This window comes from Pseudochaenichthys georgianus, chromosome 4 (genome assembly GCF_902827115.2).
Source record: "Pseudochaenichthys georgianus chromosome 4, fPseGeo1.2, whole genome shotgun sequence".
NCBI classification, from domain to species: Eukaryota; Metazoa; Chordata; class Actinopteri; order Perciformes; family Channichthyidae; genus Pseudochaenichthys; species Pseudochaenichthys georgianus.
In genome coordinates, this window is record NC_047506.1 from 21,191,478 (window position 1) to 21,263,566 (window position 72,089).

Consider the following 72,089-nt stretch of genomic DNA (forward strand, 5'->3'; position numbering starts at 1 on the left):
CGTAGAAACCAAAGGTATACACATCTGCCAACTAGCACCCGTAAAGCTCAATAATTAAAAATATAAATGCCATTTGTAAAAAAAAAAAAAGTGTACAAATGTAAATGTGTGGTTTTATGGGGGTTATGCCTCTTCTTGGCCAGGAGCATTGAGCTCGTGGAGCCTGCACTGGTTTCCTGGCAACCTCAAGGTGAAAATGAAGATGCAGGCCAAGAAAAGAGATCTTCTCATCTTATTGTTGGCAAGAAAGCGATTAAGCTAGTAAAATGAAGCATAATGTTGAAGAATTGGATTAACCCTATAACCAAGTTTTAACCTTAAACAGCCATTTAATGTGAGTACCGACAAAATGTCTCCACGTTAGTCTGAGCGTTTACATAGCTCTGAACAAAATTGAATTAAAATGGCACACATTACATACACAAATCTATAGCTGCACCTGATGGATTTTACTGGGTCTGTAAACACACACACGCACGCACGCACGCACGCACGCACGCACGCACGCACGCACGCACGCACGCACGCACGCACGCACGCACGCACGCACGCACGCACGCACGCACACACACACACACACACACACACACACACACACACACACACACACACACACACACACACACACACACACACACACACACATTCTTTATTGTCCTCTGGTTGTGATTACCACTTCGATTTGTACTCTGCTTCTTACAGTGCTCAAACAGAACAAGTTCTGTAAACAGCTTCTGTATGCAACTGGTGCATGTACAGTAAGATTCACTCACATTAACACTCATTTGGATTTATTCCGAATGAATGACATTAAAATATAGACATATATCAAACAGTTATATCATTAAAGCATGTGGATTTAACAATGATCAACTATTAGGAGATGGAAAAAAGCTTTTTTACATACAGCATGTCAATCTGGAAACTTTTACATGAAGCTTAGATGCCACTAAAGTTGATTTAACTTTTAAAGATAAGTACTGTTCTCTCGATTTGGTTTTATGTCACATGCTGATATATTTACCGAAATCATTTTTACATGTGCTCCTCTTCAGATCTGGTTTTACGTATTCCCCGTGAAATCACTGTTAGGCACGCGTTCCCTTTACTTTTGCAGTTTCAGCACATATTCCTTGTGGATCTGAAAATGCAATATTGCCCTCAAACAGACATTACCTTATCTTCTTCAGGACTTAACTTTGTTAGAGTGCTTTGGAAACATGCAGGTCTGGCTTCACAGCGGTAAATAACACGACGTCGTAGATTGACAACAGAGAGAAGTGGCTTTTCTGCGTTTGGATAACATGTTTAACTCAAGTCAAAGCATCTGAGATTGTACAACAACATGCCTTTAGTGAGTTAGGGTCCAGTTATCATAGAAGATCTGTTCAAAGGTAGAGTTATATGACTGATGTTTAGATCATTATTCATTCCTGTAGTTGCAGACTGTTGATTAAGATGTGAACTTATTTTACAGTGAATATACAGTGAATCATTGCTGTCTCCTTGCTGCTCAAATCAAAGATGAACTTCTTAAAAATGCAAAAGGTTTCTTGCTGTACTTTTGAAAATGACATTTAATGCAGCAATAACAGTCAGGAGGGTGGGTATAACTATATGATTATAGGCGTGATGGTGATGTAATATGTTCACGTTGCAACTAAGTCCAGTCAGCAGCGCCAAGATACCTATAATCACAGTAAACAACAAAGATATTACAGCTTTGACGCAACACTTATGATTGCATGTGAAGTGAACATTTATTCTTCAAACTGGTGAACAGTACTCTTTGCAAAGGATCTTTCAGCTTTAGACTTAAATGTTGTAATGTGAGCGTCCACTTCAAGAGAAGAGACAAAAGAATTGCAAACATCAAAGTTTGGAGGTTTTAACGGACCTAACTATCCTAAGTGGTGATGGCGATCCCAGACTGAGCCCGGTGGAGCCATTTATCTCTAGTCTGGTCCTCTGTTCTGCTTGGCTGAGACGCCTGGAATTTAAATGAGGCCCCCTAACTAGTGTTTCCTACTTGCAGCTGCATCTAGACACACACACACAGAGACAGCAGCATCACACAGGTAGGTAGGAACCAGAATACCAGCTCTACGCTGCGTAAAATAGTTCTCATAACCCAGAGAGCATTTTTATTTGTACTATCCATTAGCCCATGACAATAAACCTCAGCTGAATCAGTGCTTTTAAATATACATCAGCCTCTTACATATAATGTTCACTGACATTAAGCACCAGAATACAATTCCAGGCTTCTCTCTGTTTCACACACACACACACACACACACACACACACACACACACACACACACACACACACACACACACACACACACACACACACACACACACACACACACACACACACACACACACACACACACACACACACACACACACACACACACACACACACACACACACACACACACACACACACACACACACACACACACACACACACACACACACACACACACACACAGCCAGCTGTAAAGGCCATATGTTTTGTCTATCTTGAGCGTAATGGAAATACTTCAACCCCAGTTTGTCTGCAGGTCACCAAGAAATTGCTTTTAACTTACTTTTGTCTCATTCTTTCTTAAGTGTGCGCACATACAAAACCACACACACGCACGTTTGTTATCACCCAAGCATCTCTTTGTTGTGACTAGCTCAAATCCACGCAGGCAGACATCCCTGATTGACTAAGAGCCTGTTAATTAGCTGTCAGTCAAACAGCAGACTAATGCAGAACAGGTCTGGACCGTCAGTCACAAAGCAGGGCACAACACTCCTGATGACAGTAGGGATGATGAAGATAATAACTGTGATGGCTATAGTGGTGATCCTGAGTTAGCTTTTGTATGTATTTTTGTACCATTTCTATCACACCAAGGTTAAATTCTAGCAAATGTAAATGTCAGACTAAGAAGTAGCCAAGTATCACCAATCGCAAAGAAAAATAAACCATACATTTGATGTGTTATAGGCGCAGTGTGAGATGTGGCTGCAGGGTCTGTTGCCAGCTACTTCCTACTTCTTGTCCGTCCAGACGGTGGCCTACTGGGGTCAGAAGAGGCTGAAAAGTCCCAGAGCCCAAATTGTTGTCAACACAAGAAGTCATACAGGTAAGTAAACAAACAATTGTCCTCATCATGGTATACTTTTCATATTTCACATATAACTATATCCAATTTTTTGGACTGCGATTGAAATGCATTTAAGGATTTGGAGTACGTTTTTTTGTCTATCTTTTTAATGTCTATCAATATGAAGATGTTATACAGAAATGAATATTGTCTGAGTTGAATAAGTTGAATTAAGCACTTTTCATAGCTACAAGCAATCCCAAAGTGTTTAAATAGGTGCAGTTCATGATGCAGGGTCTCATATTGTAATAAAGAATATGCAGCTTCATACTGTATTTATTCAAAAATGTGATATATAGATCCCGAAGTCGCTTAACTGGTTAAGAAGATACTGTATGTTTTATATTTAATTAGGAACCAAATATCCAGAAGGTTTTGTACAGTTGTTTGAGAGTGAATACACTTTTAGTGGCTATAAATAAACGAAGTGTTGCTTATTTGACCAAGTTTTTGCCGGAGTAGTGTAAAACTGTAGCTGTACTGTTTTTGTTTCTGTGTTGCAACAATACAGCCACCTAAGGACTCCACGAGCAACTCCAGCTTTAAATATAGACTCACTCATTTGTAAAACTTACCTGCCATGCATTTAGTTAATACTGTACACTCCATCGCGCCCATTTGGTAACGGACCCATACATTATTGAGTTAATGTTTTCAGTACGTATAAAGTAGCTGAATTTACTGTCTGTCAGCATATTTTGTCTGCCTGCAGCTGCACACTTTAAACACAAACATACAATGGAAAGTGATGATGTAAATGGTCGTCCAGGCAACAGAGGTATTTATAGGTGACCTGTGGGTCAGCCCAGCAGAGGATTATAGCCAGCTGCGGCTCAATTATCAAACCACATATCAACAATTTAATATGGAAATTATTTATAATGTTCCAGTATTAATATTTGACACAGTCCACGTTTTAGCCTGGTTTCACTCAATGCTAATGAGGGTCAGGTAGGCCAGATAAAGCCATTTAATGCTTCTGAGTGAAGGAATTAACGGGAAAGCTAGCTACCAGCTGCACTCTCTGCACCAGTTTATGGTATTCCTGGCACAATATAATACATTTATAGATAGCACGTGTTATATAACAGGTTTCAAACATTCAGTCATTCAAATGTGTTTGCGAAGTTGCCAGTTAGGTACTCAAAAAGAGCTACTGAAGAATGGAGTACAACATATATCTTTTTTAATACTGCTTTGAGACTCAAAGCTTAGGTTTAAGTTTTTTGGAGGTCTTTACATTTAAAGTTATCTGACAACATAACATATTTTCTAAGTTGCAAGGCTATTCTTGTATTAGCTATATGTTTTTATATTTTCTAACTTTTATTGCGCTTTTTTTATTGCTAACAAATACCTTAAAATCAGCTGAAGTTGAAAGTTGTGACATTTTTCATTTTTCTCAACTGTCTCTTCTCCTCTCCTCTCATCCTCCACTAAAGGTGAAGAATTCTCCAATGAGCTCCCATCTTCATCATCCTCATCATCTCTTCCCTCTTCACCTTCCCTCTCATCCTCCTCTCCTTCCTCCCCTGACATCTCCCTCTCCCCCTCTCTGCCTCACCCTGAATCCTCCCTTAACCCTGGTAACCTGCGCCTGGAGGTCGCCGCCCCTCATTACCATGACGACCAGCTGCAGGTGAAGGTCTACTGGAAGTGGCCTCACCACGGTGAGTTGATTTTGGCGGGAAGTTCATAAATGTGCATCATGAAATTGTTGTTTTTTTGGTTTCAAACTGTGAAATTCATAATAATTAACACAATAAAAACATTCCACTTATGCTGTATCCGCCTGTCTTTTGCTTTACAGGCAAGCAGAAACATCGGGGTCCATACATTTTGCGATGGCGTCCACATACCTGCAGTACAAATATTACAAGCACAGACAGAACCACAACTGTTCAGGTATTTCTGTCCTGGACCAGTCATTTTTTCCAGTCAGTTTTATTTGTCTCTGTGTGCGTGAAATCTGTAGCTGTTTTGTTGATGTGAGCATTGTTATTGTGTCTTTTTGTGTGCATGACTGTATTAGAGATCAGATTTGATCAGCTTAACTAAGATCTCTCTTTGTGTAACCTTTTCTCTCCACTATCATCTTGCTCTTTCTTAAACTCACATATCTTTTATCATCACAATGTTGAATCCAAGGCTAAAATATCCTAACAATACACATATATACAATTGAAAATAAAGAAAGGGCTTTGACTGAGAAGGAGTTATGGGACAGTGATTTGCAGAATTATCTTAGTTATAACTATTAAATATGTTAAACAAAATCTACTTTAGATTTTCATTTATGGCCCCCAAATCTTAAAAATGCCACAATTGTAGTCCCAAATCATGAAGTAGCTGCAATAAAGAGGAGTCTTTTAAAAGACAAACTGTTATTAAGTGTATACAGTGCACTAGGTATCACCGTGCACTAGGTATCTCCGTGCACTAGGTATCTCAGTGCACTAGGTATCTTCTCACAGCATTTCATCAAGAGAAAACTACTCACCAACATTACATTTTACCCGGTGTTGACTTCTCGTCTAAAATGGCTTGATAAATATCAAAGTGCTGGTTGCAATTTGCTGGCGTCACAGAGCATGATTGTCTATTTATTGAAGCTCAACGTTTCTTTAACAGTTAAACAATTTCTCGCCATTTGAAGCTGCCAACCTGCAAAGTTGCCAAGTGCTGTTTCAAACGGAGATGTTTATTTGAACATGGAGCTAACAAGCTGCTTATGTGAGACAGGTTTCCAAACAAAAATAGAGGTCATATGTGTATTTTAGGAAACCTTGTAATATGTTTGTTTTAACAAGCAGCTGTGTACAGTTTAAACAATCTGTTTATCCTTAAATTGGCTTGATTTTCTTTCTCCAGGGCACCCATCACACCATCACAGGCCTGCAGTTTGCCTGTAAGTACAGGGTGGCCGTATCAACGAAGGCTGACCCGGGGACAGAGGCCCTCGCCTGGGTTACAACCCCGACCTGCTCCTCCATCAAGGTTAGAGGAGGTAAAGCGTTGCCCTGCAACAATGAAGGTGAGACTATACATCATCACAGAATTATTTTTCACTTTCTATGAGGGACATGTCTATAGAGCATTATACACTGCTTAAAGAAATACTAACTCAAAATGACTAATAATCCTTTAAAACTAAGTCATAACAACTAAGGTCAAGCCAAGGTCCTATGGCTTCATGATTGCTAGTGTCAAAAAAGTGTAATTATGTTTCTATTGTATTCTAAATAAATGCAAAAAGAACAATTAAGATGATGTAACATACATTTTTGACACTACAATGATCACAAGAGGTGCTGCATTAAGAATATGAACATGCACCGTATCTACCTACTTTGGACTTGCACTTGCACACAGACATTTATACATATTGATATTCAAATCACCCGTATTTGTATATATGTAAACAGCATCACCCAATTCTTTATAAATCCTTGTGTGAACTCTTACCTGTACTATCCTGTGTATCAATCTTATTTATGTGTCTGCTAAAACACCTGAGTTTCCCTACGGGGATGAATAGAACTTTATCTTATCTCATCGTATCTTTTGTTTGAAGGATTCTAACTTTATTTATACGAAGCTACAAGCAAAGTATGGCTTTTTTTACATACATTTGTGGCAAGTTATAGACATTTTCTTCATAAAAGGTTAAACCTAAAATTCCAGAAGTTCCGCTATACATTTTTTTTTGTTGCACAACGGTTTTTTATGCACACTGACAAATGTCCTCTGTTGTTGACAGAGCGCCTCCTGGCAGGCAGAAAGGTGGTACTGCGTCCAGAAAGACTGACCGCAGACTTCCAACAAGTCAATGGCACCCTGCTCACTACGCTTCGCTGGAGGATGTCCCAGCATGCACTTGACCCTGCAGCTGTGGAGGGCTTCCAGTTCACCTGGACACTGCAATCAGGGGTTACCACAGCAACAGAGGGGCAGGAGCACACACTTATCTCCCAGACGCAGACAATCGCACCGGTGAGACACAAAGACAGGTCTACATTGACTGGATTGTATATTACCAGCAAGAGGGAAACTCTTTAGAAATATGAAAGGGACATTTCTCCTTATTTCTTTTAATTTTGTATTTAAAGAGATATAATAAGTAAGTAAACAATACACAAATTATGAAAGGAAAAAGCTGATTAAAATACATTTAAAATGGGGAATCATGAGCGTAACAACAAAATGTACATTGTTACAGCAGAGAAGACAGTTCAGATAAAAAAAATATAATTAACATATTTAATTTGAAATAAAAAAAGGGCAAACAAATCCAATAGTACATAATAGAGTCTTGTGATATTCAATATTTTACAATATTTGCGTTATTGTGAAGCATGAATAGTGTATATTTTGTGTGTGTCTGTGAACTTACCCTGCTTTGCCCTCCACAGTATGAGCGGTCTGTGCCACTTTATGGTCTTCAGGCTGACAGTGTTTACCAGCTGCAGCTCCAGGTGCTAACAGCAGGGGGAAACAAAGGTGCCACAGTCTTCAAGACCATACACACTCCAGCTATAAACGCCACACTCTGATCGGTAATGGTTCTTACCGAGTAACTCACTGCTGTGTTTATCTCTGTTAAAAGCTATATGTAATACATACATTTACTGTTTTCTATAAAAGCATTATAATTGTCATATTTTGTCTTCTTAACCGTACCAATGATCTCTTTCAGGCCCAAACTCTGCAGATGTCATCATCTGCCGCACCAAGCTCTTGAACATCCCCAACATCCACTCCTCTACTGTCTATAGTGCAACATGTTTATCATAGCAGTTCAAGTGCAGACAACACGAGCTGTAAAATATAGAACACAACTGTGTAAAAGTGATCACTCTCATATAAACCATTGTTCCTACTGTCTTTAATCACAATATCAGGATGGTTGTGAGCTTGTTCTAATGGGAAATAAATCATTCATCTTTTCGTTGAATACTATTTCAGTTGATCCAAAAGACATGGCCTAAATCTTTATTTTTCTGTACAAATTGTAAAGAAATAACTGTACCTGCACATAGTTCCAATATAAAAAGTAAAGACACATCTACCCTAAACAATATTTTCCTATATTTTTTATTAAAAATGCAAGCTTTTCAAAAGATTTCCTCTGTCTATATTAATTCAGGACATGTATGTGAAAAGTTAGGTGTTTAGATTTATTTCTCAACATCACTGGAGCCCAATGACACTTAAACACGTAAAGAGACTTATTATGCCTGTTGTTTTTGATCATGCAAGTAGAGAGTGGTATAGCACTGACCTTATGTACAAATGGAAATGTATAGCAACAGACTGACTTTGTTTATGTCAATACATAATCTGCTGCAATAACTTTGAAGCCGAAGTGTCTGAGTGCGTGAGCGTAAACTTTGAATTAAGCTCAAATATATTTTGAATGTTTTTTGTTGGTTAAAAAAAAAAAAAAAGAATAAGTTAATGCTGTGGTAGATTTCTTAGTTTTGCAAAAGTCATTGCTATGAAAATGTTGTAAACTACTGGTCTAAAGCAACCAGTTAACATTATGTTAATATTCTCTCTTTTTTTACTTTTTTTTTTTACATTTTACTGTTGATAATTTTGTACTTCATTTCTTTACTTTTGACTGTTAGTTTTATTTATTGTTTTCCTGTATTTTGTAATTAAAGATTTTCAAGATACAGCGTGTGCTGTGTCAGTGGTCTGGTGGTTAGAAATTGTAATAATGATCTAAGGGATTATACACCATAATAATACTTGTTGTAATATATCATGCATAATAGTTATTCTACAGTAAAGATAAGAATTATCCTTGCTTTTCTTCAAAACCAATAGGATCCTTTATTAACTATGGCAATACAGATTTAGATAGATACTTATCCCAAATTGGGAAATTATTCAATCTACAAGGATTACAAATGTACTTAAAGGTTGGGTATAGGTACATTTGAGAAACCTGCTCGAGATACACTTTTTGTTATATTCCATGGAATGTTCTTAACAGCAATATCTTTAGTGCTTTGACAAAAAATCCATAAAAAAATGTCATCTGTGGAAGCCGTAGTACTGTAAAAAGTACGACCAATCATTTTAGCCGGCCCGGCTAAAATAACTGGATGGCCTACCTGCCTGTCAGCCTTCCATCTGTGCACAAATGTATCTCGTGCCCTCATTGGTCATGTGCGCGTTCATGTGTGTTTAATATGAAGGTAAGGTAGATATGGTGCAAAATGCGAGAGCGTGTAAAACCTGATGTGAGCACTTGCAGAAAAAAAATCTGAGTTTGTGTGCATACATTTACACTTGTATAAAATATCCACGTAACTGTGAACCAAATTTGAAGTCACAGAAGAATTTTTTTTGTTTACAACTTGACGAATCTGCTCTGTGGCAGTATAAATCGACGAATCTGCGGTCTTGACTTTTGCTACACTTCTTGCGATAAATGTGTCGCAAAAGTAATTTTCACCTGTAGATGTGGGGGTTGGAGCGAAGGGGCGGAGCTATCAGAACAACGAGGCTAGCCGCTTGGGTCAGTCACACAGTCACAGCCACAATCAGGTCGAACCGGATGACTGCAGGGCTAACGGTTCGCTAACGGTTCGTGTCGCTACCGCTGACATGGTGCGTCAATCAACGGTAAGTTTTTCCCATTACTTGCCCAGTATTACTTTGAATATTATTATTGTGATTGAGGATTAAAATAAACGTCGAAGTAGTGTATGTGAAATCAACCTCACAATAAGATGTGTGTATATTACAATTATTAATGTCATATTTCAAGATGATTACTTAGATATTACAATATGGTTCGTTGAGCTGGAGTTCATTATTGAGCTTACACGTTAACGTCACAGTCATCTGAAGAACAAACCCAAACCTTGTTGTTTTTATTAATTGTATTACCAAATGGGTATCAAATAAACAGTAATCATTGGTAACCCAACTTTCAAAGTTACAGTAAAATAAAAAGGACCCTGACTCGGACAATAAACAATCCAACATGTTCAACAGAAGAGAATCAGTTATATTGTTTGTACACATGGTTACTTTACATATATATCTGTTTGTTTAAGGTGTCCAGGTGATGCAGACAGGCTGGACCAGAGAGTGAGAGACAGAACTGGACTCCTCACAGCAGTGAACTTCAGCACAGGTACAAAGACTCTATTTTTCATACTGTACAAAGAATCAAGAAAAAATATTGGTTTAAATAAATGAAGTATTGACTTTAATACACTGATATACATTCCATTAAACAATACTAAATACTAGATCACATCAGTGAAGTTGAGGGTTTTTTCCATGCAAAAGGTTACATTTAGATGTTAACAAGCAATATGACTTTGTCAGCTTTCTAATTTAATGTATTGAAGGCAAAGCTATTTAACACATAGTGAGAACTGCTACTATTTATCTCTCAATATTGTCTGTAAAAAACGTGGTAAAAGTTATTCTTTCAGTGAGACAACAGAGCAAGCTTCTACAGTTCCACTACATTTTGATAACAGTTAAATATTATTTTGATAATAACATATATTTCAATGTTGATGAATTTCATACTGTTCATTCATAATCTGATTACAATTAAAAAATAATTATATCAACAGCCCCTAAACACACCTCTTTCATAAATAACACACTTGTTCTGCAATAATGTTTTATGTTTCCTGTCATTTTTGTTAGGAAAGGACATGCCCGAAAGACACGACTCAGCATCTCCTCTTTCTCTGTGGGTCAAGAAGAACATCCAAGAGGAACATTAAAGGCTGATGTTATGAGATTTTAAGACCAGTAGCCTACAGTACATTCACTAAGAAACTACTTGTATTGTGAAAACAAAGATCTGCACACCGAATATTTTTGTAGTCTATCAGGACCATCATTTGTTTCTGACGCTGCCTGCACCTCAGAGAAGGGGTGGGTATAGTCAGGCTTATAAAGTGTGGCGAAAAACACTGTCAGCTGATGGGATGCATCTATTTCCACATCTACACTCCATCAGCTGATTATTTCTATTTGCCTCACTTTATGAGCTTCACATCACCTGTGCCTTGTACCGCAGAGTTTGCAACGTCACAAATAAATGGGGCCAATCTTCAGTCAGATGTGAATGTGTAATCTAACACTTTCAGTAAGAATAATGGACAAAAGGAATACAAATACAATTTATTGAAATGTGAACCAAAAGTTAATTAAACATGTTTTAAATAAAAAGCACATATGGACAGAAGGTGTAAACCTATTACATGTATAAGTAAACACATTTAGTCAAATAACGTGACAGACTGTGCAGTTGGTATCAGCTATTGCCCAGCATGGGCTCCTCCATCAGGCCTGGTCCTCCTCGCTGAGGAAAGACCCTCAGTCCTCTCCAAACCAACAGACAGGACGTCCATCACACGGAGGTTTCTCCCTGAAGTCTCTGCAGCCCTCTGGACACCACGCTGTCTCAATCCGTCCACACTGAATATGAGAGGGGAAAAATGAAAATAATAAATGCTTTAGACAATAAGAAATATAAAGTTAACTGTTGAGTTACTCAGTTTTTTTAGATTATCAATACTATTACTGTATAACTAATATCTCAGGTTAAGAGTCACATTCAAATAAAGATTGGTCTTTAAATACATTTTGTTTTTTGAATTGTTTGTCTAAAGTCAAGGATCTAGAACTGGTACTTAGATTTAATGATACAGTCTGGTTATTATGCTGTTTGGAGGAGGCCTCACAGGTAAGAGCACTAACTAGCTACCATCACATGTATCTTAGCTTGACTTAAATGTATTAAACGTATAATTAAGTGATATCAAAATATAAATAACTAATGTCATGCAAACATATTAATATTTGCTTGATTCCAGAGTTGAATTTAGCACAATTGCATACAAACGTGAAGGGATTTTAAGATTCTGAAGTCTTCGTTCTAAATAGAAAATAGCATGGATAATTTACAAAGGCTTTAAAAACACAGCAGGAGCCCAAGACAATTATAAAACTTGTCATTATTTCAGTACAGTTCAATTGGTTTTATTTTTCATAGACGGTTATCAACCGTTAGTGCCAAAGCAGTAGGCTATACTATATTAATGACTGCTGTAGACTACAACCACTACTTGTTTAGCTAGCATAAACTCAACAAAGCTAGCGTTAGCTGGCTAACTGACGTTATTTTGCCGATAAACTGCACGATATAAAACGGTAATCTTCAAAACGAATTTAATCCTCAATCACAATAATAATATTCAAAGTAATACTGGGCAAGTAATGGGCAAAATGTACCGTTGATTGACGCGCCATGTCAGCGGTAGCGACGCGAACCGTTACGGCCCGTCCACACAGCGGCGTGCGCTGACGCTTGCCGGCGGGCGTGTCTGAAACTCGACCAACAACCAATCACATGAATCTCCCGCCCCTGACACACAAGCAGCGGTTTGATTAGCTAGAGATTGTACTGGCATATGATTCGATTGGCTGACGCCTCGCTGAGGCGTCAAAAGTTGAACATTGCTCAACTTTTGCAGCGAGCCACGCCAGCTACGCTCCACGTCGCTTCCCACGATGCATTTCGGCTAAAAGTGACGTCACCCCATTCAAAGTGAATGGGGAAGCGTCAACGCACGCTGCTGTGTGGACGGGCCGTTATGACTGTGGCTGGAGTGACTGTGTGACTGACCCAAGCAAGCCTCGTTGTTCTGATAGCTCCAACCAGAGCCATATAATAGAAGAGTTATGACATCTACGTTCACTCCAATGGACCACTTTTTTACAGCAATGGCGGATCGTGGAGCCTCTCAATCGTTCCCCGGAAGTTAGCGCCAAGGCTAGCAGAGCAGTAGAGTTGCAGCATAATAGACCGTTCGTGACGGACTTTTAAAGGTAAGAAGAAGTTTAAAGATTTATATTGCGGATATTATCAGTACATTTGATTTAAATTAACATGTGTATTAAAGGATGTCAGTGGATTATCCCTAAATTAGTAGATTTAGGGAACGTTTACAGATAACAGATCAAGCTAGGATACCGAAGCAAGTTAGCAACACACGTTGAACAGCCTTTCAATTGTAAATTCCGTTCTCTTAATGTCATTTCGTCCAACGTTGTTGAATTAGAGAAGAGGGGCTTCTAAACTGGATTGTATGCGGGGGTGGAGGGAGTTAAATATTAGATAAATATAACTTTGGTGCGTGTAAGAGTGAGTGTTTTTAGCAGAGCCATATTGTGTCCTTGTGATTATGTTGATTATTACCTGTCTGTATAATGTTGCAGCTCAGCTGATTTTGGATTGATGGCAAAGGGAGAGGGACTTAAAGGAATGGTCCACTCATTAGATAATTAATCAAAACTTCAGTATTTAGTGAAACGTTATGTTTAAACCATACCCTGAAGAAATCAGCGATATACCCCGGTAAATAATGATTTTATAGCTCTTTTTTATCAAGACCTGTATATTCCGTCTGGCCGCCGCCATGTTTGCCATTTTCAGTAGTCACGTGATGGTCGTGACGTCATCCATGCGTTCACTTTGTCAACACACGGAGTATTTCAGTTCGAACTCGTCAGCAGAGGAACAAGTTTTGACCAATGTGAAGAGATTGGATGAGGGAATTCAGCCATACATATCAGTATGACAATACGACACCCTCTGTCCGTAGACCCTCACATCGTACAAGGAAAAACTTCCGAAGAAAACCCCCAGTTTAAAGGGAACATGGGAGAAACCTCAGGGAGAGCAACAGAGGAGGGATCCCTCTCCCAGGACGGACAGACGTGCAATAGATGCCGTGTGTAAATTGAAAAGATAATACATTTGCAACATAGGTAGTCCAAATGTTTGGAAATGCATGTGTGTATAATGGGAAGATTATATAAGATACTATATGTATGCATGTAGTACCACCCTTGCTAGCGATTCCCTCTCTAGTTTAGCATACTCAGCTTCGTTGTCCCTGGCCATAGAATCACGATTTTATGGAGCCGGAAAAACTGGGGGGAAATACACACTAGCCGGTACTACGCTATATGGAAAGGCCACCAAAAACTGTCCTGGCCTGGACGTTAAAACGGGGCTAGCCGCTGCAATGGAAATGCGCTATAACATACCTTATTCTTACTCCGAGCACTACTTCTGCTCCTCCGTCGCTTCACACTTGCAGAGGGCGATTTCTCTACTGGCCGAACTGGTGTCCTGGTCGGTGATGACACCAGAAAGACCGATGGTACTGCATCTCCATTGAGTAATGGTTGTTCTTTAAATCCCATGTTATGTTTGATCATACTCTCAGAGTAGTCGTCCGGAAATGTGAAATGTTCGCTGCATACATGAGCCTGTAAATCTCTCGGTTCGGGCCGGCCACATTTCGCTAGCCACTGCCTCCGAATGTACTTCTTATGCTTACCTTTTGGCAACAGATGGAACCGAGCATTCCGTGGATTGTTCCTATCCGAATTATGGCAATATTTCGCGATACAGTGAGGCATATTTGAATAGAGAAACTACAGTAAATAACATGGAGATCAACGTGTCTTCGAAAACCAAACGCATGGATTACGTCACGTCCGGGAAATGGCGGCGCCCACAGTGTTGATGTTATTTCGGTATATAATCAGTTTAAAATCACTGATAATGTCATTGGATTAAAAAAAAAAAAAGAGAGACTGGCAGAGACTGGTCTGTTTTATCGGATGATAATTTTTAAAAAATGAGTGTCATGAGCATACCATTCCTTTAAGTGAGAATGAAAATACAAGGTAAGTTTAATACTACTGTTTTATATAAGTAAGCATACTAAACATGTATTCTATCACTGTATTATATAAGTAATCTTGTTAGTAACCTACTGTATGGCAGGTGGAGGGGCAGTGATGTTACAGGTGGAGGAGCAAAACTGCAAGACTGCAAACTCACAAGACAGAGAAATCAAAGTTTGTTCTCCAGAGAAGAGGTTGATTTCACTTCAATTTTTTCATATTTTCTAAAGATGTGGAAATGGCACAAAAAAAAACTTGAGAGCTGTAACCAAGACAACTGTAACAACATGAGTAGAGAGCCACCAAGGTTTTTCAAGTCCCTCTCTTACTCCATTTTGCCAACCCAAACTTCCAGGTACATGACGGGACACCTTGCTAGTTTTTGTTGTTTGCGCTCCTCTGGCTGGGTGCTGGCAGGTGGAGGGCAGTGATCCCTTCCCTTCTTCCTTCAATCTTTGAGACTAATGTAAGTAGAAGACATGGCACTGTAAATGTTCGAACATTTAAAATATTATACCGCTTAAAAATAAGAAATATTACTTTTGTTACTAAGAGTTCATACTTATTATCAGGCATGAGAATCACTCACCTTTCGGCAAAATTCGCCGTTTTGAATCCAAAATAGGTCGTTTGTGTGATTCATGTAGATCTGCAATACAAATATTTGTGGGGTCTGGGACCCGGAGTAATCTGCGTCCGCGAGCTGTTATGTGCCATCATGACACGCATGGTGTTCTTTTTTTATATATTATAATGCAGCGCGAGCTGTGTGCTCGAGTCTTCCTGCCTGTCGGCTCTGCTGCTCCGCGATGATGGTCTAGCTCAGGCATCCGGACCGAACCACAACTGTCTCTGGACTCTGAGCAAATTATACTTTTCATATGTATTATCTGTATTATCTGTGTTATCTGCGAGACATCGCCACAACGCAACGAGTCTAAATGATCCGCTATGTCCATAGACTGCACACAGCGCTCATCGGACATTTATGAGAAAAAGTCTCTTATGTCCTGCAAGTGAATGCAGCACAAGATGCACGTCATGTAACCCCTCCCCCGGTCCTGGCGCGAGCGTGGACATATGATTGGCGGTGATTTCATTTGAACGGGACGGCGCAAAACGAGAAGCATTCGGACCCAAGCACTGAAGAAATGAGGTATTTGCGGTCTACACTGACAGAGAAGAGACTGTCAGTTTGGCTGTACTCAGCATTGAATCAAAACGCACTAAAGCTGTTGATCTTAATACGTTTGTGAGGCGTTTTGCTGAACAAAATGGTAATCGCCGCATTCAGCTGTAATACACGTCAACTTGATGCTCTGCTCACGGATGAGCATACAAAACTATTAAGATGATGACCTTACGTGTGTAAATATATTTCTTTCTTTGAGGGGGTCTGCCCCCAAAAAACTGTTTTAAGTCCTGAGAAAGTCAAATAAGACGGTGTGTAAAACTTCACTGCCCAGCCAAAAAAAAGTAACCACTTTGATTTAACTAGGTTAGTAGGTAAGGACTTTCCACTGGATCATAACTGAAGTATAAAAGAATGCATGACTGAAGTGATGGAGACCATGTTGAAGGCAAACAAAAAGAGAAAATAACAGGTCAAATCAAGCAAATCCCCCTCTCAGATTCCACAGCAACCAGAAGAACGTAAATACTGGCAGGTGATTTGATTAATCAGCTTTGTGATGGAATAAAAAATGCACAGTGCATTTCCTTAGCTGTGGATGAGTCCACTGACACCGCTGACATTGCTCAGTTGCTGGTGTTTGTGAGTTTTTATGATGAGGCAAAGGGGGAGTTTGTTGAAGATGTGTTGGGCCTGACGAACCTCAATGGACACAGAAGGGGGCAAGACATTTATAAAGCAATAATGGGAATGCTGAATGAAAAAGAGTGCAGCTGCCTTTATTCATAACTGTGCAGCTCTTACACTGCGACTCTGAGGGATCAAGCACAGACACAACAATGAAAACTGCTGCATACAGATCATTTTAGTTTTTGCAACCTCGTGTTAAGAATCTTGTTGCAATTGTTTAACAGTTTGAATGACCGTAATAAATGGACCTTTGTCTTATTGAAACATTTATTTTGGACCTTTAAGATTTGTATTTGAGTACCCCTGGTCTAGCTTCAGCAGCCACATTAGCTACGGGTGCGTTCGTTAATATTAACTGTGCGGTCCGGAGTCACTGTGGCACAGACTGGACCGCTGGTGAACAGCTGTTAGAACGGGCCGTTCAGGTGTTCAGAGCAGAGCTCCCTGTCGGAGCGCAGAGCGTGATGTGCACTGAACATTTTTCTGTTGCAATATTATCGTTGAGCTAGCTAGCATACATTGTCACTATCTGCTAACGTTAGCTTTAGCCTTCATTTTCTAATAGTTTTTATTTCATAGGCAATAAAAGGAGGTGGTATAAGTATAGATCTTGTACTTGAGTAAAAGCAGAAATACTCAGATCTTGTACTTGAGTAAAAGTAGAAGTACCAGAGTGTAGGAATAGGAATACTCTGTTAGTAAAAGTACTGCATTCAAAATGTTCCTCAAGTAAAAGTAGAAAAGTATTCTCATCAAAATATAGTGAAAGTAGCGACAGTAGAAGTAGTCGTTGTGCAGATTGGTCCATTTCAGAATAATATATATGATATGTTTTATAATGATTGATCATGAAAGTGTTCTCAATGCTGGTAAAGGTGCAGCTAGTTTGAATGAATTTGTATACTGCAGGGTAGCTTGTGGATTTACTCCAGGTGGAACTAAAGTCTGATTCAACACTTGATTAGATTTCACATCATTCATCCAGATCTGTGAAGTAACTAAAGGTATTAAATACATGTAGTGGAGTAAAAGTACACCATTTACCTCTGAACTGTAGAGGAGAAGAAGAACAAAGTAGCAAAACATTGAAATACTTAAATAAAGTACAAGTATCTCAAAAGTGTACCCAAGTATAGTATTGAGTTTATGAATTTAGTTACTTTACACCAGATGCCATAAAGATAGAAAGACTCAGCCTTGCACAGAGGTATGACAATAGATTTTCAAAATGCTCAACAGTGCTGCCAAAATTATAAACTGACTGCTACACAATTAAAATAAATGCTTTTATATATTTCTATTAGATGTGACTCTTTACCATTTCTGTTATTATTAACACTGCTACTTTAGTTGTTTTGACTGCTAAAATCCTCTGTTATTCCTCATTTTAAAGCCGATATTCCGTGGGGTCGGGGGGGCTCGGGTCCTTGTCACCTTTTCCATACCTGATGAGTTTGCATCCCTGATAATACTTAGTAAGGAGGTTGTTACGTTCCCTTGTAGAGCTAGGGGTACCAAGGGAAGTAGCGACACACGAGATAGCCGGACGAGAGAAAAAGGAGAGGAAACTAAATGTTGAAGGAGGTTAAGTGAGGTTTTAATCCGTCAATAAGTAAGGCGGCTCACCAGCCAAATTACAAAAACAAACGTACAATAAACAACACACAACTATGCTGGGTCGCACACAGAGACAGGCTGCACACATGCAGCCAGACGAGAAGGAGAGAAAGAAGGGCCTCACTGCCGTCCTCCTCCGGTCCTATATGGAAGCCCTGATTGTTAATTAGGATCACCTGGGGAGAGGCTGCACCTGGGGACAATTAGAGGGAGAGAGAGGAAAACACACACTACGGCACGTAACACTTCCCCCCATAAAACACACCTTATACTGCTCACCAGCAGCCAACACCGGAGCAACACATGGAACACAACACACACACCACTCACTGAACACAGATCCACATCGCTCTGAGCTAGGTCCACACCCACCGCTTCAGAGACGGAAACACCCACACCCACAGCACTGTCACAGACGGATGCAGAACTTAACTGCAACTCACCACTCTGTCGCATCGCAACCGGGTGCCGGTCTTTTGGCTTTTCCAGAGCAGCTGCCACCTGCTCCTTCCGAGCTACACACTCTGCCTCTAGATGACCAGGATCAAGACAAAAGAAACACAATCTCTTTTTCTTGGGTCCTGGAAGAGAAGCAGAATGAGCATGTGTGGCACGCCTGTTACGAGCTTTCCGGAAACCAAAACGATGAGGAGAATCGCTCTGAGCCAAATACTCATATCACTGTGATAGCTCAAGCCCTTCCTCATCCGCTATAGTGGTGGCCTGCTTTCGCTTCCAAGCTGCACAGTCTGCTATCATATGACCTGGGTCAAGACAAAAATAACACGCTCTGTCTATCCTGGGACCTAACAATGGAACACTGGCACAGGGAACATAATTATCAGGAGCTCTCCGATAAGTGTCCCGCTGAGGAGGATCCCGCTGAAAAAAAACGCTCCTGTGTATCAGCGCATACTCGTCTGCCAGAGTTGCAGCCTGCTGAAGGGTAGTCACTTTCTGCTCATTCAGGTAGACTACCGTACGCTCCGGTACACAGTTTTTGAACTTCTCTAACAGCATCAGCTCACATACTGAAGCGATGTCATCCGCTTTACACCACCTGTCAAAGAGGACTTTCTTCTCCCTCGCGAAGTCCACGTATGTTTGGCCAGCAGCTTTCCTCATGCCGCAAAAACGCTGCCTGTAGGCCTCAGGCACAAGCTCATATGCCCTGAGAATAGCACCTTTCACCTTGTATCACTCCAAACTATCCTCGACAGAAAGAGAAGAGCAAGCCGCTTGAGCCTTGCCGACTAGCTTGCACTGTACAAGTATAGCCCACACGTCTTCTGGCCAGCGCAGAGCAGCAGCAATGCGCTCAAATGCACCAAAGAAAATCTCCACTTCCGACTCAAGAAAGACAGGGACCAGCTGAATGTTGCTACCAACATCAAAAGCGGCAGCAGAACCTGAAGGTGTAACTGCAGAATCACCCACCACAGCTGCTTGGAGCTCTAGCTGACGCATCCGGACAGCAGTATCTGCCTCCAACTTCCTGATCTCCAGCTCCCTCCTGAGCTGAAACTCACGCTCACGCTCCTCCCTCTCACACTGGAGACGAGCCATACGTACTTTTACCCTGGCATCTACTTTAGACCCCGTAGGTGAGGATCCTGCCGAAAACGAGTCAAACTGAGGTGTGATGAAAATGTTTGCCTGTTTCGTAGCACTCTGAACCACCGTGCTAGGAGATTCCACTAAAACAGGCCGCCTCAAAACCCCCTGTTCAACTAGTCCAGTTATCAAAGTAGCTTTGAGTTCACTTTTTACCAGAGCCGAGGAGACAGAAACATGATAATGGTCAGCAACTAACCGCAAATCAACCTTCCTGCACCAGTCTAGCTGACCCACAGTAGGACTGGCCACAAACTGCTCCAACACAAAAGCCATCTTTAGCAACGGCTACTTATAAATATTATTATTTATTTATATACAAACTTCCCCAGATCCTGCCTACCAAACTTTACCTAACTATCTTCTGGAGCGTGCCGGGCTCGAGGCGACTTTAAAGGCAAACATCAGCGGCCGAAACCCTGAATCGCCTGCCCCCAACAGGGAATAAATCCCCACCCAGGATTACGCCGAAAATAAAAAAGGCAAAATAAAAAATGAGTGCCTGAAGGAAGGACCGTCTAAACTGAGGAAGCTGTTCAACAGTAAATAATTTCACAGCCAATTCTACACCTATATACACTACTGCTCATCACCAAACACAATATCAACACTAACCAACAACCAAATACTCACTCTTTGTCTCAAAGATTGGACGAGCCCCCATGTTACGTTCCCTTGTAGAGCTAGGGGTACCAAGGGAAGTAGCGACACACGAGATAGCCGGACGAGAGAAAAAGGAGAGGAAACTGAATGCTGAAGGAGGTTAAGTGAGGTTTTAATCCGTCAATAAGTAAGGCGGCTCACCAGCCAAATTACAAAAACAAACGTACAATAAACAACACACAACTATGCTGGGTCGCACACAGAGACAGGCTGCACACATGCAGCCAGACGAGAAGGAGAGAAAGAAGGGCCTCACTGCCATCCTCCTCCGGTCCTATATGGAAGCCCTGATTGTTAATTAGGATCACCTGGGGAGAGGCTGCACCTGGGGACAATCAGAGGGAGAGAGCCGAAAACACACACACACGACCACACACACACTATGACGTAACAGAGGTCATAATATTTTTGACTCATGGCTGAAGTTAAGTTTCTCCAGCTCTCCCCAGGTTGGCAAAAAAATGCATCTCAAAATGCATCAGATTGATGCTTTAAAATATGGAATATTCAAAATGTTCTTCCGGGGGAGCATGCTCCCGGACCCCCCTAGAGGGATAATATCCTTCTCACCTTTTTCACCCCTGACCCGTTTTCATGCCTGTATTATACCTGTGTCACCTTTCACACTATCGCTGTGATCATGAGCTATGGGCTTTGTAGATACAGGGGCCCTTCTCTTTTTGACCACAGGGCGATGCACGAAGATGGTGGGTATAGCCTCTGCTCTCAGCCTAGTCTTGCCCTTTTTTGTCTTGACAAACGAGTGACTTGAGGTTACTTCACACACAGAACAACTCAGTTTTGTCTGCCCACATACATATTCCATAGTGGTTGAATACACAGTATTAGGAAACACTTTATACTTACTGGACATGTTATACTCATTACATACTGTATATAAAATATGACCAAGAATGTGAGACAACTTTATAGAAATTCATATCACATCTGTTACTGATGCCATTTGTCATACTTTGTTAAACTCACAAATAATAAAGTTCCATAACTTCAGTTGGGAACAGAGACCACACCTTATCTCCCCAAGGCAATTTCCCATCCAATAGGTGTGCTATATAGGTGTGTATAACCCTTTCTCCTGTCTGTTACTCCCTCTTTCAGCACAAGAACCAGAGGGGGATTCAATGGAGCCTGAATACCTGCACTGAGACCCTCACCCTGTACCCTGAGTCTCAACTCTGTGTTTGTCAAGCCTTTCCCTGTTTTTTTTTGCATTAAACAAAACATTAAGCTTTCCCTATGGTGTGGTTTTCGTTTTGTGAAAAAGTGCAAATGCAGTGTTTGTATATAAATCACATATTGTTTTGCTGTTGGTCGTGAAATTGCTCCTGTTTCCTCCGCTCTGTGTCAGTGGGGAAGCCGTACATTCATACTCCTTTCTCTGAGCGATTGGAGCATCCCCAGGCAGCACAGCAAACCATGGTGGCGACTAGGAGGCAGCACAGCAAACCAGGACAACACGGAGGAAAAGGCACAGACAAACTGCATGATATGCTATTCAATGTTTATTGAATTCCATGTATTTGCAATGGATGTTCCTAAAACAACACATTTAACATCATCATCATCATCATGCTGCTGCTGCTAGTCCTTTGATAGTCACCTGTCGGTCTCCTGTCCTTTCTGAAAGCCATAAAGATGACATTAGTCATTTAGATAACTTGTGTCCACAATTACCATGGGATTACTGAAACTACCATGAATTTAAGAAAATGGTAGAAATTAATCTAATCTGAATTTTAAAGCATACTTTAGATGCCCTCCCTCTAAATATATCAATACACATTAGAAAGTGATGCTCCTGACTACCATACAAGTTTAAGAAGATAATATTGGTTTTAAAGAATTCAAAGCTATAAATAAACAGCAACAGGCTCTTTAAAGGTGGGGTAGGTACATTTCAGAAACCGGCTCGAGATACACTTTTTGTTATATTCCATGGAATGCTCTTAACATCCCGATAGCAATGAATATCTTAAGTGCTTTGACAAAAAATCCATAAAAAAATGTCATCTGTAGAAGCCGTAATACTGTAAAAAGTACAACCAATCAGAGGGGCTCTGAGGAAGTGGCAGATTTTTTCCGGCTGTGTATTTTCAAATTCTAGCGATCTCGAGCCGGTTTCTCAAACTTACCTACCCCACCTTTAATTTCAAGCTACTGTACAGAGTATTCAAATATATTCTGTATATTTTATGTTTAGATACTCCTCTGAATATATGTATTTTTTTACTGAGAATATGTAGATACCGTTTTTAAATGTTTATCTTTATTTTATTTGCATTTTATTCGATGTTTAAAGGTGGGGTAGGTCATTTTGGAGAAACCAGCTCGAGTGCGCTAGAATTTGAAAATACACAGCCGGAAAAAATCTGCCACTTCCTCAGAGCCCCTCCTCCTAGCGTGTAAAACCTGATGTGAGCACTTGCAGAAAAAAAATCTGAGCTTGTGTGCATACATTTACACTTGTATAAAATATTCACGTAACTGTGAACCAAATGTAGACTTGTATATAATATCCACGTAACTGTGAACCAAATTTGAAGTCACAGAAGAAAAAAAACGTTTTACAACTTGACGAATCTGCTCTGTGGCAGTATAAATTGACGAATCTGCGGTCTTGACTTTTGCTACACTTCTTGCGATAAATGTGTCGCAAAAGTAATTTTCACCTGTAGATGTGAGATGGGTCTGGCTGCAGACCGCAGCAAGGAGGCGGATCGTATAGGGGCGGATCATATAGGGGCGGATCATATAGGGGCGGATCGTATAGGGGCGTTTCCTAACTTTTCGTATCCAATAGCAACTTAAGGGATTCCAGCTGCTTTTATAAATCCTCACAGAAGAAGTCATTCGTTCTAGTGATGGGAATTCCGGCTCTTCTTGGTGAGCCGGATCATTTGGCTCACCAAGAAGAACCGGCTCTTTCGGCTCCCAAAGGGCTCTTCAGTTTACCACATATTATACTTTTTAATTAAATCAAATGTAGCCCTGTTTTGACTAATGAATGATGTATATGTGTACACATATATCACTTAAATTATTCAATACATCCTTTGTACTGAAGTATTCAAAAGTAAAAATTACATGTTTAATATAAATTATTTGCTGTGGCCAATTGTTTTCATTGCATTTACAGACCCGTGTAACTCTCTGATACCACCCAATGAATGCATTGACTTGCTTGTAGAACCACGCTACACAAAACAGATAGCAACACCTATAAAAACTATTTAAAAAAAGGGGCTACTATATAAAGTATATAAATATAGTTTTTCTCCCTGCAGGAGAGGGGAGCGTGCTTTGAGATCAGCTGCTAGGCTGCAGCGGGGAGAAGAGGGGGACAAAAAGAGATCTCCGTCCTCCGTGTTTTATTCTTATAGAAGTAAGAAGAGAAGTAATGGGGCAGAAACCCTCCTTTTTACGCAGCGGTCCAGACATAGACATCAAACGGCGACACATATTCAGTTGCCAGTTACTTTTGGCATTAGGGCAGGGATATCTAGATACTTTCCCAGGTTTGACATAATGAATTGTGCTACTTTTAAAGCAAGCAACGATGTTTTAAAATCTTGTAGTGGAAATTTTTAGTTATTATCATCCTTTTTCTATTTCTTTCATATGCTTAAACCAAATGCTTCTTATTTCCTGATATATTCTTACTATTATTATATATCTCTTCTTCCTCTCCTTCAAGGCCAAAGAGCTGCTTTGGCTACTGAGAGACTCACACAGACACACACGAACTTCCCTGCTCTGAGAACCGTTATGCTATCTCCCGCTCAAGGCCAGGTGTCTAATAACAATATGTGACTGTGTGAATCCAGATTTCTCACGTTCCCACACATTTGCTATATAACCTTTGCTTTTCCATTGTTCTGCGCACTCTCGCGCAGACTATCTTATACTCTGTGCGACTTGTGACATATTATATTATTGTATCGTGTATTTGAAGCTTCAAATAAATAACCAAAAGACAGCTTTTCTCGATTCACCATTTATTTGTTTTGATCATTTGACTTGTACTCTCCAGCCGTGTTTGGGCCCTAGATTTCCATAACAAATGGCGTTGTCGGCAGGATCTCCGTATGTTTGATCGGGGAAACCTCTGGACGCTGGTGGGTTGCTCCGGGATCTTTTGGTCTTCCTCTACCTCGACGAAAAAAAAACGTACGGGACGAGGGGACCTGCGCGAGGGGTGGAACCGATTGACTTCACGAGATCCAGCGAACTAAAAGGGGCTTCCAATATTGGGTGAGATGTACAAAGTCTAAATTGTTTAAAGTTAAACGTAATTAAAACTCCATGACATCTGGGAGAGGGACTGCTCGAAAACAGAGATATTTGGAATATCTGGCATCGACGGGTGAAAAATAGTGTTTTGGTGACACGGAGTGTTTTGGTGACACTTTAAAAGACTTTGCTATGGAGGCAAAGCAGGGGAGGGGGTGTGTACAGCCTCCTGAGGGTCCGATTGTTGATGTCATGCGAGCAAAATATGGTGAAGAAAGTCTGTCTAAATTAAATATATGGACGGAAATGTTCGGATTTCCTAAGGGAGGTTCTTTGAGTAAATTAAAAATCAAAACCCTAAGAGATAAATTACAAGAGTGTGAAGATGGAATGAAGAAGAAGAGTAAAATTAAAGTAAAAGACTTAGAGAGACTGGACACTCATAGAAACTGTTTAAAATACTGGGAGGATGAAGCAGAGTGCCGTGAAAGAAGGCAATTGGCCGTGGAAATAAAAAAGATACAGGCTGAGGATAAGACTGAAGAGGAAGATAAAAAGTGTTTTGTGTTACCTCCACAATATAAATCACATGCTTCCCTTTATCCTCTGGTTTCAGGCGTGCGGGACCCTCTCCTCGACTCGGGATTTCCATCCCCTCCTCCACCTCCCCCCGTCTGCTACCTGCTGTGGAGGCTCCTGGAGGGGCTGCTGCTGCTGGACCAGAGGTCAACATACCAGCCGCCGCTGGAGCAGCTGCGCAGCAAGACACACAGACAGGGGGCAGAGACGAAGAGAGACAGAGAAAAGAAAATGAAGAAGAAGAAGCAGGACTGAAAAATATCCATGACAAGAGAGAGAAAAAGAAAAGAGACGCGAAGAAAGCTGAACTCTACAGAAAAGAACACCTCCAAAAAGGAATAACTACATGCCCCGCTCTCCCCGGCCAGCTGACCATGGTCCAGGCTATTACAACCACCTGGACCCAAAGTGATGGCCAGGGCAGAGGAGGGGGTTTCCGAGGCCGGAGCAATAACTACAATCGCTGTTTTAACTGCGGACAGACAGGTCATCGGTTCGCTGAATGCCCACACGAGAAGAAGAAAAAGAACTTTTGATCGGATAAATCGGACCACAACAAAGACAATTCTTCAAACTGACAGTCGAGGGAGGGAGTGGAGGAGGAAGGAATTCGGTCGAGGGAGACGGAACCCACGCCAGCAGCATCTAACCAGGGAAGTGACACACACACATCATACATGCTATTGAGAAATTAGAAGAATTAGAGGACATGTCTGTAATTAAAAAGGGTACATATTTGAAATATGACAGTGAATGTTTGCGTTAAGAAATGTCCCACACATTTTTGGTTGATTCTGGGGCTACACATTCTGTGGTAAAAAAAAAGGGCAGATTTGCCTGAATGCAAATTTAGTGATAGATTTATTCATGTGCTGGGTTTATGAAAAGGAGAAGTTTCTGTACCACTTCAGAGTGGAGATAACGGTGTTGACAGTAATCCATTTCCCACATCAGAAAAAAAACAGTTATTTTATCATCTGTCTGCCCAATACATTTACTGGGCAGAGATCTGATTCTCCGGTTCGGCTTGGACCTCATTTTTCCACAAATGAGGGTCTTAAAGTCCGACAGCCATCTCCTACGATGGTTCAAAAAACTGTCATTTGATGATAAATAACTGGTGAATGTGTATCAATGGGCTGCTGACATATACTGATTTTCAGGAGTTGTTGCGTTTGACTGATCAACGTGGTTTTCCACCTGCTGTGTGGAAACTTCTCATTTTGCATTGTACTGCTAACGTGGTTGAAAGATCCGTGTAAATGCTATGATGAGAGTTTTACTGTTAGAATGTGTGAATGATGAGCTCATATTTAAAAATGTATTGGAATTCGCTGGGTAGCGCTATCTCTGTTAGACTCACACACACACAAGACACAACCAGCTGTGTCAAATCCCAGGGGCGGTCCACACATTTCACTAGCCAGGGGGCCCCACTGATAGATGGAGGGATTTGGGTCCAATCGTTAAAGATTGGGAGTCAGTCACTGATTGGGCACCTACACACACAGAATATGTCATGTACTCTATGTCACGTGACGTGTATCAAAGGAAAATGTGCACGAACGTAGCCGTTCTGCGCACATTGCTGTTGGTTGAGGATAAGGTAATTCTCATATCTCTGAGCTTCCTGCCGCGCTTTCAGATGTGCCATACTCACTCTGGGCAGCTCACAGATATGACGTAGGGTTAATGTCCACGTTCACGTACCGTACCCATTGAAACGTGAAGCTGTTGATGGCCAGTGTTTACCTCTCTGCTTAAACAAGGGGTCATTATTCCGTGTAACGATTCCAGTGTTTCCTGTAAAAAAGATCAGAGACAAACCTCCTGACGAGTGGAGAGTTGTCCAGGATTTACGATGTAAATGCAGCTGTGCATGCACGCTCGTCCAGAATTTTTATCTGATTATTTCCCAAGTTCCAGCCTCTGCAACATATTTACTGCCATAGATGTCTCAAATGTTTTTTTTCCAGTGTTTCGGTACACAAAGACAGTCAATTTTTGTTCACATTTGAATATAATGGTAAACCTTACACATTCACACGTTTGTGTTAAGGCTAAATGGTAAAAAAGTCCAATATGTACAAAGAACAGTTACATTTTTGGGTCATGTCATTTCAGGAGAGGGGAAAGCGCTTTCAGATCAGCGTATTGCATCATTGGCTGCTCTGCCAAAACCTGTCACTAAGCGACAGATGATGTCATTCTTGCGTATGTGTTCATAACACACGGCTGTTGTTATGCTTGCTGTGATGTTACCTTAGTCCATTCTCTGCTTGTAATTATGCCGTTACAAGCTTCAAAGTTGTATGTATTTATCATCTGAATTTGCCGAAACAAGTTTAATATTCTGAAAGCCAATACTTTGAAGATGTATAAGTGAGGTGTCTTGAGTAGTCAAAATTACCTACAAATCATTGTACACACGTGTACATATTATTCTATTTTTATGCAGCTCTGTGTGATTTTGTAGCTACAATTCAGACTAATACACTACCAGAAGTGGAATAAGTACTCAGATATTGTAGTGAAATTAGAAGTACTCAGATATTGTACTTGAGTAAAGGAATAAGTACTCAGATCTTGTACTTGAGTAAGAGTAGAAATACCAGAGTGTTACAGTAACAGTCCTGCATTCAAAATGTTCTTCAAGTAAAAGTAGAAAAGTATTATAAAAATATAGTGAAAGTAAAGACAGTAAAAGTAGTCGTTGTGCAGATTGGTCCATTTCAGAATAATATATGATGTGTTTTATAAGGATTGATCATGAAAGTGTTCTCAAAGCTGGTGAAGGTGCAGCTAGTCTGAAGTACTTTGTAGACTGCAGGGTAGCTTGTGGATTTACTCCAGGTGGAACTAAAGTCTGATTTAACACTTGATTATATTTCACATCATTCATCCACATCTGTGAAGTAACTAAAGGTATTACATACATGTAGTGAAGGAAAAGTACACCATGTACCTATGACTTATGTTCACTTCCAACCTAAAAGTACCTACAAAAATAGTAATCAATAATGTATTGAAAAGTTATTTGCTGATTGGTTTTTATATCGGCTCAGCCAGGTTATATGGGAGGCCCAGTCTACGTACACTCTAACAACAAATGCCTTGGCTTAACAAAGAAAATCAAGGCAATAGGTTGCATCGATGGTTATTGAGTTAAGACAACTTCTATTGAAATGTTGTTAAAGCAACAAAGTTATTTGGGTTAGGGGAGAAGGCTTTTCCTCTGCAATCAGAGGTGTTTTCAATTACCACTCACTTAATAATTGGTAGCATAAACACAAGTTTTTAAGTTGATTACTCCAAAGTTCCAACTTGTTTTACCGTATTATTTAAATATAATCTTAAATTGTATGTACTTAATTACCACATGTTGAACATGAACACATGTTTTTAAGTTGACAACTATTTATAAATTAAGTTGCTCCAAATAATATTGTATTCAATAGGGTTTTTCTCTTAGCTTTTTCATGTTTTTGCCTTTAAAGAAAGAAATTAATTGATTCCACAACAAAAATATTAGGCAATTCATTTTTTATTTTTGAACTGCAGGTGTTTATTTCAACACATGATGTTTCAAAAGGAGAGACTTCATTTAGTTTGAACATTGCCTGAAGACGGTTGACGTACTTTCCATGGTGTGCACACCTAGACCGGACTTAAAAGACAGACAGGTTTTTATTGTTTGGACTTAAAAGACGTTTCTCTGACCAACGCTGACCTCATTTTGTATGTTGATGGGTCTGCCTCTCGCGACCAAGGGGGCACTAATCGGGTGGGTTTTTCTGTTGTTTCAGATTCTGCTGTACTCTGTTCTGGACCGCTTCCATGCCACCTCTCAGCACAAGCAGCAGAGCTCATCGCACTAACTGAAGCCTGCACGTTTGCAGAAGGCAAAACCGTGACTATTTACACTGACTCACGATATGCTTTCGGGGTAGTACACGATTTTGGGGCTATTTGGAAGTGTAGACAATTTCTGAAATCTGATGGCAAACCAGTGCTTAACCATGTACTGGTTGCAGGCTTACTAGACGCCATTCTGCTCCCATCTGAGGTTGCAGTCTGTAAATGTGCCGCACACGCAAGCAGTACAGACCCAGTTTCCCTAGGAAATGCGTCTGCTGACTCAGCCGCAAAGGCAGCTGCCCTGATTCCTCTCGCACCTCACGCACACTCATTTGTTAAAATCCCTGTCTCCTCCTTCACTGACAAAATGTCATCACTGACTTCCATGCAGCAGCTAGCTATGCCAGTTGAGAAGGCTCAATGGAAGGCTGCTGGGGCTGTTTTTGACCCAAAATCCAGCATCTGGGTTGACCCAAATTCCAATCCATGTCTTCCCAGACATTTTTTCCCTCATTTCGCTAAGTTGACACATGGGTTGGATCATGTGTCAAAAGGAGGGATGTTAGAGTCTATAAATCAGGAGTGGTTCACAAGGGGGTTCACAGTAACAGCTCAAAAGCACTGTGAAGCATGCTAATCTGCATTATGCAAAATTACAAACTAACAAAATGCTGTGCAGACACAGGTCTGTCATGGACAAAAGCTCTGCCCATTGTGCTGATGTACATGAGGATGCGGAAAAGAACACGGAGTCAACTCAGCCCATTTGAAATCCTTTTTGGGGCTCCTCCACAGATTGGACTCAAGGCTCCAGGATGTCCTCTTCCCTCCACAACTTTGTGTGAGGATGCTATGTTGTCATATTGTGTTAACCTATCATCCACTTTAGCGACTGCCACTGGTCCGCTTCACCGCCTTCAACCGGGCGACTTCGTGCTGGTCAAGGATTTCCGGAGAAAGAGCTGGAAATCCAATCGTTGGCAAGGTCCCTACCAGGTGCTTCTCGTCACCCAGACAGCGGTCAAGGTCGCCGAGAGAGCTACATGGGTCCACGCCAGCCACTGCAAGGTCGTAGTCACAGGAAAGGAGAAACGATAGGAACAGACGACAACAAGTGACATGTCCAAGTCACCAACAGATGACAACAAGTGACATGTCCAAGTCACCAACAGATGACAACAAGTGACATGTCCAAGTCACCAACCGATGACAACAAGTGACATGTCCAAGTCACCAACAGATGACAACAAGTGACGTGTCCAAGTCACCAACAGATGACAACAAGTGACGTGTCCGAGTCACCAACAGAGATGACAGCAAGTGACGTGTCCTAGTCACCACCAGCACCACACTTGCACTACATACACCAAAACACACTACACACAAGGTGTCACGAGCGAGTGCCAGCTGAGCGGTTCCATATGCTCTCTGGTTCCTCGTTTGTGTTATCAGTGTGCGAAGTCTGACGGTCCGTGTCATGAAATCGACCGAGAGAATACACTCACACACACCATGGAACATTTCCCCCTCGTGATGAGGGCTCGCCTGGAGAGACGACAACGCAACCGTGAGCAATGTGAATACTACTGGAGAGCCTGGACAATCATAGAATGGTTCCTCTGCATACTTGCCATGATAGTTGTGTTAGGACTAGTCCTATATTTTATGTATCCATTTCAGCACACAGCATGTCAGCCAAAATCGAGGTATCTAAGAGGTACATGGGGAAAGCAGGGCGAACCACATTTATTTTATTTTGTTGTCTGTATGTATGTATCCGGCGCCGACCCGTGTGGCACATTTTACATAGACATCGCGCCCAAAACTCAGACCCCGGAAAAGCGTAAGCAACCTTTGACGCCACTGTTGACATAGGCGATAAGGACCATAGCAACATTGATGTGGGTCAGACCAGTAATGGGATCACCGGTAACGTCTGGTGGCACACTCTGAGATAATTCTTGCAGGCCGCAGGACAAAATGGGTCATGTTATGCATGCACTCTTTTCCCCCAGGACTCATCAATGTCCGTGCCAGTTCGTCCGCGCTCTCTGACCCAGGTTGAACACCTCTGCGCGTTTATGGCTCTGACAAGGCCCATCAAGGGTGAAGACAGCGTAACCGAGTGGCGTTATGCTAGGCAGCTTCCCCCACCATGCAGTAATCGGTCTAACTCCTCTTTGCGTGCATCCACGCTTGACACCACATATGCAAAGTACCAACCCGTCAGCCATGTGCACCCCAGTCATTTGAGAGGGATGAAACACAGCCTCTGCATCCAGAGAGTTTACCACAAAACGTCTCTTACACCACCTTATTTTTTCCTAGGCACTACTACTGGTTGTACCCGCATCCTACGGAACACATGCGGTTACGGTGCTTACAAAATCTCGTATTGTCACATATCGGGTGCCCCTGAGAGAATCCTTTCTAACGTAGCATTCCCTGATGTTAAACATATTTCCCTCCAACTGGCGTGGCCCAGTGATGCTGGGTTTAGCGCGCCAGAAGATTACGTTTGGTTGTGCGGCAACAAGCTCTATCAAGTTCTGGCTCCCCTTTGGATAGGGACATGCACTCTAGTGGATTTGAATCCAGCAGTCACTGTACTCACGTCCTTAATGCACACGACACATCATTACCCAGAGTTCCAACACCCCGACCACCACAAGGTAAAAAGAGATATGACGTCCGCTGGAGCTAAATTCATGGGTGGCCTGTTCCCATGGTGGGGTACAGTAAACAATGCCCATAAAATAGATACCTTACACGTCCGGCTAGAGAACCTCACTTACGAAACGACGCAAGGCTTCCAGGCATTGACCCCATTCATAATAGCCTCTAGGAACATGCTCATGCAGCACCAATTCGCTCTTGACCTTTTGTTCGCCTCAAAGGGTGGCCTGTGTCATGTGATCGGTGACTCCTGTTGCACTTACATTCCCGACGCCACCAAGAACATCACTGACACCGTGCTGCATCTTAACAACCTGTTAGCTAACATGAAAGCTGATGACATATCCAACGCAGGGGGCTGGGACTGGTGGTCCTGGCTTACATCAGACGGGTGGAAAGCATGGCTGGCTATAGTTATGGTATAGTTACACCCCTGGCGATCATTTTTGGCCTATTAATCAGTTGTACCTGTTTGATTATCCCAATACTGAAGAAATGCGTTTCCAGCATGGTATCCTCAGCTTTCGTTCAGTATACTACTATTCCATTACAAGACAATCCTTTGCGCCACAGTGAGATAGATCAGCTAGAATCAGAAGAGTCTGATTCCGATTCATCAATATAATCATGTGTGTATCTCCTCTCTTATGCTTACATTATATTGGAGTCTGTCCTCCACAAAAACAGCCAGTTTTCTATGATATATTTGTGATGTGTTTACTTAAACCAGCGATGGAGTGTATTCATTGATGTGTTATATCAGTCTATCCTATCATTTGTTTTTTCTATTGATCAAGTATGATCAAAAGGGGAGAATGTAGTGGAAATTTGTAGTTATTATCATCCTTTTTCTATTTCTTTCATATGCTTAAACCAAATGCTTCTTATTTCCTGATATATTCTTACTATTATTATATATCTCTTCTTCCTCTCCTTCAAGGCCAAAGAGCTGCTTTGGCTACTGAGAGACTCACACAGACACACACGAACTTCCCTGCTCTGAGAACCGTTATGCTATCTCCCGCTCAAGGCCAGGTGTCTAATAACAATGTGACTGTGTGAATCCAGATTTCTCACGTTCCCACACATTTGCTATATAACCTTTGCTTTTCCATTGCTCTGCGCACTCTCGCGCAGACTATCTTATACTCTGTGCGACTTGTGACATATTATATTATTGTATCGTGTATTTGAAGCTTCAAATAAATAACCAAAAGACAGCTTTTCTCGATTCACCATTTATTTGTTTTGATCATTTGACTTGTACTCTCCAGCCGTGTTTGGGCCCTAGATTTCCATAGCAATCTGTAATCAAAAAGCTCCTCAAAAACACTATCGAAGCAGTTCCTGCCGTTGTTACGTTAGTTCAAACAGTAACAACGGACTACTTTTCTTAGCGGATGCATGTCAATTAAAATCAATACATAAAACTATTTTTTAAATCAATAAAATCTTTTTCTAAATCCATAAAAGCATTTCAATTATTATTGGGAGTCATGTCGTTACTTTGTTGAGAATGTGGCCATGTGTAATAAGCGGGATAATGTCCACATTGCACATTGCATAATGTGCCTTCATGCCGATCTAGATCCCTCCGCAAAAACAAAACAAAAAACGTCTCGTTCGCGGGCGAGAGCCGGCTCCCGTCGTTCACTATAGGATCCGCCCCTATAGAGAGGCGAAGTCACGCCCATCTACTTCCGGCCCATGGGACCCCGGAAGCGAACAATTTACATTGAATTCAATGGAGAGAGAAAACGTATCTTTTGATCCCGTTTAAACGGATTGGATGGCCTACCTGCCTGTCAGCCTTCCATTGGGGCACAAACTTATCTCGTGCCCTCATTGGTCATGTGCGCGTTCGTGTGTGTTGGAGGAGGGGCTCTATAAGGAAGTGGCAGATTTTCTCCGGTTGTGTATTTTCAAATTCTAGCGATCTCGAGCCGGTTTCTCAAACTTACCTACCCCACCTTTAACCAAGGCACTATTAGCCTAACATGTACACTAGTTGTTCACACTAATCCTAATATTATCACTTAATATTTGCAAATTCTATTTTATTTTTTAAAACATATTGATGTAAATACATACACATATCGATTTGTTGTATAAATATTGCAAATCAAAACCTTTATTCACTAATAATTACCAAAAATCGTAGTTCTATCTCCTGTTATCATTGCATTCACATTGCCCGCCATGAACTTCCGGGGAACGATCCTCGTCTACATGAACCACGTGACGATAACCGTTTTTGGACTTCCGTTGTCGTAACTCTTCTATTATATGGCTCAGGCTCCAACCCCCCTCCCTCCCCCACATCTACCAATAGAGTCTGGCTGCAGACCGCAGCAAGGAGGCGGATCGTATAGGGGCGGATCGTATAGAGAGGCGAAGTCCCTCCCTTTCCGGGAGCCTCCATGGGACCCCGGAAGCGTAAAATTATACATTGAAGTCAATGGAGAGAGAAAGGTTATCTTTTGATCCCGTTTGAATTGTGCCACGAATGACACATATGATGTTTGTCAATTTAAAAGAATATTTTGCAAGTCAAAAAAATAAAAATGTGTCGTAAACAATAAGGTCATTATTAAAAGGTACAATCAATTTGTTTAGGGTTGACTAAAATAATGAAAAACATTTAATTTGGATAATTTACTGACAGAATAAGAAACTCAATGATGCTCTACTCACCTGTTCCTTTTTATAAAGTGAAACAGTTGAAACGATAGATTTTAGTAAACTTAAAAACAACCTTCTCCAAAAGCTATCAAGGAATATACCGAATACTTATTTTAGAACTTTATTACATATTATTTGTATATAGTTTGAATGATCCATAATTGACAGAAGCTTGTGTTTACACTGACCTGTTACTCATATATTAATGTCTTTGTAACTTCAGTAAACCACTACCTCACTAATTTCTTTCATTCATCACGGTTCAGTAAACTAAGTGACACATGAACCAGTTTAATCATTATAATAACATAGGATTGCAACTCTTTGAAACTGTAGGTGGCTCTTAAAAGAGCCGTTGTGTTTGGGTGTGCTGGTCTCAGGTCAGTTTAAGCCCTCTCTCGCGGATGCAGCGGGCCAGCTGGATGTCCTTGGGCATGATGGTGACCCTCTTTGCTTGGTTCATCTTACTGGGGGGCAGCTATATGGATGTCGGTGCAGTCCACAATCATTGTGCAGTTGAAGGCAGAATGAATGTATTATTGACTCCGAATGAAGCACAACTTCATGCCATACAATACATTGACTTTATTTGTAATTGTGTAAAAACATATGAGCATAATGATTAGCAATCAGGACCTGCAGGAACAGAGCACGGTGATGGATGGAGCTGGGAAGAGAGAAGAATAAAGAAAACAGATCAACTTCATTATCGGATATTAAAAATTCAATTTCAAAACAAGTTGCCACTCCTACAGTTTTCTAGTGTGTAAAGATGATTTCACATGACCTATGCACAATATCACACTCAATACATGTGTGTCTCTGGGGGGTGCATTGTGCCTTTGATGTATATAAATAATATACCATAACCAAATACTATTACGTACAGTGGAAATCAGGTTGCCAGAGCAGGTCAGTGTGCATGTTCCTCAGGGTCTCAGCAGTTACAGGTGAGGGAAAGGAAATAAAAGAGAAAAAGGTCAGTAACAACACTTTAAAGTAACAACACTTTGAATAATTATCTCTTCTAATAATTTTCTCTCAGTAATCACTCAACTACTGTCTTTCTAACAAACAGATTGACTCACCCTTACTGTCATCACAATGAAACACGTCCAGAAGAATCTGTCATGCAAAGCTCCCTGCCTGCCTTCGACTCTCCCTGACTGCTTCCATAGCACCCGGTGGATGGCGCAGTAGGCTACTCTTCAAATGTTTCACGAAATACTTACCATCATGACTACTCTTACTCTTACTTCATGTAATAAAATAATAACTTCATGGTAAGGCTACTAAAAATGACAAGGCTAAGTAATGTAATGCTAACTAACGTGCTCGCTACTCGTCGCTACTAGCTAGGTAGCTAACTTCACTATGTTCCATCATGCACAACATGTATATTACCTGATATGTCTGATCCAGCAACTCCTGGTCCTTTTATCAGACGGGAATCGATAGAACGAGCAAGTGGTATGATCACTTATGTGATTACAACCTGGTACAAAGCACACATGCATCTTGTAAAAGTGAATTTATTTTTAGCAATCTCTTATTTATTGGAGGGAATAAATCAGTTATGAGATCTTCTTCTTCTTCTTCGCTTTAATTATGAGTCGCAACCACTTGGAGAATTATCGCCTGTGACATCACTTACGCGAGCCAGAATGGGATTTGGGATTTGTAGTCTTTGTAGTCGCGTATTTTTCATAGTCTTATATTTCAACAGTTTTACGACAAAATGTGACTTTTTTGACATGATTGTTTAAGATTGACAAACTTCATATGTGTAGTTCGTGGCACAATTCAAACGGGATCAAAAGATACGTTTTCTCTCTCCATTGAATTCAATGTACATTTTTCGCTTCCGGGGTCCCATGGGCCGGAAGTAGATGGGCGTGACTTCGCCTCTCTATAGGGGCGGATCCTATAGTGAACGACGGGAGCCGGCTCTCGCCCGCGAACGAGCCGTTTTTTGTTTTGTTTTTGCGGAGGGATCTAGATCGGCACGAAGGCACATTATGCAATGTGCAATGTGGACATTATCCCGCTTATTACACATGGCCACATTCTCAACAAAGTAACAACATGACTCCCAATAATAATTGAAATGCTTTTATGGATTTAAAAAAAGATTTTATTGATTTAAAAAATAGTTTTATGTATTGATTTTAATTGACATGCATCCGCTAAGAAAAGTAGTCCGTTGTTACTGTTTGAACTAACGTAACAACGGCAGGAACTGCTTCGATAGTGTTTTTGAGGAGCTTTTTGATTACAGATTTGAAAACATCGTTGCTTGCTTTAAAAGTAGCACAATTCATTATGTCAAACCTTGGAAAGTATCTAGATATCCCTGCCCTAATGCCAAAAGTAACTGGCAACTGAATATGTGATGTCTATGTCTGGACCGCTGCGTAAAAAGGAGGGTTTTCTGCCCCATTACTTCTCTTCTTACTTCTATAAGAATAAAACACGGAGGACGGAGATCTCTTTTTGTCCCCCTCTTCTCCCCGCTGCAGCCTAGCAGCTGATCTCAAAGCACGCTCCCCTCTCCTGCAGGGAGAAAAACTATATTTATATACTTTATATAGGTTGATACAGTAGCCCCTTTTTTTTAAATAGTTTTTATAGGTGTTGCTATCTGTTTTGTGTAGCGTGGTTCTACAAGCAAGTCAATGCATTCATTGGGTGGTATCAGAGAGTTACACGGGTCTGTAAATGCAATGAAAACAATTGGCCACAGCAAATAATTTATATTAAACATGTAATTTGAATTCAATGGAGAGAGAAAACGTATCTTTTGATCCCGTTTAAACGGATTGGATGGCCTACCTGCCTGTCAGCCTTCCATCGGGGCACAAACTTATCTCGTGCCCTCATTGGTCATGTGCGCGTTCGTGTGTGTTGGAGGAGGGGCTCTATAAGGAAGTGGCAGATTTTCTCCGGTTGTGTATTTTCAAATTCTAGCGATCTCGAGCCGGTTTCTCAAACTTACCTACCCCACCTTTAACCAAGGCACTATTAGCCTAACATGTACACTAGTTGTTCACACTAATCCTAATATTATCACTTAATATTTGCAAATTCTATTTTATTTTTTAAAACATATTGATGTAAATACATACACATATCGATTTGTTGTATAAATATTGCAAATCAAAACCTTTATTCACTAATAATTACCAAAAATCGTAGTTCTATCTCCTGTTATCATTGCATTCACATTGCCCGCCATGAACTTCCGGGGAACGATCCTCGTCTACATGAACCACGTGACGATAACCGTTTTTGGACTTCCGTTGTCGTAACTCTTCTATTATATGGCTCAGGCTCCAACCCCCCTCCCTCCCCCACATCTACCAATAGAGTCTGGCTGCAGACCGCAGCAAGGAGGCGGATCGTATAGGGGCGGATCGTATAGAGAGGCGAAGTCCCTCCCTTTCCGGGAGCCTCCATGGGACCCCGGAAGCGTAAAATTATACATTGAAGTCAATGGAGAGAGAAAGGTTATCTTTTGATCCCGTTTGAATTGTTCCACGAATGACACATATGATGTTTGTCAATTTAAAAGAATATTTTGCAAGTAAAAAAAATAAAAATGTGTCGTAAACAATAAGGTCATTATTAAAAGGTACAATCAATTTGTTTAGGGTTGACTAAAATAATGAAAAACATTTAATTTGGATAATTTACTGACAGAATAAGAAACTCAATGATGCTCTACTCACCTGTTCCTTTTTATAAAGTGAAACAGTTGAAACGATAGATTTTAGTAAACTTAAAAACAACCTTCTCCAAAAGCTATCAAGGAATATACCAAATACTTATTTTAGAACTTTATTACATATTATTTGTATATAGTTTGAATGATCCATAATTGACAGAAGCTTGTGTTTACACTGACCTGTTACTCATATATTAATGTCTTTGTAACTTCAGTAAACCACTACCTCACTAATTTCTTTCATTCATCACGGTTCAGTAAACTAAGTGACACATGAACCAGTTTAATCATTATAATAACATAGGATTGCAACTCTTTGAAACTGTAGGTGGCTCTTAAAAGAGCCGTTGTGTTTGGGTGTGCTGGTCTCAGGTCAGTTTAAGCCCTCTCTCGCGGATGCAGCGGGCCAGCTGGATGTCCTTGGGCATGATGGTGACCCTCTTTGCTTGGTTCATCTTACTGGGGGGCAGCTATATGGATGTCGGTGCAGTCCACAATCATTGTGCAGTTGAAGGCAGAATGAATGTATTATTGACTCCGAATGAAGCACAACTTCATGCCATACAATACATTGACTTTATTTGTAATTGTGTAAAAACATATGAGCATAATGATTAGCAATCAGGACCTGCAGGAACAGAGCACGGTGATGGATGGAGCTGGGAAGAGAGAAGAATAAAGAAAACAGATCAACTTCATTATCGGATATTAAAAATTCAATTTCAAAACAAGTTGCCACTCCTACAGTTTTCTAGTGTGTAAAGATGATTTCACATGACCTATGCACAATATCACACTCAATACATGTGTGTCTCTGGGGGGTGCATTGTGCCTTTGATGTATATAAATAATATACCATAACCAAATACTATTACGTACAGTGGAAATCAGGTTGCCAGAGCAGGTCAGTGTGCATGTTCCTCAGGGTCTCAGCAGTTACAGGTGAGGGAAAGGAAATAAAAGAGAAAAAGGTCAGTAACAACACTTTAAAGTAACAACACTTTGAATAATTATCTCTTCTAATAATTTTCTCTCAGTAATCACTCAACTACTGTCTTTCTAACAAACAGATTGACTCACCCTTACTGTCATCACAATGAAACACGTCCAGAAGAATCTGTCATGCAAAGCTCCCTGCCTGCCTTCGACTCTCCCTGACTGCTTCCATAGCACCCGGTGGATGGCGCAGTAGGCTACTCTTCAAATGTTTCACGAAATACTTACCATCATGACTACTCTTACTCTTACTTCATGTAATAAAATAATAACTTCATGGTAAGGCTACTAAAAATGACAAGGCTAAGTAATGTAATGCTAACTAACGTGCTCGCTACTCGTCGCTACTAGCTAGGTAGCTAACTTCACTATGTTCCATCATGCACAACATGTATATTACCTGATATGTCTGATCCAGCAACTCCTGGTCCTTTTATCAGACGGGAATCGATAGAACGAGCAAGTGGTATGATCACTTATGTGATTACAACCTGGTACAAAGCACACATGCATCTTGTAAAAGTGAATTTATTTTTAGCAATCTCTTATTTATTGGAGGGAATAAATCAGTTATGAGATCTTCTTCTTCTTCTTCGCTTTAATTATGAGTCGCAACCACTTGGAGAATTATCGCCTGTGACATCACTTACGCGAGCCAGAATGGGATTTGGGATTTGTAGTCTTTGTAGTCGCGTATTTTTCATAGTCTTATATTTCAACAGTTTTACGACAAAATGTGACTTTTTTGACATGATTGTTTAAGATTGACAAACTTCATATGTGTAGTTCGTGGCACAATTCAAACGGGATCAAAAGATACGTTTTCTCTCTCCATTGAATTCAATGTACATTTTTCGCTTCCGGGGTCCCATGGGCCGGAAGTAGATGGGCGTGACTTCGCCTCTCTATAGGGGCGGATCCTATAGTGAACGACGGGAGCCGGCTCTCGCCCGCGAACGAGCCGTTTTTTGTTTTGTTTTTGCGGAGGGATCTAGATCGGCACGAAGGCACATTATGCAATGTGCAATGTGGACATTATCCCGCTTATTACACATGGCCACATTCTCAACAAAGTAACAACATGACTCCCAATAATAATTGAAATGCTTTTATGGATTTAAAAAAAGATTTTATTGATTTAAAAAATAGTTTTATGTATTGATTTTAATTGACATGCATCCGCTAAGAAAAGTAGTCCGTTGTTACTGTTTGAACTAACGTAACAACGGCAGGAACTGCTTCGATAGTGTTTTTGAGGAGCTTTTTGATTACAGATTTGAAAACATCGTTGCTTGCTTTAAAAGTAGCACAATTCATTATGTCAAACCTTGGAAAGTATCTAGATATCCCTGCCCTAATGCCAAAAGTAACTGGCAACTGAATATGTGATGTCTATGTCTGGACCGCTGCGTAAAAAGGAGGGTTTCTGCCCCATTACTTCTCTTCTTACTTCTATAAGAATAAAACACGGAGGACGGAGATCTCTTTTTGTCCCCCTCTTCTCCCCGCTGCAGCCTAGCAGCTGATCTCAAAGCACGCTCCCCTCTCCTGCAGGGAGAAAAAACTATATTTATATACTTTATATAGGTTGATACAGTAGCCCCTTTTTTTTAAATAGTTTTTATAGGTGTTGCTATCTGTTTTGTGTAGCGTGGTTCTACAAGCAAGTCAATGCATTCATTGGGTGGTATCAGAGAGTTACACGGGTCTGTAAATGCAATGAAAACAATTGGCCACAGCAAATAATTTATATTAAACATGTAATTTTTACTTTTGAATACTTCAGTACAAAGGATGTATTGAATAATTTAAGTGATATATGTGTACACATATACATCATTCATTAGTCAAAACAGGGCTACATTTGATTTAATTAAAAAGTATAATATGTGGTAAACTGAAGAGCCCTTTGGGAGCCGAAAGAGCCGGCTCTTCTTGGTGAGCCGAGCCAAATGATCCGGCTCACCAAGAAGAGCCGGAATTCCCATCACTAGAACGAATGACTTCTTCTGCGAGGATTTATAAAAGCAGCTGGAATCCCTTAAGTTGCTATTGGATAAAAAAACTTAGGAAACGCCCATATCCGCCCCTATACGATCCCATCTCACATCTACAGGTGAAAATTACTTTTGCGACACATTTATCGCAAGAAGTGTAGCAAAAGTCAAGACCGCAGATTCGTCGATTTATACTGCCACAGAGCAGATTCGTCAAGTTGTAAAACATTTTTTTTCTTCTGTGACTTCAAATTTGGTTCACAGTTACGTGGATATTTTATACAAGTGTACATTTGGTTCACAGTTACGTGGATATGTTATACAAGTGTAAATGTATGCACACAAGCTCAGATTTTTTTTCTGCAAGTGCTCACATCAGGTTTTACATGCTAGGAGGAGGGGCTCTGAGGAAGTGGCAGATTTTTTCCGGCTGTGTATTTTCAAATTCTAGCGCACTCGAGCTGGTTTCTCCAAAATGACCTACCCCACCTTTAAACATCGAATAAAATGCAAATAAAATAAAGATAAACATTTAAAAACGGTATCTACATATTCTCAGTAAAAAAATACATATATTCAGAGGAGTATCTAAACATAAAATATACAGAATATATTTGAATACTCTGTACAGTAGCTTGAAATTAAAGGTGGGGTAGGTAAGTTTGAGAAACCGGCTCGAGATCGCTAGAATTTGAAAATACACAACCGGAGAAAATCTGCCACTTCCTTATAGAGCCCCTCCTCCAACACACACATGACCAATGAGGGCACGAGAGAAGTTTGTACCCCGATGGAAGGATGACAGGCAGGTAGGCCATCCAATCCGTTTAGCCGTTGTACTTTTTACAGTATTACGGCTTCTACAGATGACATTTTTTTATGGATTTTTTGTCAAAGCACTTAAGATATTCATTGCTATCGGGATGTTAAGAGCATTCCATGGAATATAACAAAAAGTGTATCTCGAGCCGGTTTCTGAAACTTACCTACCCCACCTTTAAGAGTAAAATATATCCTGTGATTTGCATGCGGGCTAATGCCAATACAAGTAAATATAAATGGAGAAATGGTCTCTTGTGCAAAATAGAAACCTCATTTTATGGATAGACAGTTGAAGAGGAAGATTGAAATATTGATTAAGCAATTGGAGGGGTTACTTCGGGAGGGGATCCGGAGGCAGCCGAAGATGATCTCGACGCAGTGACGCAATCAAGAAGCGACGACTGCTTGATTTGTTGTTCCTTCAAATCGTGGTCATACCTTATATCATAGACAAGGTAGAGTATAATGGTCTTTCTTTTCACTTTTCTTCATGCTGTTGGCTTGTGCTTCTTGTCACTTTAAATACAGATCGGCGTCATCACGTGTATCTTTAGAAGCCTCCAACTTCCTACCGAAAATGGAGGAAATGTGTGAAGTCGCTGCTTTGTGTTTTCGCCTGTGTTTTGGCTGCAGCTAGCTAACCTAGCTAACTTAGCTAGCTTCCAGTGAATTACTAATGTATGCATAATTTGTGAAATGCAATACTTGAGCTAGTTTAATCATCGGATGGTACATTAGATTCTCAAACGGTGTGTTGGAGTGTCCCTCCAGCCCCGTGTTGAACCGCCTGAGCTAACGGAATGTTTGTTTGTATACCTATTAACTATATTGGTTGTCGTAGTTTTAGCAGACACTTGCAAATATGCTAACCCCTAACAAGGCTGCTTATGGTCAATTTATCTTCATACACCTTCATGTTGCTGCTCAATAATTGATACGTTTGGCTGCTGTTTTGCTAACGGCAGCTACGAGGTTAGCTTCCAAACGAAATAACACCTCTTTGAGAAGTAAAGCTTTTTTGACTTGCAGTCAGTTAAGTACTTGTGTTTTTGTGAAATAATTGCAAGCTAAAACTACATAATCACATACTGTTTCTGAACAGTTATCCACGTGTAATTTAAAGATAATCTTACTGTTGCACAGAGTAACATCAACGTTAGATGTGGGTAATGTAAGGTTGTTACTAAGAATTAAATGTGTGTATTTTAAATGTGTTATCTATTTTAATATCCATAAGGACATTTGTTAGAACTATTGCTTCTTCAGTTTTGAAATAGGCTCAGAATAAATGACTGTTTTTTTTTTTGCTGACTTATATACTGAATAGATTCATTTGATGTTATATGAGTCATGCTTTGCACTTTAAAACATCACATATTTGTTTTAGAGAAGCTTGCTAAAATGTCTCTTCACTCTTGTTCTCTCTCCCAGTTTCCTTCCTTTTCTAATAAGAACACCATGGTGTTATGATTCCAAACAGAGTCCACCGCTCACAGAGGAACAGGTTAATATCTTTCATGTTCGAATCAATGACCACTATGGTGGAAAAGGCTTGAGGACAACTTTATTCCTACACACCAAAAGTACTTGAAGGAAAACAACCTGGAGGAAAATCAAGGAAGGAACAAACCACAACATCTAAAGTTTAGAGGACCACTGGGAAAGGAGAGGACAGGAGTGCGGAGAGGTTGAGTTGGGGATGGGGTTGAAGAGCCAAAGGAGGACGTCATGGTTCACAGCGGCTCTGCATCCCCAATGACAACATCATCCACTCATTTAACTGTTCCTGCTTCAGCACCTTCTCTGCAAGGAGCTCCACCTCTGGTGCCTCCACCTGGAGATACTACCCATCAAGACCTAACCCAGACTCCTTCCAAACCCCTCCACACAGACCTTTCTTCAAACTCAGAATCAACACAGCCCTCGACTCCAATTCCTGCTGATACCAAGCCCCATGTTGTAATCCCAACAGAAGCACTTACTACCTTTTCAAGCCCAGCGTCAGCCTGGTCCGCTCAACAGACACCTACCGCCTCTCAGGGCTCAGTTAATGGCCGTACGTCCGGCAGGAAGAGGACCCCTAAAGCCTGTGACTGCTGTGGCCCCAACAGTGCAGGACACAATGCCCATACTTCGGGCAGAGGAAGGGGGAGAGGGAGAGGAAAGGGGCTTAGTAGGGACCTCGGGGACACCCCAAAAAGGAAAGTGGATGGCCAGCTAACAAGGATAAAGTGTTTTGATTTGGCCAAGGAGGCAGTTAAGGAAGCAGAGTGTGACCATGATCGATATGAGAAGGTGCAAAGGACTGTAGTCGTTGCTGATACTGAGTCAGAAGCTCCTGGTGCTCCACCCGTCACAGTCTCCCTGCAGGAGGGACCAATAAAGAACTATGTTGCTCCAGAGAAAAAATATAGGCAGATAAAGGGGGATGTGTTGATAGAAGGGTTAGGTGGGAAAGTAGGCAGTTGTAGCAGGGATGTTGCAATGCTAGGAATGGCAGGCAGGGGATTCCCATTAGGGAGAGGGGCGAGGGGAAGGGCGATAGCTACGTCTGCATCAAAAATGGAAGTAGATGGTGAAAGAAAGTTGGCAGGTTTAAGTGGTGTTGTCATTCATTCAAAAAGCCATGCAATATCTCCAGTCGTTTCAATGCAGAAGCCGGGTCAAAACAATGATTCAGATAGTGTACATGGAGAGCAAACTTGCCCCAGCTCAGTTAATCCTTCCATTGCAAATGGAGACACGGTAAACCTGAGTGACACTGAAGAGGAGACGAAAGAGGGTAACGTGATGATGAGTGTAACGAAAAATGGACTTGAATCTATCGCACTGCTGTCCAGTCCAGGTTCAATGTCAGCGTCTCCCAAGGACCTGGACTCTGAGATGCAGGTGGACAAGACACCTGACAGAACTGTACCAGTAACTCAGTCCAATGGAAAAGACGCTTCACCAACAGTGAACCACTGCTCCACACTCATGGAGGTGGATGCTTCTCACCCAGCTCCGGTTGCTCCTTCGTTCCAGGGACCAATCACAGTGTGCAGCATGCAGCACAGCTGGGCATTAAGAGACCACCGGCTGTACTGTAACTCTGAAACCTGGGACATGGGGGGGGTGGAGGAGGTGTGGGGCAAAGAACCCTCAGAAGGAACCAATGGACAAGTGATAGATGGAGAGAGGAAGAATAAAGAAAGCCTGGAGCAGCTTACGGATATGATCCACGGTAAGATTTGTTCTCATTTTGTTGAAGCGTAGTAGATCATTGATCTTTTTTAATACACAAAGTCTTGGGGATTGCACTTTTCCTGTCAAATGATAATCATAAAAAACATGTGACCTCATCCTTGAAACATACACACATGTTTATGGGGCATTTTCCTAGAAGAACTGAATTTCCTACACACATTGTTTTCATGAAAACAGTGGTCCTCTACATGTTTTATGAATCAATGGGTATCCAATATTTCTGTTTAACTATTTAAAGACACAATACAAATAATTATTTCTTCCTTGAAATAAAAATGTTTGTGCTTTTTCCTACGACAGCATAAATGTTTGTTCGTCATACACTGCAATGGAATACTGTTTCATTGGTAATCGGCATTGTGTATGTTTACTCAAGACTAATCCAAAGAAATGTGGGTGTTAAGCTCAGAGAAAACAAAACATGTTGGTGTTGTTAAGCTAGCAGATCATATCTAATCTTTCAGAGTTTCTGGAGAGCTTTTACATGAAGTATGGAAGTTTTAATCCTCTAAGTGAGAATGATGTCCTGGAACACCTGAAGAAGAAAGGCAACACTCACCTCAGCAACCGGTTAGTCTACAAAGACACACGCACACCCAAACCCACACACCGCTTGATGGTTTATCGGAATCCCTCAATCACACATTAAAGTAGTAATTCATGTCACAGGTTGACAAGAATTAGGTAAAAAATATAAGCCATAAACAATGATAATGAAGCTTTGTAAATAGGAGTTTGTTGGTTATGTGGGGCTTATATAACATAACTCTACTTTTGTGTTATTTACAGTTCATATGGAACCATTTATTATCTAACATGTTATTATGTTCTAATTTTTCCAAATCTAGCCAATATGGTTTTCAGATTATTCTATTGTTAAAACTTTAAAGAGCAACTTGCAGGTTAGACACACCAGTGAATACATATATAGGAAAATGATGTGCCCTGTATAAAAAATATACAGAAATATACACTACAGTGACATCTGGTGTCGTTTTTGTAAGACATTTTTACTTCCGCATAAAAAAAGCCTCCCCACGTAACCTCCCGCGTGTGACGTAACATGGGGTCTGAGCAGCCGCTCTAACGTATGAATAAACATGGATCACAATGCTAGTTTTGACACAGAAGAGGTTGAAAATATATATTCGAATGCATATGATTATAATTATGAGCCTGCTAGGCGTCCAAGAGCAGCCAAGGATTAGAAGAAATAAAGGCCATCGGCGAGAAATGGAGCTGTGGTGTGTGGAGAACAGGGCAGCTGTCTTGGTGAGTGACCGGCGTTAGCTACAGACAGTTAATGTTAGCTAACGTCAGTCACATCACAACATTGTAAAGTTAGCTATCATATATCAGGCTATAACTAAAGTATTATTGATAATATAACGTTACTGGCAGGACTGTTGATACTGATCCATAACAGAAACTAATGAGCAAGTATCAGCCGTATCTCGCATTACCTAATGCAACTCCACACTACTTTTTACGGTGCTGTGTACCGGAGGGGAGAGAGAGAGGAGAGAAGGGGGGGGGAGAGAGATCTAATACGGTTTCCTGATAAACGTTTTGTTTGATAGGCTTCAGCTGTGGAGAGTATGTGCTGCAGGGAGGTGGATGCACCTCGCATAACGCACCCAGGAACGAAAGCTAGCTCCGGTCCTTTTCCTGTGAGGGAAACTGTGGACTCGATGTCCTGACAGGTTGCACAAACTCCAGCTCACCATGATTGAAAATGGTGAAATGCAATGTAAAATTACCGAAAAAATACCAGCTCACTAAATCACAACCACTCAAACCAACTACTAACTACTACCGCGGATTGGGCAGAGAATGAGTCCGAGAAAGTTGCTCCCCCATGTGACGTAATATGACGTGTTTTACGTTTTAAAAAAAGCAGTTTTTAGTAGCCGAGCTCAAAGCGGCTCCTTTCCCTCTGAATTCCTGCCCTTATGTCTTGTAAAACATATCAAATCCTGCTTTAACTTTTTTAATTGTAATTTTCAAGCAAGGTTAAGCATAAATGTAGTAAAAAAAAACCTGCACGTTGCTCTTTAGTCCTTCCTTTTTTAAGAAATGTTATTGTTATGATCCTCATGGGATCTCTTTCCTTTTATGAAATGTCACTCTTTTCAAATGTCCTTGAGGGCATTAATGAAAAGGTCGTAGGTTTGTACAACATTTCTACTTCATTTGATCTTCTTGTTTTTGTTTCAGGAGCCTGGACATCAAAAGGGAGATGACTCGGTACAGGGCGGGGCTGGCCTCTGCTCCTATCGCAGGCTTCATGTTGTCGTATAACAAACACACCCTGGGCTTGGAGGACCTCAGCACACTGGAGGAACAAAACTGGCTCAATGACCAGGCAAACACAGATGAAGCGTTGTACATTGACATCAAATAATTATTCCATCACACTTCTTCTAACTCTAAAACTCATATCCGGCAATGATAACAAGAAGTATAAAATATGTTTGTTTTAGTGAGGATCTTACATTGAAACTGTGTGTGTTTTGCTGTTTGCTTAGATCATCAACATGTATGGAGAACTCATCATGGAGGCAACACAACACAAGGTAAGTGAGGATGTGTTTGTTAGCTCAAAACAAAGAATATTTATATAAAAAGATATTTATATATAAATATAAAATAAGTATGAGCCTGAGCACAATGTGTCCTTCTTTTAATTGTGAAATGTGTAAGTAATTTATTTTTGTGTCTGTATCTCAGGTTCATTTTTTCAACAGCTTTTTCCACAAGCAGCTTGTTGCCAAGGGTTACGAGGGTGTGAAGAGATGGACTAAAAAAGTAAGGATGAAGATTCAACAGTTTAGCCATTTTCCAGTTGTTTTAAGAGTGGCTTAAAAAGCTGAAATTCACATTTTAACTTCTGACTTATTTGTAGTGCCTACTTTTAAACTTGGAATAAATTAAATCAAATGGAATAAATTAAATCAAACCGCAAACTAGTGCTCCACAGAAATGCTGAAGGACCTGTTTGTCCTGTAGTTTGACTTTTTCAAGTGTTGGCATTTGAAGAGCTCTAATTTGTATTTATGTTAATTTGTGGGATTATTGCAGGTTGACCTGTTCTCCAAGTGGCTGCTGCTCTTCCCCATCCATTTAGAAATCCACTGGTCTCTCATTACGGTCACCATGGCAACCAAAACCATCAGCTACTACGACAGCCAAGGCATCGTCTTCAGGCACACCACAGATGTGAGAGCTTCTGTGTTTGTGGATGGGTTGGAATTCATCGTTGTTTGTTTTTGGCCATTTTTTAACTCTTTTAACGGACACATCCTGTTTTTCTCTGCTCGCATAAATTATTGGTCCATAATTTCTTAGCTAGAGACTACACGACTAATGGTTGCTTTCTCAGTTTGAGCACATAGACAGAGTGGTTTCTTTGAAAATCCAGGTTTTTCGCCATAAAGCTGTAATAAAGCAGAATTTACTTTGATAATAAATTAGTAGATTCATTTGTGAAAGACACAATTACGGACTCCAAGCCATATCATTTTCAGGTTAAAATGTAGCTCGTTTTTTCACCCATCTGCATGAAAGACTGAGAAGTGTTGATTTCTTGATGATACTATATCTGCTCTCTCTTTAAAATGCTGGCACATTACCGTCTTTATTATGGAAACTGAATTTATATTGCTGTTTGTTGAAAATGTTTGCTGCTGGGACAATTCATAATTGTGTCCTCTGTGTGTGTTTCACTATCAGAACATAATGAAGTACCTTCAGTCTGAAGCCAGAGAGAAGCAGCAGACAGCTTTCCAGAAAGGCTGGAAGATTACCATCATCAAGGTGACCTTGAACCCTGACTGTTCTGCTCACGCTGTGTTCACCTTGTGTCCTGGAAGCATTTATGTTGCCTGCCACAGTTGATGTTAGTCCAAAGCAAAAGGTGGAAGACTCTTTCTTTATAGAGTTGTGTCGATGCCTTTAGAGGAAAATGCCTCCATTGCAGCCTAAATGCACGATCGGTAGGAGGTAGGAGTAAACACAAGTCTATGCAACGATCCAATATCACGTCTTCATAACATTTCTAAGATTAATAATGCTACATGGAAACAACAACATGTGTCACCTGCTACCCGATTCCTACAAAAATGGTATCAACATCTACTTGTATTTGCCAAATGATTAGGGTGAACCACAAAGTCAGCAATACCATTCAAATTATACTAAAGTATAAAAGCATTCTGCTAAAAATAATTCCAGCATATAATAATTATATTCACATCTGCTGGTTTATTCTTTTATTAAGCCATTTATTGAACCAAACACAATGTCTAACCCTGAACATCACTTTTAGATACCTTGATGTAATTATTGTATGCATGCACAGTAGATTAGTACATATAGATCCATCAACATTTCATTCTAGAAGAAGATGTAACTCTGACATGTTTGCTCCTGTTTGACTGTGACATTTTGACTCCTCAGGGCATTCCTCAGCAGAGAAACGACAGCGACTGTGGAGTCTTCGTCCTCGAGGTTAGACATTATTCATTCCCGCTATTCAACTGTCCTTCGGTCCTTCGTTTATCACCGATTTATTTGATCTCTTTTCATCATGTTCTGTCCCTGTTTTCTCTCTATTTTCTGCTTTTATCTGTTTTTCTTCCTGGAACTATATAAACAGAGCTGTGCTGAGTCTCTGAGAGGGGAAAGACACTGTCGGGAAGCGTCTGTCATTGTTTACGTTGGGCCTATTCAATTGGCCGACAGCGGGCCACAACCAGCCTGGAGGCAATTAGTGGAATAGCCCGACATAAATATGATATTTAAAAAAATATATATAAACAACATAAAGTCTGTCTCACTCTCACAAAAAACACACACAGTGCCGGCCACTCAGTCATTTTCTCTTCACCTGACAATTGTACTCCAACAAAGCACAAAGTCGGCAGTTTGCACATACGGTTGAATTAGGTTGGTAATTGAACACATACTTTTGCCAATCTGGTGTTGTGGTTGGCTCTCACAACTAGATGGGTTGTTGTGGATTGTAGAAATCCTCACTAAGCACTTTAGGGGAGGGGGAGATACTAGTAGAGTGTTATTGCCACTTGTTATTCTTCTTTTCATTGATGGCATTGATAGCTCTTTTTCATCCTTACTGCACTTTGGGTTAGATTTGACCAAAAAAACATTGTATATTTTAACTACATTTCATTGTATCATTCATTACCAAAAGTTAGGTAGGCAGATAAACATGTCCTGATCCATCTACATTTCATGATTTTAAAATCGGTCTTTTCTCTGTGTTTTGCTCTGTCAGTACTGTCGCTGTCTCTCGATGAGGCAGCCTCTGCTCTTCAGTCAGGAGGACATGCCGCGCATACGCAAGAGAATCCACAAGGAGCTGTGTGACTGGTCGCCTTAAACGATTGATCGAGTGATAGACAGTCGCCTTCACTCACTGGCTGCTCGCCTGGTCACATGGGACAGTCTGTCCAAGTTTGTCTTTGACATCCTGTTACATAACCGCTAACACAACCGATCTTCTGTACTCCAGGGAGCCCTGACTGACAGCTGACGGCTGCTCATTGGGACTCAAAGAGTTAAAAAACATTCTGTAGCTAAGCAGATTTTTACTTGCAAAGAACTACTGACGTGGCCCCCTACTGACCACCAGACATGCTGGACCTGTGCCCATCAGGTTGTTTTTATGTTTGACATTTCCTTTCCTAGTTCCTTTGGCAGTGGAATTTCAACCGAATGCACCCAGCAGAGGACCTGACTGAGGAGAGGCGTTGGACCAGCCCGGACCAACGGCTGCTTCCATCCCTAAAGGAGTGGCCTTTTCTCTCAGATGGCCATTTTAACCTGACTGACATTTTTTACTGTTTCATGATGGACTTTATGGCAGTACCATACTTACAGTTATGTGTTTTTTTTTAACATGTTGAATTAAGTTAGGATGTTTTGATTCAGTGGACCAACCGTTCACTAAAAACTTGAAGGTTTAAGTTGGTTTCGTACAGATATTTGCAACGGTTAGAGGCCTATCTATTGAAGACTCTATAACACCAACTGAATGTACTGATCCTGTATTCTTCCTGGTTGCCTCAAAGGGTGGAGCTCCATACAGGCTAATAGCACATGTTGGCTTGATACAGGCATTTGCAAGGTTGTTTTCAGGTTTTTGACACCGTACTAGTAATAATTACTTATTAAATTCCAGTTTTTTCCACAACATTATTTCTTGCTTTTCGTTTTGCTGTGATCACAGTTTTGCTCAAGCTTTTCCCTGTTCCCTGAAAGTTTTCTGCTGAAAGGATCGGTTTTACTTTTTGAATCCACCAGTTTTAGTTAACAACAGTTTCTCATGCTGGTTAGAAGAGCTGTACTGCTAGCTGCTGATGTTGACTTTATATTGCTGAGGCCTCCTGCTTCACATGGACACATTAACACAGGTTAAGTGTGTGTGAGTGGCCTCTTAACAGAGAAACAAGTGGACCTCAGTTATTATAAATGTAATCTGTTCTTTTGTTATATTTGTCATGCGTATTTTCAGATTGTATTGTACTCTTACAGCTCTACTACTGTACATGCTTGCTTTGACTGAAACCCACGATTGTTTCTGGACTGTTTTTATTGTTCATATTAAATGGCAGATCCGGCTGGGAATTTTGTTGAAGATTTTCTCTTAAGTAGTTTTGAATGAGATGAGCACTGGTAGGATTAACAAAATCACATGTATGCCTAAACATGGAACAACAAAGTGGAACAGGATGGATAATATATGTTAAGCTTTACTCCTAGTGATGTTTGAGGCTTATTTTCCAAAAGAATGTCTCTAACCAAGTCCCATTCACGGATATCTACATTCACCCCAGCAGTGCCGGTTTTCAAACGTTACTCGTTTATCCGATCAGATGCTGTTGAAATCCAGCAGAGAAACGTCCTTGCCTCAAATAAGAAGAGAAATTTACTAAAAATCTGTTATCAATAAATGCTTTTCACCCTGGTTTTCTTTGAGTTAGAGGCAGTGGTGACTTACAAGTTAAATTGATCCTTTAACCGCTGATTGTGTCGAGTGACTTACTAGATAATCTCATCACTGAATCAAATCTTATCAAAATCTAAATGTAGCTTATCTTTCCCCCTGAGGGAAATAAATCTATTTTCATTATAAAATCTTAGCTGTCGTTGATGAAAACCTCTGAAGCATCTATTTGATGAAAAATGATTAAAGATCCATGTACTTTTGCCAAAGGATCTGCATTATTTCATAATTTCCAGAAGAGGGGGGCTCTATCTTCAATTATCATCTTGCAATGGTCATAATGAAATGTTTTCCTTCTTGGCTCCAATGCAGAACACAACGTCAGAAAACATGTCAGTGGCCCTGCAGCTGGATTGAGGTTGAGTGTGTTGCTCGAAGGCACTTCAGCAGGAACACCTTGACCCCACTCAGTGAGGTCTCCGAATCATTATGCAGGTCTCTGACCATTTTCACATAGTTTAATGTCACAATTAGCATCACAAAAGCATGTAAATGACGTGGCCTTTACGTACAGCTTTATGCAAATTGTACTCCTTATATGAATGCAATTTCCAGTTTAACATTACTGTACGTGCTCCATTATCTGAGTCTGTGGGAGCTTTTTATTCTCACACACACACAGCTAAATGACACAGGGCTGCCTGTTTTGCACTAGATTGTCTGATTGTGTTCAGCCCTGTTAGAGTATTTTGATCCAGTCACTGTGGACGTTTTCCTTCACATGTGCACTCATACACAGAGATGGTGCATGTCAAATGTCCATTTAACTGCAACTGTACTATTAAGAGTACACAATGTTCAACTGAAATATTGTCACTTTCTAAATACTAGAATGGTAAGGTTTCATTTAACTGAGGTTGATTAAATGACAACTGCTATATAGCCACACACCACTAGCATAGCAGAACATAAATTGGGATTTCATCTTTAAATTATTCTTTGCCTTCCTGGTTTTTAGTATCATTATTTAGGTTTGCTGTACTGGTGTGAAGGCAGTTTGGACGTACCTCTACAGCAGGACTCTGTCTGCTCTTCCACTAAACCTAATTCAGCTTGGCACGTGCAGGTTAAGTGCTGCAAAGCGCTGCTTTAGCTCTAATGTGGGGAAACTAACAGGATGAGCTGGTGTCCCTGTGTGTGAGAGTTGTGTGTGTGTGAGAGATATTTACTGGGATTAGTCTGATCTCATCTCCTGAATGGTCTCCCTGTGAATCCTATATCACTAGACCACCTGCATATTCGGTCTTTAAAAACTAAAATCACTTTCTGATACTTTTTTTAATTTAAGATTCAGCCTTCTTGTCCTAAGGGAATAGTTTGCATCAAGGGGAAAAACTATTTATTAAAGCATATACAACAACAAAATGTTTAAAACCTCCCACAAACATGTAAATAAAACCATCACTACTGATAAATAAAATCTCAAAAAGACACCGACATATCAGAATAGCTTTTTATCACATTAAAGTTTCAAAAGCAAAATAACTAGTCAGAGGAAAGGGCTGAAGTGAAACGAGTCAACTGCTCAAGCCAGTTCTCGTTACATTAAAACATTTGTTCGGAAAGTCTCTGGCATGTTTTGCATTTGTTTTGGGCATCATGAATCTGTCAACCGTAAGTAGTTTCAGCAAGTACTAATGAGGTCCATAAGCGCCATAGGAACTTAATGAAGCATAAACAGGTAGACACACTTTAGTCTGTTGTCTTCATCATAAATGGAAACTATTTACCATTTGCTGTGATTTATATCCGTGCATTGAGAATCTCGAGCAAAGCCATTTGCAATCTGTTATCTGTGATTAAAAAGAAACGTCAAATTAAGTTTGTTGTCATGTATTTAGAAAGCAGCAGAAACTTCTAAATTAAATGATTTGAGAAAATGTAATAGAAATATACCCTAAAATAAGAAGCACACATTGTTGTTTAAAAAACAGCAATTCATAAATAATACAGACAACATAATCTTATTACCGCTAGCTGAAGCAATTTAAGAACAATTAACTATTATTTGGTGTTTCTCTTCTAACAGAGGAGTATAATGTAAACATGTCGAGCCCCGTAGGGCTGCTTTGACAGGAGCTTCATTATCGCTATAACACATTCTGAATGCAGCAGCTTTTACTATCGGAACCAATCTGGTTTCCGTTTGCAGTCGGCCAAGAATTGACAATCATCACCCACTCAAAATGTGAAGATTAGTAACTAACAGACAGGCATTCAAAAGAGGTTTGAAAGGAGGCTCATTGATAAATCCTGTTTCACAATTTTATTAAATAGAACAGTGAGAAAAAATAAACATTAAAACATACATTTGCAGCGATGTACATGTAAGTCCATTTTAAGATCATACCTGGAAACTTCACACAAATTCTAAACTCTGAGAGAAAAAGTATCGACCCTAGATAAAATACATTTAGGTCATCTGGCAGCTGCTTCGAGGTAAAACCATCCAGTTAGATTATATTATTACCCTTATATTATTACCCCAATCGTGGAAACCTTTCATGCAAATCCTTTCATTTGAGCTTATTACTGCTGAATTTGGACTGAATCTTGTATACCTAAAGGTTTGAATTACCAGGTCTTCTTTGATGCAGCTGCTTTGGTCTTTGTGCCCAAAATTGATTTGCTTTTAATTGGTTTCGAAACGTGCATTTCTATTCAGATCAAAAACTGCTTGTTTAGCGGTTGTCATACATACAGGCATTAATGGAGTCTTTTCATTGGATGAGTCTTCAAAGATGGAGCAGTCTGTACAGGAGCAGCCCTGCAGGACATCTTGACTTAAAACTGTTTTTTAGCAGAAGAGCAGATTTGTCTTTGGAGCCAAACTTATAAAGTTACTACCTTGGAATAGTACCACTTATTTTTATAGTGATACTAATCGCTCGAAGATTTCCTAATTTCATTGTTTAAGTAAAACTTTTCCACAGTTGTTACGTGCCGTAGTGTTTGTGTGGGTGTGTTTTTCTCTCTCTCCCCCTGATTTCCCCAGGTGCAGCCTGATTGTCCTCAGGTGCAGCCTCTCCCCAGGTGCTCCCAATCTCCAATGAGGGCCTCCATATAGGACATGAGGAAGGTTGCAGTCGCTCTCCCCTTCTCCCCTGGCTGGATGTGTGCAGCGTGGTGTCCATGTCTCCCGTATATATTTTTGTATCTAGATTTGTTTTGCAAGTTGGCTGATGAGCCCTTTTTCTTTTTGTTAATTAAAATACCTGCTTATGGCATCGGCCGCTGATGTTTGCCTTTAAAATCACCTCGAGCCCGGCACGCTCCAGAAGATAGTTAGGTGAGTTTGGTAGGCAGGATCTGGGGAAGTTTGTTAAAAAATAAATAATAATAATTCTAAGTAGCCGTTGATTAGGATGGCTTTTGTTTTGGAGCAGTTTGTGGCCAGTCCTACTGTGGGTCAACTAGACTTGTGTAGGAAGGTTGATTTGCGGTTAGTTGCTGAACATTATCACATTTCTGTCTCCACTGCTCTTGTTAAAAATGAACTCAAGGCTACTGTGCTAACTGGAGTAGTTGAACTGGGGTTTTTGAGTCTGCCTACTTTGGTGGAATCTCCTGGCGCGGTGGCCGGGGCTGTAGCAGCAGTCTTATGATGTTGGTGTTACTCCTGGTGCTACGGAACAGGCAAGAATTTTTACCATACCTCAATTCGACTCGTTTTAGGAAGGATCGTCACCTACGGGGTCTAAATTAGATGCCAAGATAAAAGTGCGTATGGCTCGTCTCCAGTGTGAGAGGGAGGAGCGAGATAGGGATTTTCAGCTCAGGAGGGAGCTGGAGATCCGGAAGCAGGAGCTGGAGCTGGAGATCAGGAAGTTGGAGTTGGAGGCAGACACTGCTGTCCGGATGCGTCAATTAGAGATTCAGGCAGCTGGGGTGGGTGATTCTGCCGTTACACCATGGGTCTGCTGCCACCTTTGACGTGAGTAGGCATATTTCTTTGGTCCCTGTGTTTCGTGAATCAGAGGTGGAAATCTATTTAGCTGCATTTGAGCGCATTGCTGCTGCTCTGCACTGGCCAGAAAATGTGTGGGCTACTCTTTTACAGTGCAAGCTAGTCGGTAAGGCTCAAGAGGGCTTGCCTCTTCTCTTTCTGTCGAGGATAGTTTGGTGTATGAGAAGGTTAAAGGTGCTATTCTCAGGGTATATGAGCTTGTGCCTGAGGCCTACAGGCAGCGTTTTCGTGGCCTGAAGAAAACTTCTGGCCAAACTTACGTGGACTTTGCGAGGGAGAAGAAAGTCCTCTTTGACAGGTGGTGTAGAGCTTGTAAAGCTGAGGACATTACTTCAGTGTGTGAGCTGATGATGTTGGAGGAGTTTAAAAACTGTGTACCGGAGCGTACGGTAGTTTATCTTAACGAACAGAAAGTAACTACCCTTCAGCAGGCTGCCACTCTGGCCGACGAGTTTGCACTGATGCATAAGAGCGTAATTTTTCAGCGTGATCCTCCTCAGCGGGACACTTATCGTAGAGCTCCTGAAAATTACGTTCCCTGTGCCAGTGTTCAAGGGTTGGAACCCAGGCTAAATGGAGCTTGTTTTTGTTGTCTTGACCCAGGTCATGTGATAGCAGACTGTGCAGGTTGGAAGCGAGAACGGGCGGCAGGTAGCAAGCACCCAAAAGGGGTGGGCTTGACTAAAACAGCGTGTCCTGGTGGTCAGGCCACTGTTAAAACGGGCCCTGATGAGTGTTTTAAGCCGTTCATCTCGACTGCTTTTGTCTCTCTATCGGGGAAGGTGGAGGACCAGCGGCAGGTTACTGTGCTACGAGATAGTGGTGGCTCACAGTCGTTTATTCTTGCCAGGGCTCTACTATTGAGTACTGAGTCCGCCTGTGATACCAGTGCCGTGGTAAGAGGTATCGAAATGGGTTTTGTGCCTGCACCTCTACACAATGTCCATGTCCAGTCTAAACTGGCTACGGGTTTCTTCACAGTTGCTGTACTCCCCAAGTTTCCTATCGATGGTGTGGATTTCATAATGGGAAACGATATATCCGGTGGTAAAGTGTATCCTACTCCAGAGGTTGTTGACGTTCCAGTTCCTGATGCTATAGATGATAACCTAGCTCTGACTCATCCGGAGGTATTTGCAGTTAGCGTTTTGACCAGAGCTCAGGCCTGTAAGCAGGCTCAGGAGGTGGATTTGTCTGATTCTTGGTTTGTTTCTGCCCTATCTAACGACAGGTTGACCTCTGTTGATGGATTAGTGGATGGCCCGCCGACAGTGTGTGATGGTAAAATGGAGACTGTCGCTATTGCTCCAGAGATGGCTATGCCTTTGACCCGTGAGGCGCTCATCACGGCACAGAGAGAAGATCCTACTTTGATTAAGTGTTTCGACGCTACTGAGAACCCTAACGAATGCAATAGGAAACTGTGGTCTTTTGTGCATGATGGGGTGCTGATGCGCCGGTGGCTTGATGAATCAAGTGATGCAGATGTTGGTTCAGGTGTTGATTGGAACAGCGTTTATCAGTTAGTGGTTCCTGTGAGTTGTCGGCAGCAGGTTCTGGCGTTAGCCCATGAGCACTTGTGGTCTGGCCATTTAGGGGTGACTAAGACTTATGATTGGATCCTTCAACATTTCTTTTGGCCAGGAATGAAAGATGACGTAGTGTGTTTCTGTAGAACTTGTAGCACATGCCAGGTGGTGGGTAAACCAAATCAAGTAGTTCCCCCAGCGCCATTGTGTCCTGTTCTGGCTATTGGCGAGCCTTTTGACCACATCATTGCTGACTGTCGGTCCATTGCCGAAGACCAAGGCAGGTAATCAGTTTTTGCTGACGGTGATGTGTGTATCAACCCGTTTCCCTGAGGCCATCCCTTTGCGTAAAATCACTGCACCCGCCATCATTAAAGCACTGACCAAGTTTTTTACCACATTTGGGTTGCCGAAGGTTGTGCAGACTGATCAGGGAACTAACTTTCTTTCCAAGATTTTTAGGCAAACCTTGCAGTCATTGGGTGTTTCCCATTCAGTATCTAGTGCCTACCATCCAGTATCTAGTGCCTACCATCAAGAGTCACAAGGGGCACTTGAGCGTTGGCATCAGACATTGAAGTCGATGCTTGGTAAATACTGCCATGACACAGGCAGGGACTGGATGAGGGTGTTCCTTTCGTATTTGCTATTCGTGACGCAAAGCAGGAGTCTATTGGGTTTAGCCCAGCTGAACTAGTGTTTGGGCACAATGTGCGTGGCTCACTAAAGATGCTAAAAGATAACTTGATGTCCGAGTCCTTTCCGAAAACTGATGTGAAGAAGTTTGTGTCCGAGTGTCGTGAGCGTTTACAAAAGGCGACTAAGCTAGCAAGGGAAGCTCTTGCATCTTCGCAGGAAAGCATGAAGAACAGGTACGATAGGAGAGCAGTTCAGCGGCAGTTTCAGCCTGGTGAGCAGGTGCTGGTGTTGCTGCCTACACCCGGATCTGCCTTCAACGCACGTTTCTCAGGCCCGTATGTGGTTGTAAGGCAAGTGGCTGACACAAACTACATCATTGACACACCTGAGCGTAGGAGAAAAACAAGGTTGTGCCATATGTTAATATGCTCAAGTCCTATCATGCCAGGGAAGCTTCCCAGGGGAAGCAGTAAGGCACTGTGAAGACTGCTGTTCCCAGCGTGGCCACTTCCCTAGCCTGTGCAGTGTCGATGGTTGAGGATGATTTGATAGTGCCTTCTGGTGGTCAGCAGTGTGGTAGGTTATCGAACTCTGAGTTTATGTTGAGCTTAGAGTCTAACCTGGCGTATCTTCCAGAAAACCAGAGAGGCGACGTAGTCGGCTTGGTTCATGCTCACCTGACCCTATTTGGTGATGTGCCATCGAGCACTAATGTGTTAAAGCATGACATTGATGTTGGAAATGCTCATCCAGTTAAACAACATGCGTATCGTTGTCACCTAGAGAAGAGGGAGCGGATAATGTGGTGGCCGATGTACTGTCCCGTGGGTGAGGTTTCACAATAGGTTGAGTGTTCCTGGTAACTGTGGCCAAACACCGGTTTGGTTTTATGGGGGGGGGTGTTACGTGCCGTAGTGTTTGTGTGGGTGTGTGTGTGTTTTTCTCTCTCCCCCTGATTTCCCCAGGTGCAGCCTGATTGTCCTCAGGTGCAGCCTCTCCCCAGGTGCTCCTAATCTCCAATGAGGGCCTCCATATAGGACATGAGGAAGGTTGCGGTCGCTCTCTCCTTCTCCCCTTGCTGGATGTGTGCAGCGTGGTGTCCATGTCTCCAGTATATATTTTTGTATCTAGATTTGTTTTGCAAGTTGACTGGTGAGCCCTTTTTCTTTTTGTTAATTAAAAGACCTGCTTATGGCTTCGGAGATCAGTTTCCTCTCCTTTTTCTCTCGGCCGGTTATTTTTTCGTGCTGTTACTTCCCTTTGTGCCCCTGGATCTAAAAGGCAACGTAACAACAGTAAAGTTAGGGGTTAGCGAATGAAAGGATGAGTGGGATAGTTTTAAGATGGCATGAATAGAGGGATTTGTTTTGGTGAGATTGTGAGAAAGGTCAGGATAAAGCTTAGAAATCAAGGCGAGAAGAAGTATTTGGATCATAAAAGCTAATAGAATATGGTGAGCACTCAGGATCCAGATTAATGGATGAGAAATGAGATGGACGGTTTGGGAGATCTGAATTCAGCGCTGCAGGAGGGATGGAGTTATCACAGATATTAGTACGAAAGCTATGGATAAGGGAATTTGCAAGTAGTTATGTAAAACATGTATGAGACTGGAAGTTCAAGTCAGATACAGGTTGGTGAATATTCATATATGTTACAATAGGAAAGACAGTCCAGGGAATTGTGATACTGAAACGGATTGTAACTTTGGAAGATATCCAGGTATTAGGAATCTGCAAGTTTCATATTAGTTTCAGATAAAGTTAAGGGTAATTTAAGCAAAACATTACTTTCGTCCAATAATAAGTATTACTAAAAAATGAATACACACATGAACTGCCTGTATGCCTCCACCAATGTAATTGCTTCTTCATTTCATCCTAAAACACATTTGTGGGAAATTGTAATTAGCATAAGAGTGCTTAAGTTATGGCCCACAACATGTTTTGTGCGGACACATTGACCTTGTCCTATGAACCTTAAATTAAATCAGGTTAAACTTGAGTCCAAGTGGATGTTTGAGCTAAATGTGGGGAAGATTCCTCAAGCATTGCTGAGATAGCATTGAACTGCCCAAAGGCGTAAAAATGAGATATTACTCATAAAGTAATCATATTACTAGTTAAATGTGAGAATACTCTTAGTGAGCGACTTGTAGATCATGGTCATGGTGTTTTTGGCATTGAAGCGCTCCATTTCCAGAGGAGTGAGCCGCTCATTTCATTTCAAACCTTTATACAGATAAATCCCATTGAGATCATTGATCTCTTTTTCTAGGGAGACCTGCTCAAGTAGTTCCACATGAAACATAAAAACATAAATAGAACAACAAAAGGACATCATACAGCATCATTTACATAATTATCCAGATAAACAGGTACCAATAGCTTCCGATTGACTAGCATCCAACCGAGCTTTAAAAACATTTAGTGGCACCAGATTGTTCAGTTTCCATTTAATTTGCAGACCATTCCAAGACAGAGCAGCTGCACATCTAAAAGCTGTCTTCCCCCCTAAACGCACCAGGAGCGTCTGCGCTGCGTTACGGCTGCGCCGCGGCGTTGCAAAGATCGCGGCCACTCTAGTCAATGGGTGCTGTTCCACCAGAGGCGCCGCGCCACGCCGCGAGGAAGCTCCTCGCCGCAAGGAATTTCTAAAATATAGGATGAATCCTGTTTTTGAAGCGGTGCAGCGCGGCGCAGGAAGTGATGAAAATCACCTTGTTGTCTGCTTTGCTGGTTGAGGGGGTGCACCGGGTGCACCCAAAACCGGCTCCTTCTCCTCCCCCCCCACCACCGTCTTTCAAGTAGGAGAATACTGCAGCGTTCTCCTCCGGTTTACAGGCACTGTCAATTATATATATATATACAATAATTATGATGATGAATGCATATTTTTGTACCACTAAAATACAGCAACACATCTTTGATTCATGTCGTTTATAACTGGAATATTACAATTATTATTAACTGTGTCTGTAGTCTACACACAACAAAATAGGAAATAACAACAATAAACCCGATTTAAACAGACACAAACATAAACCATTTAACTACGTAGCCTACTTACTTGTAGAAGTACAAAATGTCCAGGAAATATTCCAAAATCAACAACAACTGCGAGGCTGCACACACGACGCTCCTCTTCCGCAACGTTTTGAAACGCGCCTGGTGTGTTAGGTCGCAGGAGGAGGTCGCAGCATGGCGCAGCCGTAGCACAGCGTGGCGCAGACGCTCCTGGTGCGTTTAGGGGGTTAGACAGTCCTAGCAGTTGGCACATTTAATAAAACCACAGCATTCGATCTCAGGCAGTAGCCACTTACAATTTTCCGTGAGATCAGGGAGCAGATATAAGATGGAAGTTTCCCTAACATGGCTTTGTATATACAAATGTACCAGTGACTGAGCCTCCGTACAGTTAGTGAAAGCAAACCAGCCCTTGCATACAGGGTACAGTGATGGGTTAATGCTTTACAGTTTGTCACAAATCTCAGTGCGCTGTGATACGCAGCATCTAACTTGACCAGGCAATTAACAGGTGCATTCATATACATCAAATCACCATAGTCCAGCACAGGTAAAAAGGTCACAGTGACTAGCCTTTTCCTGGACTCAAGCGAGAAACAGGACTTGTTCCTGTAGAAGAAACCTAGCCTAACCCTCAGCTTTTTAAGCAGGTTATTGACATGAAGTTTAAAAGTGAGACAATCATCAAGCCAGATACTAAGGTATTTGTAACAGGTAACCACTTCAAGTTTTATTCCTTGCGTAGTTACAATATCTAAAACAGGCTCTGGTGTCTTTTTAGCTTTAGAAAAGAGCATTACCTTGGTTTTCTCAACATTTAAAATAAGCTTTAGTTCAGAGATCTGAGTCTGAATAATGTTAAAAACAGCCTGTAATTTAACATCAGCCTCCTTAATGGAGGGACCTGCACATCACGGTATCATCCGTATAAATATGTAAAGTATACCTTCATCCACATTTTCACCTAAACTGTTGATGTAGATGGAGAATAAAAGTGGACATAAAACAGAACCTTGGGGAACACCATTTGAAATGTTCAACCACTCAGAAGACAGCCCTTCAAAGTGAACACATTGGGACTTTTCAGAGAGGTAGTTTACAAACCACCCTACTGCATGGCTGGACATGCCTATACTGGCTAGCCTCTGCTTTAAAATGTGATGATCGACGGTGTCAAACGCTTTTGAAAGGTCAATAAATAAATCTGCACAACTCTGCTTATTATCTAAAATACTCGCCACATCATTCACCACTTTCATTGTGGCAGTGATGGTGCTATGTTGCTTTCTGAAGCCTGACTAATGTTTAGACAGGATGTCATTTGTCCATAAAAACACCTTTACCTGTTCACTCACTAAGCGTTCAAGAACCTTAGCCAGAACTGACAACTTAGAGGTTGGCCTATAGTTATTTAAAAAGGTGGCCTCCCCTCCTTTTAGCAAAGGCAGGACATACGCTGACTTCCACAATTTTGGAATTGTGTTAGTGCTGAGGGAGAGGTTAAAAAGAGTAGTGAGAGGTGAAGCAATAAAATCTGCAGCTATCTTTAAAAAGAAAGGTTCTACGTTGTCCGGGCCAGCCGATTTCTTAGGATCTAACTTGGTTAAAGCTTCACGAACAACATCAACAGTAAAAGGGGTAAAACTAAAAGGGTTTTCCACCACACGTTTTTCAGAGTCACATACTGTAGTGTTCACAGAAGCAGAGTTAGTGACAGAATCAAATAGAGAACCACAGGACACAAAATGCTCATTAAAGCAATTTAGTATAGTAGCCCTGTCCGATATAGAGCCAGATGCTGTGGTAATGCTGAGGTAGCTCATTACGGATATCGCTGGTGGATAACGATTTAATGGCTTTCCAACATTTTCCAGGATTATTCAGATTCTTTGTGGTTACTGACAGATAGTACTTTGATTTAGCACTTTTGATATGTGAAGTGAAGCTATTTCTTAGCTGCCTAAAATGCAGCCATTCTACCTCTGAGCCTGATTTCCTAGCCTTTGCCCAGGCCTTGATTCTCTCATGAAGGAGACTGGACAGATTAGTAGAAAACCAAAGATTGTCTCGTCCCTTTACTCTAATGGCGCATTTCCACTGCAGCGGGGTAGCCCCATTTAAGCGTCCTCGCTCAGGCCTCGGGCTGCCTCGCTGGCCGTCCGAGGCCGTGGTGCATTTCCATTACAGTTTAGGACCTGGGCTGAAGTCGAATAGTCCATTTAGCTTAGGAACCTTCCTAAAGGAGTGAAATGACCCGGAAGTCCCTCAGTGGCAGCCATGATAAGTGCCGTTCGAATTCTCTAGAATGATGAGAATGATAGGAAAGGAGGTTTCAAACTTCCTTTATAACCTCCTTTAGCTTAGGAACCACTGGACCTCCCTAGCCGACAGGAGAAGCGAAAATGCTGCCCCACAATGCCTTGCAGCCGCAGCATTTGCCGTCACTCAACAGTCGGCCGTTCACGGAAACAACCGATTATGACGGAGACATTATATCATGAAAGTTACGGTGCTTATTAAGCATTTTAAAACATAGGTGGTAAGTTGCCAAAGTGCTTTGTTTTGAACGTTCATCAGTATTATAATCAAAAAGAGAAATATGAACGTTAGTTTTCACTGAAATTATCAAATAAAGTCAACATTTCACAGTCTTTACTGAGCTGTGTGGGGTTTGTTCAACTTTTAAAAGATGTTTGAATGGTGATATACACAGTGATAGATGTTAAGGACTAACGTTTATAATAAATACATTTGTATTGATTTTAAGATCTTTTCATACGTATTGGGATCATTTGTATTAATGTGGACCGGAGGGAGAGGGTGACGAGCATAAGTTTCACTTTCCCTTTTTATTTCAATTCCAACTTTGGTCATGAATGTTTCTCTGTTGTCCACGTTCATAAAGCAAAGCAGCAGCATCAGAGCACGGTGCAGAGTCTCTAGATGAGTTTACAGTAGTCCCTCGTTCTTATTAAACATCCATGTTGTAGTCCGCTGTATAGAAAACTGTGGTTTCCATAGTTTCCCCACAGCAGCAGACGCACACAATGACGTCCGCTGGCGCATCATAAACACGTCGGATAGTGAAAGTGCATTCGGATTCTCTAAAGTACCGCAGTCTCTTCTCCTAAGTCCTTTTGAATTCTCCTATCCACTATCCCTTAACCCCGTGACGTTTCACTCAGAGGTCAAGGAATAGACGATAGGGTTAGAATTTAGGAGCTGATTTTTGGACTATTCGACTGCAGCCCTGGGGTAGCAACGCAGTGTAGGCGGGACGATCAGCTTTTTGGGCGGAGCGACGCTGGGTAAAACTGCAGTGGCGTCATTTTCAATGCGACACAACTCACAAAACACACACAACAATGGAGGATGTGGAAGCGATCGTTTTCTTGTTTATTGTGAAATCCATGGTGCTGACATGCTGTGCTCTGCATAACGTCTGCGAGAGTCATGGAGAGGACTATGATGATGGGTGGAATGCACCAGCAGCAGAGCCTGGGGTAGCAGTGTCTCAAGGTGTCTTTGATGCGCTACCTGAATACCTACATATGCATTGTATTGCATTCATTGTATTGAACATAAATACATCTTTTTTTTTCATATACATGTGTTTGTCAAATTTTTTAAACAAATGTTATCTGAATTGAATATTTAGTAAATATTTGAATTTCAAGCACCAGTAAGTACTGCCCCATAATAAGAACATTTGAGGAAATATCAGATCATGAAAAGAAAATCTTTCTAATAAATTAAGCGAATATCAAAGCTAACTATAAACATAAATACTAAAGTGTAAAACACAGCAAAACTATATTCATAAATGCAAGTGTAAAATAGTGTGGACAATTGTAAACATGGATGGAGACTAAAGTATCCACAACATAAAATAATATATTAAATATAACCTCAATCTTTCTTCTAGACATGTTAAAAGCTTGCTTGAATGGGTTATAGGTTTATTTTGTTCTCTCATCTTTGAAATATATAAGGAATGTGTTGTTTGAGTCTAGTAGAACGAGGGTATTACAATTGAGCAATTTCTACATGTATTATGTATTTATCATGTATTCTTAATACCATTACAAAATAAACATGTAATAATGTTTTAGAGGAGGACCTCAAGCTAGCAAACTCAATTTCTTGCTTTAAATCTCTTAAAACTAAGGGGCTTTTTCCTAACTGATGGTGTTTGTTATTGCTTTATAAATTCATGTATGTTTATGATTTTTTTATGTAGGGTGCCATTCATTATCAACAAGAGATAAGATAAGTCAAAGAAGTACTTTATTGATGACAGTATAAAAATACAAATGTTGTATCAAAAAGGCATGCCATTAATCAATACAAATAAAAAATGTAAAACTGTATTGCAGCCAGCATAAATATACATGGAATTGTAAATATAAAATGAACATTTTAAAGAAAATAAATAAACAAGGAAGTACAAATGTTGCATATAAAAATTAACTAGATAAAAAATATATAATATGTACAATAACTATAAAGGTTTTTTGAAGTATCAGGGAGGAGACGGGCCACGTCGGCTGCCCAGTCATGGTGCCGTTCCTGCTGGGCCCGATCCTCTCCTCCTCGTTTCCTCTTGCCTGGGTGACAATAAGATAATAATTAGCAATAAGGAAAAAACACAGGACAGGTACAGGTACAGGATATAAGAATAACATGTATAAACAGAACAACAGTAAGGTGAACTAAAGAAAGTTCTGGCCCTAGATGTTTACAATGATTGTGAAAGTGAATTACATTATGTCCAGCCTGTTGATAATGAATATAAATATATGTATATGATAGGATGTCACACACAACTGTACTAGCTGCTTACTAGCTAAGACTTTACTTAAAACAGAGCATTTCCACACAGTGGTATAGCTTATTTTAATTACTGACGATGGATGATCCAAGGTTTAAAAAAACAAAACACAATTCCAGTCGCTTTGCCATTTCTATTTCTTACCTAGAACCACACGCTGCGTTGTCGTGATGGCACTCAGTGTTGGTGGTTGAGTTGGTGTCGATTCTTCGGCTGGGGTCCGTTCTGGATTCGATGACGATGTGGACGGAACACTGCCATCAACCGTTGTTCGGGAATGTTCCTCCTCACGAGTCCCAATGTAATCATCTAGAACAGCAAAATGACTTGTTAATTCCACAAACTACTGCAGCACAATACTAAATAGCAACAACAACTATAGAAAAGAAAAACTGAACGTAAACAATGGCACATATGGTGTTAGCAAACAATAGCTCTAGCTAAGGCTATCTGCCTTAGCTAGTTATGTAGCTCTTCGGGGCTCCATAAAAGCACGGGTTGTCGAACATTAATGTAAGGATAAAATAGACTTCTTTGTTAGAAGTGAGCGTACCTTGCAGGCACTCCAGTAAAGCCGTTGCCGTTTTCCCTACATCGCAGGAAAGTCCTCAAAAATCCGCGTTCGGACATCTGTGCAGAGACATCCTGGAACACTTTCACATTTCGCGTTGTTCCGTCGAGCTCCCGCTGGATTTTATCATCCCCAATGAGATGTAGGAACGTCGTCACCTCCTCGGTCGACCACGGTGTGCTTTTCTTTGACGTTGCCATTTTTGTAGCTCCTCCGTTTACAAAATGCTGCAAGCTTGCTTCTTGATATATATGTGACGCGAGGGATGATCTCCCGCGCGATCTTGTGACGATTCTCTCTGACCAATCAGCAGTCGAGTGTTGACGTCACAGCCCTGGCCTGGTCTGATAGAACCACGATTTTATGGGGCCGGAAAAAGTACCCGCTAGCCGGTACTAGGCTATATGGAAATGCCTCCAAAAACTGGCCTGGCCGCTTGAGGACGGTTCAGGACGCTTAAACGGGGCTACCCGCTGCAGTGGAAATGCACCATAAATGTACGCAGGGGCAGAGATGGGGTCGTTACTAAAAAAAAGTAATATATTACATATTACTTTAAAAAATATATATATATTACACTACTTCGTTACTCTCTACATAAAGTAATTCGTTACGTTACTCGTTACGTTACTCGTTACTTTACTCGCAGGGCCGGCCCGCCCCTCCCTGCTGGCAGATCACGCAGACTGCTAAAGTTTCAAATGTTCTCTTTAGTTCAGTTTCCATTGTCGCATAAGACTGATCCAGATCCTGAATGTTTTCCTATCTGACCGTGGCTGTCCTCTGTCTCCTGCTATCTGTATATTTTGCGCAGTCTATCTCTGCTCACGCTGTTGCGTCAGCGTGTTCTCCTGCGTGTTGGCCATGTGTTGCACTGACTGGAGCCAGACTGGAGCACACCGCAAAGACTATAGCCGAGCACGAACTGCGCATGCGTGAGTGGCAATAACTCTCCTTACCAGCAGGCGGCGGTAGTGTGTATTCGTCATTCAAAACAGGCAACAACCGGAAAACAGAGAAGAAGAACAGACTACGTGTGTGATATAAACAAACAACAGCTATGTGCGTTAGCTTCACCTTAGCATGTGTTCTTTGCAGATGTTTGTTGAGGTTTGATTATGACTGATTTTAGAAAGTAATGAAGTGACGCGTGTCGGGGCAATGTTAGTAACTGTAGTGTGATTACTGAATTATAAAAGTAGCGCGTTACACTACTCCGTTACCGACAAAGTAATATTATTACAGTAACGCGTTACTTTGTAACGCGTTACACCCAACTCTGCGCAGCGGTGCATGTCTATCAATGATCTCCATAAAACCAAGATAAAAATAAGACCATGCGGTTTCTACATCAGCACACAGATCGATTTTACCACAATCAAAATCAAACAGATCATGCACAAAACCCTGCTCCACAAAATGTTTTTTGTCTCTCTTAATGATAATGCGAGGTTTAACCTTTTGGACCTTAGTGTCCCTAATTGTGGCTACAACACAGTGATCACTCAGATCATTTGCAAATACTCCCAGAGATGAATATTTATGGGGAACATTAGTTAAAATGAGATCAATTAGGGAGGATTTATTAGGGGACTTAATGTTAGGGCGAGTAGGACTGTCAACAATCTGAGTAACATTTAAAGAGATAAAAAGGTTTTTTTAAATCCTCTGACACTGCAGTTAACCAGTCCCAGTTAAAATCTCCAAGTAGCACTATTTCCTTGTAGTCTAGTTGTGATAAAAGATTTGCTAGTGAAGACAAGGAGTCTTTGACAGCTGAGGGGGGTCTGTAACCAGGGGCGGCGCCAGGGGGTATCTAGGAGTTGCTATAGCAACTCCAACAATTGGCCTAGCAACGGCTTAGCAACCCCATTGTTTTGATATGAAAATGTATCATATTTATACACAAGCCCGCGAGAATGTGTATAAATATGATACATTTTCGCGGGATCTATCAGGGGCGGGTCGTTGTAATTTACTGCGTGAACTGTTACTTGGCTAATTCTCAGTAGATCGAAAATAGAAACATTTCTCACAGTCACAAGTCAGCGTAAACGACCGCGTTCTCCAACGGAGCCGGTCCAGCTGGACAACCCTGCTATCCACAAGGATCCCGATGTGCACTATGAAAACCGGGAGGATTGGGACCACGAAGAACAGGTGCCCCCGCCAACTGACCCGCTGCACCCGCAGCAGCAGGACCAGCTAGCTGCTACCACGAGCTGCAGTGGAACTAGCGCTGTTCCTCTTGATCCACTGCCCTCATTTCCTCCACCCTGCTCTCTGCAGAGCTCCACTCCAGAATATACAAATTCTGCTAGTCAGTGATTCTCAGACACAGTGTCTCACCCTTTGAGCATCTCGGCAGAAATGAGCAGTCACTCCTCTCAGTTACAAATGGTCATTTTAAATTAATCAAGAATGTGTTGTATTTTCCGACATGGCGCATTGTTCGAGGCGTGCTGACAGTGAGATCTAACACGGGGAATTGTGAATGAGGAGAAGAGAACTGAGAATGAGGAGGAGGAGAGTCACAGAATGAGGCCAGAGAGGAGGAAAAGTGCATTATTTAGGCAATGTTGTAGGTGGGAGTTAGGAAGAGACCGCCCCTTCCAGGTGTGTATGTGTGTGCGTTGTCCGGTGTGTGTTACGTGAAAGTCATGAGTGTTACACTATTGATTGGTTCTGTAAATAAAGAGAACGTTTTCGACATTGAAGGCTTGAGTGATCTTGAATAGCGGTGAACGCTACAATATGAACAGGCTCGTGCTTGGCCCACTGGTATTGTTTGTTTATTTTGAAAATTAACTAGCAACGCCGTGCTGTCATATAGCAACTGCTAAGCTACTACAGCAAAACAATCCTGGTGCCGCCCATGTCTGTAACAACTCACTACAATGACCTGTTGACCCTTTGCCACTTCTAGATTTATGGCTAAAAATTCAAATTGCTTACTGATCGATTTGGAAACTAATGTGGTTACACTGAACTTATTCTTAACATAAATGGCAACGCCACCACCTTTATTAGGCAGGTCGGTACGATACACATTAAAACAATTTAAGGCAATGTCAGAGGCCAAAATAGATTTGTTTAGCCATGTTTCTGATAAAACAATGACGTCAGCGTCAGTCGAGCTCGCCCATATACGGACAAAATCTAGTTTACCTAACAGACTGCGCACATTCAAGTGGATGAAACCCAACCCAGACCTAGCTCAAATCAGCAGGAGTAGCGATCTGACTACTACTACTGGGCGGACCAGGGTTAGGTTGTACATTTCCTGACAGTAATAACAACAACAAAAACAGGCATCTTTTCCTCTTAAACGACACACATACATTGTCATCTAATTTAGAAACACCGGAAAAGTCTGCGAGAGTGTGATTTGAGCTTAAGAAGCAGTCCTGAAGAACCAATATATTTTGTCGAGCAGAATGTCTGTGACAAGGCAACCGGTAATTGTTTGAGCAACACATCCGAACCTTTGCAGGGGATGCCCACTGCGGGTGGCAGAACAGACCTGAAATCAGTAGACTTCTCAAAATGACTAGAGATCTTCTCGTATACCTCATTCACACCAACGCAACTCCGGTTCAAGCTCCGTGCTAGAGCTTTTCAGGTTCAGAACCGGTTCTTCGGTTTAGCGGAGGCTCTTTTCACACCGCCCAGAGTCCGACTGGTGCTGCGTCATTGCGTCATCGTTTGCGTCTTGACGTAACCGTTTGCGTCATGACGTAACCGTTTGCGTGCCTGCTTCATAAAGCCAAACCGCGCGGAAACCCCTCACAGCTGACACCGACAACAACAACAATGGCCGATTGTGCTCCAGCTTCCTCTGTACCTCTTAGGAAGACCAGATTCCCAGTAGGTAGCTGGTCTCTTCAGTGGACCACTGCTGCTTGTTAAGTTTCTCCATCGTTGTGTACAAGCTGGATAAAACGCGGGCTTCTTGTTGTTGTTCAGGAGTTGATCCCGCCCCTGCCCCCGCCTCGACGTAAGCGTGACGTATGTGGTGCTTTTGCTCTGGCCGGACAATTTTTTGGTGCTTGAAACAAACCGGATTCCGGAGCTAAGAGGCTGCTCCGCTGCGGTGTGAAGAGGAAAACCCGGTGCTTTTCAAGTTCCAGCTCCGAACCGGCCCCGAAACACTGTTGGTGTGAATGAGGTAGTAGTCCAAAACAGTTAACAGGCACAGCAGAATCCCGATATGGGCCATTTTTCCAGACCAGCACACAGTATCCGTGATGTTCCTGGAGCAAAATCAGCACAGCAGCAAAGGACAGGCGAAAACAGCAGCGTGGAAGCGCTCCGGTCCCTCCGTGGTATCCCCGGGGTGAAAGCAGGCCTCTGCAACAGCAGAACCAGGACAGGTGGAAAGCAGGCCCCAGCGGGGGTAAAATCCTTCTCCGCACAGCAGCACACGCCCGGTGGAAGCAGGCCAAGCCCGAAGCGTGGATCCACTCCGTCTCTCCGCGACGACTCCGGGGTAAAAACCTCTCCAGTACAGCCGTATTCTACAGGTGGGAGCAGGCCTCCGTAGATCGCAGATCGCAGGCAGCAACAGGTGGAGCCGCTCCGTCTCTTCGCGATGAGCAGGCCTCCGCAAATCGCAGATCGCATGCAGCAACAGGTGGAGCCGCTCCGTCTCTTCGCGACGTCTCCGGAGGAAAAACACCTCAGTACAGCCATACTCGACAGGTGGGAGCATGGGCGCGGGAAGGGGGGTGCTGAGGGCGCTGCAGCACCCCCTAGCGGCAGGCAGGGGGTGCGGAGCTCCCCTGTCTGAATTATTATTTGACGGTTATTGCTGCTCCCGCTGTGCATAATCTGTGTAATATGTAGTCAATAAATTCCACATTGTTGGTAAAATAATATTTTGGCCTGCCCCGAATGTTTTCTCTGTAGCCCCGGACAATTCTATCTCAATAATATAATACATTAACCGTATTTTACGTGAACCTCATCATGACACTCGAGAGGACGGCAGGACTGTAATTTCCCGTGTTCAGTGAATGCAACAGAGGCAAGACACCAGAC

The 72,089-nt window shown here is 41.4% G+C and overlaps 2 protein-coding genes and 1 long non-coding RNA gene across 4 annotated transcripts in view; all 3 read left to right on the forward strand.

The window, feature by feature from the left end:
- Window positions 1–8,842, forward strand: part of anos1b (anosmin 1b) — a 69,381-nt gene extending 60,539 nt beyond the window's left edge. For both annotated transcript variants that reach the window (XM_034080470.2, XM_034080471.2), the window contains exons 9-15: window positions 3,005–3,143; window positions 4,607–4,834; window positions 4,975–5,069; window positions 6,036–6,198; window positions 6,925–7,157; window positions 7,577–7,720; window positions 7,861–8,842. In XM_034080470.2, coding sequence (XP_033936361.1) covers window positions 3,005–3,143; window positions 4,607–4,834; window positions 4,975–5,069; window positions 6,036–6,198; window positions 6,925–7,157; window positions 7,577–7,717 — 999 coding nt within the window. In that variant the 3' untranslated portion in view covers window positions 7,718–7,720; window positions 7,861–8,842. The remainder of the gene's footprint in view (window positions 1–3,004; window positions 3,144–4,606; window positions 4,835–4,974; window positions 5,070–6,035; window positions 6,199–6,924; window positions 7,158–7,576; window positions 7,721–7,860) is intronic.
- An 869-nt stretch (window positions 8,843–9,711) lies between these two features.
- LOC139433762 (uncharacterized) lies at window positions 9,712–11,335 on the forward strand. The gene is made up of 3 exons (XR_011643150.1): window positions 9,712–9,800; window positions 10,238–10,317; window positions 10,848–11,335. It is a non-coding gene; the product is annotated as an uncharacterized lncRNA (long non-coding RNA).
- A 31,924-nt stretch (window positions 11,336–43,259) lies between these two features.
- On the forward strand, window positions 43,260–50,860 carry LOC117445535 (uncharacterized). Its single transcript, XM_034081274.2, has 10 exons — window positions 43,260–43,375; window positions 43,645–45,436; window positions 45,924–46,029; window positions 47,677–47,824; window positions 47,988–48,035; window positions 48,190–48,267; window positions 48,541–48,678; window positions 49,192–49,275; window positions 49,918–49,968; window positions 50,756–50,860. The coding sequence occupies exons 2-10, from the start codon at window positions 43,942–43,944 to the stop codon at window positions 50,858–50,860; spliced, it is 2,253 nt and encodes a 750-aa protein (XP_033937165.1). The 5' UTR covers window positions 43,260–43,375; window positions 43,645–43,941.
- Window positions 50,861–72,089: the final 21,229 nt, after the last annotated feature.

What these genes read in the sequence shown, in the direction of transcription:
- LOC117445535 (XM_034081274.2), top strand. Translation starts at nt 43,942, where the DNA reads ATGGTTCACAGCGGCTCTGCATCCCCAATGACAACATCATCCACTCAT. An exon ending in TCTTCAGGCACACCACAGAT is followed by an intron (nt 48,679 to 49,191) that starts GTGAGAGCTTCT and finishes TTTCACTATCAG; the next exon opens with AACATAATGAAGTACCTTCA. An exon ending in GTGGAGTCTTCGTCCTCGAG is followed by an intron (nt 49,969 to 50,755) that starts GTTAGACATTAT and finishes TTGCTCTGTCAG; the next exon opens with TACTGTCGCTGTCTCTCGAT.